Source organism: Pezoporus occidentalis, unplaced genomic scaffold, assembly GCF_034315485.1.
Source record: "Pezoporus occidentalis ecotype Australia unplaced genomic scaffold, CSIRO_AGI_Poc_V1 ctg213, whole genome shotgun sequence".
Lineage (NCBI taxonomy): Eukaryota > Metazoa > Chordata > Aves > Psittaciformes > Psittacidae > Pezoporus > Pezoporus occidentalis.
The window spans coordinates 1,722,727-1,783,987 of NW_026913997.1; the positions used below are offsets into that span (position 1 = coordinate 1,722,727).

Sequence of the window (61,261 nt, forward strand, 5' to 3'; positions counted from 1 at the left end):
GAAAGATCATCATTTAACATCCTTAGTTACAGTCAAGAACAGGTCTTTCTCATTCATTTCTTATTCCTTACATCTTCCTTTATAAGCACTGGGGAAAACCAGGATCTGCAAGTTACTGCGTTAGTGGTGAACACTGTGAAGTAGGCAAGCCTCAGCACAAACACAGTCTGTGGCCTTTGTGAAATGCCATCAGGGGCTCCCCCTTTCTAATTTCTTTTCCATAAGGAGTGTTAACAGCCAACGGTCTTCCTGACTAGGCTGCGATGGGGTCTCAAACTCTTTTCCCTGCTGTGAAACCAAACATTTTAAAAGGCTGAGACAACTGCCATGGATGTAGAACCACATATGAATATGCTGTTCGATCTGTCACACTTTCTCTTATGCTTATTTGCAGATTTTCAGTTGGTTCCTATTTCAGCTTAACTTCCTAAAGCTTCTAAATAATTTTGCTGCAAGTCAACTTACATCTTTTTAATATAAATGAACAAGTAGAACTAAAATCTCTAGATTCAAACTATTTGATTTGTGCTTAGAACATAAAAGGGCACTTACACTGGAGACCTTGGCTCCTTGTTGTGCTAAGTACACTCCCTCTAACCCAGTGGATTAGAAAAGTGAACCTGCATCTATCTGGTGCATTAGGACTAAGGATGACAAATCTCTGGACTTGACAACATGAGGTTTTTGAAGGCAGGAGATCGTCATTGTCGGCATTATCAGTGAATACATGTGTATTTCTAAAAATGTTAGCCACTTATTTTGGCACATAAACCCAGAAAGGCGAATAAATCTTCTGTACTCTGCCACAGGAACACTTTCTGATTTGTTAATCCATGTGTCTCTTTAACTAGCCACTATCAAGCCAAACAGAAACGTTTCCATAGTTAATTCACAATAAAGTATTTTGTTCAAAAACTCTAAAAAAATTATATATTTTATTTACAAAATTTGGGTTTGCATATGTGCTTTTCCTATACACACTACTTTTTGAAATGAGAATCCTTCTGCTACTTTTCTCTGTTATAGTTGATAAAAAAATCCAGAGAATAAAAACCCCTGATGTTCCAACAAACTCAATCAAGAAGAATTTTAAATTCTATTCTAATTCTAAAAAACATCCCTAACCAATCTTTAGTCTGGAGAAAAGACAAACTTCCACCAATATTTTTCTTCTAAGGATATACAAGCTTAAATATTGGAGTTAAAAGAATCAGGAAAGAAGAGATTTCTTCTAGATTTCTATGACTGATTTCTCTATCTGCTAGCTAGATTTGTAGAGGATTAAGCTTTGTTTAAGGTTTTCAGATCAGGTGGCTACTTAGTTTGCTGCCTTTCAGTGCTCTAATACTTACATGCCATTTTACTTTTTTGAAAGAGAATGACAGAAAGTGGTGAGAAAAGCAGGTATTTATGAATATCTGGGTTGTGATCTTTATCATCCATTCACTTGGCTTTCATATTAGTAATGTTCTGTTTATAGGACCTCAGTTTGCTATTTTAATCATTTAAATAAGAGTAAATGCTCTGAAAAGAGAAAGGAGCTAGAAAGATACTGGTAGGGGTATTTTCTGATCCTATTCCTACTGCTGATCAGGCAATATTCATTAAGTAATTGTTCTTATAGTGCCATCAGACAGCAGCAGAAGCAGCGGTTGGTAGCTAATACAGAAGAAATCATATTTATACTGAAAGTGTTAGTTGTAAGATAGGATGTGTCTTCACACTACATACCTCACCAATGTTCAAACAGCCAACTTGGAAAATGCCAGGTTATTTTTAGAACAACAATAACAACAATAATAACTATTCACAACATGCAATCATGCAAACTGAATAAAACTATGTTAGTCCTGGATTAGTGAGACTTGACTCCTGTTAAGATTGCTCTCTGCTGGGGAAGAAAGCACTTCTTTTTGCCATACCACTTCACCATGGCACTATGCCTTAGGCAGATACAGCCTAGGTCAGCGAGGAGGGGTTGCTGCTGCTGCAGTACATTGCAGTTTGGTAGTGCAGCAGCATGACACATTCCTTGTAAGGCAGATTAATGTGATTTGCCACTGTGCGATTCACAGATATGACTGCATCTCATTTCAGAACTAAGTGGAACCGTCTGCCCCTTTGTATTCATCCAAAAGCCACACAGCAACTCTCAAATCACAGCTGCCTTTACCACCTAAAACATGAAAGGAAGCCAGCTTGTGTCTCAGCAGTAACTTTGCCCTTTGTGCACTAAATTCAGTAACCTACCTGTTCTGGTGTGCACAGCAGTTCCCTTCTCCCACAGACAAGATGAGCACTGATGGGATTTGTTTCAATACAAGAGTCTGTTCTCCCCCTTTCCCTGTTGGGCAGTTGCACCTTTTCAGTCTCTGCCCCTAGCCAGTTCTGTAACAATACAGATTTCTAGAAGGTGTAAGAAATCCCCTGGCAACAAGAAAAGCCTTGGTATTGGTATGTAACTTTTTCCTTTAATTTTAAACTTAAATAATAGGACAGTTGTATTTCCCAGGTACTGTTATTAGCTGTGTAATAACAAAAGAAGACTGTAAGGCTCAGTTGAAATGAGGTTCCTGCCTACTGAATACCTTGTATCCCCGAAGGAAGAGGCAATCCCTGCTGTCAAACCTCAAAATTAAAAAACTTAAGATAAATAAAAAGAGCCTTATCACTGTGTGGTTTGAGATGGGAACAGAGATTGAAGAATTTGTCTAGGTCACCTAGGAATTCCACAGCAGAACAGAAAGAACACAGATCTTCTGAGTCCTAGCTCTGCAACCTAACTACAAACCTTTTCTTCTGATTAAGTGACCTGAAGCAGCTAAGCCAGCACGACTTGTTACCTTCATTCAAACTAACTAAAGTGTTTATTTAAGACCATGTATTTTCTGATGGCTGAAATAAAAACTGAGTTTTAATCAGTTTGATGCCAGCAGCAATGGGATTTACCCCTCCCCAGAACAGCACAGGATGCAGTCCCAAGAATCCGTGGATCTGTAACTGGTGTTTGTAAGGCTTCACAAAGGATCCCCTGTTTGTAGGGCCAGAGCCCTGCAGGGAACTCTGGCTTCCCTGGACTGACACCTGAGTGCTGTCATAGGGAACAAATGCTGTGTATAGATTAAGCCTATTTCCTCATGCAAGTCTCTCACCAAGAGAAGGATGGTTAGGAGGTGGGAAGGAAGGGAGTTGTTGCAGAAGGTAAAAAGAGAAGCACAATCCTGCTAATCACAGATCTGAAGATAGCATTGTTGAAACAATGAAAACAGACAGGATACAACCAACATTACTCATTTTTCTTGCCCAGAACATGTTTCCCTGGGAATACCGGTGTCACCTGGAATAACTGTCAGGTCTGCACTGCTCTTACAGGTAGAGCTGGAACACATACAGTAGTAGTTACGATTATAGATAAATTCTTAACAGCTTACAGTGAATCAGAAGCACTCATTTTGAAACTGAACAAAGCAGCCCAAAATTTCCAAGACCAGATTTTCCTGTGCCACTGCCAGACTAGCTTCAAGTCTTCCTGGTGACGTGTCAGTCATTACGAATCCTCATGGCTTAGCATACTGAAGAAGAGCTGCAAACTGCTCATCAAAAACCTACAGCCTAATCAAGGAACTGGCATGTACTTGAGTTAGTCCCAGCTTCCACCTACCAAAGGGCAGCTGTGTAGACATGAGAATGTGTGACTCAGACATGCAGTGCACATACAACAGCAAGCAACATGGTATCTACATTTCAAAGCAGTACATGCTCATTTGTGGACCTTGTATGTCTGAGACCTCCATCCCAACAGTCTGATTGCTACAGTTTTCATTATTTTTTGTTCATCATCATGAAGCAACAACTTCTAGTGTTTCAGCCCAAGAAATAGTGCAGTTTCCTCTCCACATCAAAGAGTCTTCTAATATTAGTGCCTTGCAAAACAGGACATCAACTGCTATCCCAGAACTACTTAAAAAGCAAACCAAAAACAAAAGCCAAAGCCTCCTCATCATTATAGAACTGCAAATATTTTGGTCCCACACGTCAAACAAGCTTAGTTTTGACACAGACTTCTAAAGTTTCCGCTGACTTGGCAATCAACACCCCTGTTCTTAATATCCTAGAATTCCACAGCTGAGCAGCAAGAAATGATTTGGTGAGGGACGATGGATTAATGTGTCTCACATATCTGTTTAAGGGAGTGACAAGAATGAAATAATTTAAAGCTAAAGGTCCTTTCATGTCTTTCTTCTGAAAGACTCTTTGTATCAAATGCTATGAATTCATGTTAGTCTGCCACCAGTGAGGCTTTCACAATATGGCAGTGGCAGCAAATAACATATAATAACTTGTGGTGAACTGCCATGAACATTTAATTTGATACTGAACACATTTCCAGCAAGGAATAGACAAAGGTGTTCTCTAGGTGTTAAAGTACTTCTGTATCACTGAATTGATATCACAAGTGTCTCATGCCTTCCAGCAGGGGGCTGCAGTATCTGCAACAACTGGATTTTTTTTTATCATGGTTTTTGGCACTTCCCGTAGGCATCATACTCAGCTAATAGCTCTAGCACAAGTTTACAAACCCAGAGACAGACTGGATGCTAGGAGAACATTGCTGTTCCTCCCAGGGCGTGACTGGAGGTCTGTCAGACCAGCTAGGGGCAACATACAAAACTTTCCAGGAACCCACAGAATTTTTCATTTTGCTGTGGCCTTTTAACTATCTGGCAGAGATTGGAAACTCCTGCTTGAATCAGTCCTAAAGTGGGCTGGCCCATGCTAGTGCCCTGTGAAGAATGCTCTGAGATCCTGAGAAGACCACAGCTTCACATGCAGGCCATGTGCCCTGGCGGCAGTGGTCTCCACCCCATGCAGATGTTTTAATTTGCCACTCTGAAAGCAGATGTGTCAGTACTAGCAAACTTGGGAGGTGACCACACTTATATCCCTGAGGGACCAGTGCAGAAGGAATTCGATTAGCAAACTCAGGCTTCTGCTACGGCAGCAGAGAATGCAGCAGTGATCCTTCCAGACCTCTTTACAGTGGCTGTAATCATCACCCTTTAGGTGACTACACAGCCACACAGTAGTCTCTCCTGCTCATCTTTGCAATGTGATTAAAAATGCAAGGATCGTGTCTTAGCACAGTAAGGAAGCCACAAACGAAGGCTCCACATCAAAGCATTTGAGAATTATGTTTATCACATATCACATGAGATAAATAATCCTCTTCTGTAATGTTGGTTCCTATCTACAATAACATAGATGTTGTACTTACCAAAGAACAGTTCTACAGCACTCCAGAAAATGAGCAGTGAACAAGCAAAGTGCTGTATACTTGCATTCACATATCACACTGAGATCTTCGGGTATTAAAAATGCTATAACCATTTTTTTCCAAATAACATCTATTGCATCCTCGAATGAATAGGACTCTGATGGGACTTCTGTTAGTATGGATGCCACATGACTACTGACAATACACTGCACTATTCCAGGAAAGGGAGAAGATCTAGAAATGCACTTTATTTTATCTGAATGAAGTCTACAAGGTTGCTGGGAAGGGACTCTTCATCAGGGACTGTAGCAACAGGTCAAGGGGTAATGGGTTTAAACTTCAACAGAGGAAGTTTAGATTGGATGTAAGGAAGAAATTCTTTACTGTGAGGGTGGTGAGGCACTGGAATGGGTTGCCCAAAGAAGTGGTAAATGCTCCATCCCTGGCAGTGCTCAGGGCCAGGTTGGACAGAGCCTTGGGTGACATGGTCTAGTTTGAGGTGTTCCTGCTTGTGGCAGGGGGGTTGGAACTTGACAATCTTAAGGTCCTTTCCAACCATAACTATTCTATGATTCCATGATGTTAGGATCATGATCTGCTTTGATTGCTTGAAGGTGCTATCATCCCTCAATACCAAATATATGAAAAGAAGGAATTTGAGTTGATACTGATGCAGTGATCAGCATTCACAAGACGTTTCTCCTTTCCACAATCAGAACTGAAATAAGCTGAAGAGTCAGTCATAGAAGGCAACCTGTGACAACAGAAAAATAGGAAAACCCCAGACATCTACTTGATTACAGCCAGACATCCTAAACACAGCTTTGGCTGGCAGTCTGGAAAATGCTAGGCTTAAATGCCAATATTTGTATTTGACACTACACTAACTGCATAAATCTTTCAACATGACACTTTGATGAGTTAGAATTCTATGTCCATAAAGATATTAAAAATAAAACTCAAATATCACAGCGGTTTAAGAAATGGAAACTGAATTACTGATGGTTGTTGGGGTTTTATGGCAGCAGGTATATTAGGGGAAAGTGTTCAATTAAAGTTTTGGCTTTTACATGATGCTTTGTGAATCAGGTATCATCCAGACATACAAACTGTTTATTATTTGCTTGTAAGGCACTTTGATTACCATACATGTGGCTGTTGATTATACTTATGATGAAATAAAGACACAGCACAGAGTAACTGAAAAAGCTCAACTATGGAAAATATCTTTCGTGTTACTTGAAGAATCAGTTTTCTCATTATTTTCACTGTCATTTTTTAGGGGAAACCAAAGCCCAATTTATTTCCTTTTTTTTTCCTGTGAAAAGGTTTTGATATTATGTACTCACTTGTTGGTTTAGGAAAACATGGATTCTTTTTTTTCTAACTTAAAACTACATCTGTTTGGTAAAAAATAGGGATATTTAACAGCAGCTGAAAATTCCTTTTACAGAAAAACAGACTGCTAGGTTTAACAATCTTTTGGAAGGCAATTGTTGGCCATCTCTACTCTTAGATGCTTCTTGGCCTTTTATCGGTGAAGAATTTGCTATCTGAGAGCTGTCAAAGGTTTGTAGTGTGCTTTATGGCTTAAAACGTATCTCAGCACATTTCAGCAGTAATTTCTGTCTCCAGTTGAGCATTTCAGCAGTGAGAAATTGTTTCAATGCTTCTGATATGTTTTTCCTCATTGCATCCCAAGAACAGTGGGAGAAGAAGAGCTCCAGGATAAAGGGATAGACTACTGGTGGAACTGAAGATAGCTCTTAGCAATAGCAGATTTCTAATTCCTCTTTAGAAAGGAAACAAATTATTTTCTAAGTGCCATGAAGTAGCACAAGACAGTGCCATGTCCTGTTGAGCTGATTACTGCATATGACACATTAGCTCATGCAGCAAAGAAGTCATTAGACAGCATTAGCAAATACACTTTGAATACAGAGTATGATACTTGGTGTCAGCCTCAGACATTAGATGGCTCTGCAGCATTCCTTTTGCCTCATGACTCTATGTGCCGTGCACACGGGGTGGTGGGTTTCAGTGGTCTGCTGACTAACTATGCTTTGCCCATGGGTATACACCTTAGAAAAGGCTGTGGCTCTGCACTGCACCCCTGCAAGAAAGAAACATCCTAACTACACAAAAATGTGAGGTAGGAGTCAACCTATTAATCTGCCTCTTGATGTGTGTCACTTAAATGTGTGCTAATGCACCTCCATGGACGAGGTGCAGGATAAATCAGTTGCACTGGAGATGGATTACAGCCACCGATGGCATATTCAGGCTAGCTCTAATTTTCCTCATATACTGACAATGACTGCAGTGAACATGCAACAGGACAGGCACCAGCAACTAATCTCTGGAAAAACATCCTTTTCCCCAGTGTTTTGACATGTTCTGCATGTTCTGCTCCTAAATGCAATGATTTTCTCTTTTCTATGCCTAATTTCTGTAATTAAATAACTTACTTCATTTCAGTACTGAATGTGCGTTGTTGCCTTTGCTTCCCCTGCAAGCAACATGTAACTGAAGAAGCAAGATTCTGACTGTTGCCAAGTGACTCTAACTCCCCTCAAAACAAGATGACCCCTGCAAGAGAGTACATATTTCTGCAAATGAAAATAAGCTTACCCCATAAACAGTATAGGGTACAGAAAAAAATGGCTATTATTTTTGTATGAATATTTACACTACCCCATGACTCTCCACCAAACTGAATCGCTTTCTCTCTAAAACCATATTAAAGTATCCTTGCTGGATGGCATGATTTCTTGGTGGTTTTTATAGCCAGCCACAGGAAAATTAGGTTACGTGCATTTTAGTCAGAAAGTCTTGTTTCAGGTTCAACAAAACTGGGAAGTGATTAATCCTCTTCTAAAATATTCCAGATGAGAGCTGACACATAAAAAACCCTCCAACCCTCAAACAGTTACTCTCCAGCAAGGCAGTTCATTGTATAACTGGCTGAAACTGCAAATGGGTCAGTAAATAAAGCAGCTAGATTTTTCAGCTCCAGTAGAACAGTACATTAATAAAAGAGAAAGAGGTTTAAACTTACATGTTTCCTAAAGATAAGACAGAAGCAGACACTGTTTGAAACACATCCTATTTTACAGAACTTTGCAGTTGGCCTAGGAGAAGATGAAACACCCACCAGCAGGCCAATTCCTAGAGGCCAGGGCCACACACAGTAACCTTGAGAAACATCAGCCATGAGTCCAGAGAATCCTCTTCTTGAGTACTGTATCTTATTACCTTTTTGAAGAACTCCTCCCAGTACCTCCCCAGCTGTAGGGGTTACATTTAACATGGAAAGAGCTATGTGTATCTAGCATTTTCTCTGATTGCAAACAATGAAGTAAATAGGGCAGGTCAATAGGGTAGCAGCGGGGAGGTCATGGCTACAGGGACTTCACTGTGTGCCTGCCTGTGGCTTCCTTGCCACCAGCCTGAATTCCTGAGCTGCTTCTATTGCACAACACTAGGAATATATTTGCATCTCTGGTCCTCAGAGCTAGCTTGCTATAGCTACACAACGCTGCATTGTGCCATGTAGACAGAACTCATATTTCTTGTAATGCAACCTCAGACACACATTGAGTTGCAATGATTAAATTTCATCAACCATGCCTCTCACAACAATCTAATTATGAAGAAGAAACCTAACAAGGCTCCAAAATTGCAAAGACTAAAACATACCTCGGATGTACAGCTGTAATACTTACTCTCAGCCAACTACCATTGCTTCAGCACTGTGCATTAATATGCTTTCATGCACAGTCAGTCACTACTAGTCACTAAGAAAGTTGAGCCAGGCCAGACAGGCAAAGTAGAATTAGAAAGTAGAGTGCCACCTGTGTGCTGAAAATATTCTTCACCTTTCCAAAGGTCTCACAAACACATTCCACAAGAAAGAACAAATCTTTAGGATTAAGATCTTATTGAAAGAAATTCTCAGCATCTTCATTTTTGTATGTGTATAGAATACATTGTTTTGTAATCTGAATCTGTTAAAAATGCACAATTGAAATAAACCTCTCTATTTTTTTTTCCAAAGGAAGGAAGAAAGAAAATATTAGTAGTTTGCATTCAAAGATATGATATTCACTTGGCATTCTGCTGTACTTAATGATAGCTCTACAAAGAAATGCAGTTACCATCTTATGTGGGAAAGCATACTTGTGGCTGAGAAAATGCTGCAAAAATTGCAAAGAGAGCTTTGGTAGTTTTATACCACATTTTCACCCCAGTTTTTACAACCAGATCATTTAGTCAAAAGTTGTGTTTTCTGCTTCTTATTTTTCTTTTCCTATTCCCTGATATAATGTTTTAGCTCTGGGCTGAATACGATTCTGTGTGATGAAAGGTACCAAGACACAACTAAGACTGTAATGCTTTGTGAAGTTCAATTACTTCAGCTCATTTTATGAGAAGGTTCTTGAATCAAAACACAATTTATATTGCATTTCTTTTATATTCTTAGCTGTCTTCTAACCCAGCCAGGCCTCCTTCACTACGCAGGTGCCTTTATCACAGGCCCACTTTCTAGCAAATCACTTTTCCACCAGCACATCAAAGCTCCCCTGGAATTCAGAACTCTGCAGTTCAAGAAATCTCCTGTTCAGCAGCTCACAAAAATATTGTTCCTTCACTGAACAGTCTCTCAAGCTCCTCAAGATGAGCTCTCATTTCTTGTGAACAAACTACTTGCTCTGGAAAGGCTGCTGCTGTCTGTACTATCTCTTCATCTTTTACAGCCTCCTGTGTACCTATCCAAAAGGGGGTGTTGTATTGTCTGCCTGAAGTTCAGACAGAGCTTGTTCTGTTGTGTTTCATTCCCCTTCATTGCAGACTTTTTCCTCACAGGACCTAACGAAAAGGCAAGGTTCCACTCCTAAGTTTTTGGAAGAAAGACCACAAGTGATTTTGCATCTTATTCAAGCCACCGCAGTGTCTGGGAATTCTCTCTCTTTATTTCAGTAGGTTTGCCACTGAGCTCTCCATCTACTTCTATATAAAGCCAATGGATTGTGAATTGTATTACCCTCCATTGGTTCAGCATTTGAGGCTTCCTGATAGAAAACAGACAGTAAGGTCAAACTCTGCAATCACAACACACCTTTTAAGTGCTGAAAGCTGGTCTTGAGTTTCTTGGGTTTTGTCGTGTTTCAAATGTCATTGCATTGTTGCTGTGGCTGCTGTGTTTCCTATCAGAATGGCCTTCAATTTTAAACGTTATGGTGATCTAACTTCCCTGTTTCCTGGGATTTTCTCAGAAAATGCAGAATGAGAACTTTTACAACGTAACAGACGGGGTTCTCTGCTCTCTAACAAGGGCTTCTTTCCTCCACTGTGTTAGCAACTAAAGTTAAATACATATTCAAAAAACAAACAAAACATTTAAGGGCTCAATTTTTTCTCATAGATTATGTGAAATTATTTTATTCATTTCATAATTATAGCCTTGCCTTTGAGGCTTGGGAAGACCCTTTTTGGTTTGGTTGTTTTGTTTGGGTTTTTTCTAATATAAGGAATAAACCAAATCCTCCTGCTTCCATTATTTTAAAATCTTGTCTTTCCACAGGACAAACCATCTGTAAGGGATAACAAAGCAGGACAAGAATTTATTGCCTGGCCTATGGGGATGAGGAAACTGGAGGTAGCTCTCTTTTCTGCTACATGTAGAGACCTGTTAAAAGTTGTCTGTTTACATTTTTTGCCTTAACCCCTAACCACATTTCTTGCCTCCATTTAGTAGAAACTGATGCAAGAGGAACCCAGTTGGAACAGTCCATCATAACCCTTCAGTTGTGTACCCCTTTTGGCCATGCTAGTGTGAAGGATATGACTCCTTGTTCAGCAAGGGGAGGCATAAGATTAGCACTGAGCTTTGCTGGTGTTCAAGTGACTTTGTCTTCTTTGGGATTACAGCAATCAGCTGTCCCCTTTCATTACCATCAGAAGCTGCTATTGTGCTCTAGACTCTTAAACATAAAGTACCTATGATCAAACCCTATTGTTTATTTTCTTGGGGAGGGGATGTCTAACTTGGTTTCTTTAAGCAAGTAAAAAATGAAAAGCCAAATGTGACCATTAGTAATCATCAGGATGCTGTATTTCACTTCTATATATCATCACAATTAGTGTCTGGAAAAATCGGGTGGAGAGGGAATTCCTTCATTGGCTCTGCACAGCCTCCAAACTAAAAAGTCCATAAACTGCTAGTGCATCTTCAAGCAATCTGTCATGAACTTCAGCTGCCATTTGTGACAGCTTAAGTTGTGAGAAAAATACAATCAAGGTACCCAAGGCAGCTCCTTAATTTAGTACCTGGTTTCAGGAAGGAACCCCACATACATGCTTTCATAAGCAAAACACACATCGTCTTGTCTTACCTCTCCTTATCTCTTGGAGATTACATCCAGAGGCTGGGATTGTGATACAACATACTTTAATGCAGAATCACTGCCGTATGATCTCCAATGTGATTAGCACAGCTCAACCTTAGTTGGCATATTATGGCTTAGATTATTCCTATTAGTTTCCAACTGATCTTGGAACGCAAGTATTACATCTGATTTTAATGAAACTTTAGAGTTCGTTGTTTTCAGTCAGCTAATGAAACAGTTGAACCTTCCCATGACTTGCTGTAATTATAAGAAAGGCTGTGCATTATCATGAACAATGCTAACTTCTTTACAAGATGTAAAGTTAGTCCTCCAGTACTTGTGTATTGATATGTTTTGTAATGTAAACTGAGGAGTGAAAAGTAATTAATGCTACCCTGGTGAAATGTGAGCCTACCTGGCACAGAAGCTTTTACGCAGCACACTTTGATACATGTAACTTTATGTTAACAGAAAAAGTCACTTTAAAATCTGTTTTGTTCATGAAAGCCTCAAGCACATACACAATTTAATCACATTTAGAAGATCACTTTAAAGCACTCGTGAAAAAAAGAAGTGCATTATAAGGAAAAAAAAGAAATATTCAAGGTGGAGTTATCACCAAGGCCTTGAGAAGAATTTCCTGGTTTCAGCACGCAAAAAAAGTTTGCATTTGTGAGGGCTTTACCAAAGACTACGGCAAGACACTACTTTCAAGACTGAAAATGATTTCCACTGGGTGGTTTGTTTGCTGGCTTCTGTAAAACAGATTGGTGGTCCCAGGACAGCTCTTGCTGGACTTACGTTCTACACACAAAAGCCACGACTGTAACTGTCATTAACTGTTCCCCGCTTTGGCAGCTTCATCTGAAAAACTAAAAATCAAATACACAATGTGGACACACTTGCCCTTAATGGCCCTTCCACATCAGGGCTCAGGGCATACTGAGATTAAGGAATTGGGCTTGTTTGTGAAGACAAGCAGGCATCTGCAATTTCTTCTACTGTCCAGTCTGTGGAGTGATTAAAGGACTACTGAGTGAGCGATCCATCAAGAGAGAGAGCACAATCAGATCCTCTCTGGAGAAATGGGACATTTTCATGGCAAACACTAGGAAATCTCTCTCCACCCTTGAGCTGCAAGGTGATCTTAGTCATATCAATTTCTGTGCCTCCTGGAATACACGCACCTGTTTTAACATATCTCTCCAGCCAAGCATCCTCAGCTGGATTTGTTTAAATACTAACAAATTCTAGTGAAGGGTTTCTCAAAATTTAGAAATAAATTTTAACTCCTGGGGCAGGGGTGCAGGAAGAACAAGTAGCATCCTCTGCAAAGTTACCCTGTTTACAAGCCAATACAAATGTGAAAAGGTTCACTCCTTTACCTCTCTTTTCCAGTGTTCTGTTTCTATACTTGCAGGCAAAGGTACACGTACATGTGTTTTTCACGCTTCTGAAGATCACCAAGGGTCCACAGGTCAAAAGTTGATAAGCATAAGCACTGACCTATAGTAAAATCCCTACTGACAGAGACACGAGCGAAAGAGGCTGAACCAGGTTCATACTTGCCAAAGCTGGCAGCTGCACCAGCAGCTGATACACAATGGTTACCAATGGCTCGCTTTATACAACAAGCAAACTCTATTAAATGAAGCCTTGGGTGGCATGGTTTAGTGGGAGGTGTCCCTGCCCATGGCAGGGGGGTTGGAACTAGATGATCTTAAGGTCCTTTCCAACCCTAACTATTCTATGATTCTATGGAAAAGCAAGTTAATTTGCCTTGAAATATTTTAAAACCACAGTGACCTTCACCTTCCCAGTAAGTACAGATAGGGAACAACTACTGCACTGTCCAGCAACACTGAAGCAGTAGTACAAAACCATTCTGTTAAAAACTCCCATCCCCAAGGACCACTGCTGCACACAGGTAGGTGTTTGCAGGCAGACCTCCATGTTAGTACAGGCCCACTGGTTGCACAAAGGCCTGAGGCAACAAAATGTTGACCCTGGGTTTTAGAGGGTTTCCAGTGACAACAAAGAGGCTGTACTCTCAGTTCTGTTTGCCCCCAGATAAACAGTTATATGCTAGGATTTAGTAAGATTTTAACTACAGACATATAACTATATCCTTTCCTTAAAAAAATCCCTACAGTTTTCAACAACAGCACAATTGAGGACTACTCCTTTGAATGAATTATGAACATTTGCCAATGGAAAACACATGTGCTATTACACACAAAAAGTACACATTCATGTATTAGATGCATTAGATGTTTGAATATATGCCTTTTCTTAGTGTGCTGAAGCCTTCATACTCAAGATTGTTCAAATACTATTTGTAAAGGCAGTATGAACACCCTTCTGTCTTTCCTGCCCTGCATTTTCACACAGACACACATATATACTAACACTCCAGGCACTCAGTCTGAATTACTAATTTCAAATGCAAGCAAACCAGCTGTTGTCATCTATTCATTTCTACAGCCATGACACCCAGGATCCCAGAGTATGGGATCACTGTTGGGCTACCAAGTGGAAGAGCAGTAGCATTTCTGTGTGAAGAAAGGTTTCCAGTTGCATAACTGGTATGCAGTTCAGGCATAACTGAGGGCTGCAGGCAGCAAAGTGGTCTCTTAACTGTGTTTCTCAAGAGCCTGACAAGTGCTTGTTCAAAGACTTTCTTGTTCTTGACTGATCAGTCCTACACCTTGGTAAGTATGACAGAATGGATGAGGTTGGAAGGCACCTCTAGATACCACCTGGTCCAACACTGCTTTTCAAAGCAAGGCCAACAGAGCAGGTTAGCTAGGACCTTTGCCTGAGATAGAAACACCACCTCTTCTTCAGTCACTAGTACAAAAGCCTCCAGGATTCCAGAACAAAGGAAGAAAAACTTCAGGAGTCTTTCCTTAACCTAAGCTCTCTTTTTTTATGACACTGTAAGATGGAAGAAGTCAGTGACTATGATTTTCCATTCAGTCTGCTGTAGACAAATGCTTTGATGTCCACCTCAAACATAGCAAGCACTACTGAGAGGACAAACTGTGCTGAAGCCGTTAGCAAGAAATCAATAAACCTCCTTATGCTCAAGGCCATGAGAGATACAGGAGTCAAGTGGATAAAGCTGAGCACTCAGAAGCCTGTTGATTAGTGTTCTGTTCCCAGTTCATATCAAGTTACTTCAAAAAATGTGCTATACCGTAGAGTGTTTTGAGATCCCATGGATACAAGTCCTCTGTCCCATTCAGACACACGCTAATTCACAGCAGGCCATGAAGTGCTGTTAAAACTACACTGCACCCCTGAAAACATAATACCTGTGCCAATTTTTCAACTGTGCTTATTATCAGATTATACAAAATTACATGCAGAGAAAATTACACTTCATTAGTTAATTCAGCATAAATGATGCAAAACTGCACACAAAGATAATTCCTAAACAATGCTACAGTTGTTACAGTCTGAAAAGCCAATTCAGCCCATCTCAGGCAAGTATCAAAATAAACCTAGAAAAGTTCTGTTTTCACGAATGTTGATGCTTCTTACATACAATTTATTTGCATGTATCTTATTTATTAGGTGTTTCCTCCAAAGACACATTATAGCGCCAAAGCACCAAAATTTACTGATCCTTAAGAGAATCATAATTTTTAGCTGACACCCTAATGCAGCATCTGCTGATTAGAACTGATTTCTACATAAATAGATGATCCACTTTAAAAGAAATGTTGCTGCCAAAAATATAGTACCATGAACTATAAACACAGAAGGTACCATTAGCAAGATAAGCAATTTAGAAAATCAGCTTAATAATGAGTGGAGATATTTACAATGGTTACGCTAAATTTTCATCAAACAGCTCTGACTTTCTAAAACCAGTTTGTAAGGAACCTCTCACATTTTCAATAAATTAAAGACAGAAGAACACAGTTAAGTTGCCTGCTAAGCAAGCAGTTGTGGGAAGGATCTGGTTAGGTTCCTTAAAGTAGGCTAGCTAGAGACTGGCTAGCTGGAGATTTTTTACCTCTTGCTTCTAGGCATTTCCTTGAGTACTATGAAAGTGCAGCAGTTACTCTTGAAAGAAAGATTGAGAGGCCCTATGCTTGTAAGCGGACTTTCAAGACAGAAGAGTTAAGACTGTTTTTGAGCACAAAAATTGAAGAGGCTGATTTTAGAATTAAAGTAAGCAGCCTACAAAAAACATGCTGTGATATGTACTGAACAGTAACATGATCACATTTCATGAGCTGTGGAGTGCTTCTGTGTGAATTTCTCCTGATTTCTTGTGAAATGAGAGGAGAGGGAAAGCTACTTCCAAATTCTGTCTAACGTACCAGTTGTTCTGAACACGCTCATGCACAACTGCAAACTGAAGCTTACTACAGTTGTGAAAACAGCTTGAACTTCCCTTCATGATAAATGTAGCTGAGTGACAAGCAGGGAGTTTTCCAAAGACCCCTCTAATTGACAATGGTCAAATTAAAAGAATTAAATTATAAAAGGTCCCTCAGTGCAATTTTTTCTGACAAGCACATCCCAATTGTGATACAAGTATCACTTTCAAGCTAAGAGAGAACAGGAAGCCATAATATCGCATGCTGGCAAAAAAGCAGAGGATGAAATCTTTACCTATACTATGTGTAACCTTTAAATATAAATAAACATGCCAGCCATAAAACAAAGTACACAACACAAATTTCCAGGAATTAGAAATTAATCTAGATTGAAATCAAGGCAGATAAACTTGTTTCCAGTAGTTTATACAGATTCATTTGCATATCACTGCCCTTCACTATACCATCCATTGTGTATACTAGCACTGACACAGCACATCTTCCAGGGGTCAAATAGTTTGAAAATATAAGAAAAATAATGAAGAATAATTAATAAAATAAATCAGCCATAAAAGCATGAAAAAGTGTCTGAAGGAACCTCTATTCCTCACATTTTCAATGAACTACAGACAGAAGACACTATACAGTTAAGCTGTCTGCTAAGCAAGCAGACACTTGCTCCTTTGCTTTATAAGAAGGTGAAATTCTTCTTTTTTATTTTTTTCTGAGTTGGGAGAATTTCCAGTGCTAATGGTCTCCTGGTTGGATAATCATGGAAGTCTCTTTATAGCAGCTATTTGTACTAGCATATATGCAAAAAAAGCTCAAGCTAGTCATCAGTTTTAGCTAAGAAATGCTAGGATTTGGCTGTACTTTTAATGGATAACTTCATCAGGTTAAGGGAGTTGGTTGAGAAGCACATTATATCACCTCCAGGGTTCCTCATATAAGTCCCTCAGGCTAGAAAGTGTTTTAATACCCACATTTAATACATGCTCATCATGGCATAGCAAAGAGGGGTTATGGATCATAAAGTTAATTTGGGAGATGGGTACAGTAGGTCAGGATATGCTGGCTTAAGGATCTTACTTAACTGTTTAAAGCATGTGTCCAGAAACACTGGGGTTTAAGTTCGTTTAAAAGTTTCAATAAGAAATTTCAGGTGACAGAGGTCTGATCCTGCAATGAAGTTCATATTGGCACAGTGCGTACCCCTTCTTCTAGTCTGTGGTTTTGCAGCATATTTTCTAAGGACCACAACACAGAAAGAAACACAGTAGGAATGCAAGGACCAGACTGGAAAGCAGCAGAGAAAGCTAACTACCAGCTAAGACTTATCAGATGAAGAATTTTCTCGCTTTTCTTATGGGAGAGAATATAAAATATGGGTGACATGACTCTACTGTGATGATTTTAAAATCAAGGCATTCTCTAAGGAAGAATGAAAGCTCTTTCAGAAGAGCAGAGGAAGCTTTTAATAAAGGAAAAATGACAGAAAAGCTGTTTTGATGGGCTCTGGGGATTTAACGTGTCTTTTTTAAAAATCTGATCTGCTGTTACTATCCTCTGAGCAAGAGAGTTTTTATGCTTTAATGATTACACAAATAGTGTGTTTGAATACTGTTTCTGTAATTGATTGCTGACAACATGTTACTGAATTCCGTAGCTGCAAAGGGTTGCTCTGGATTACTGTTTAAAAAAAACAGTACAGTGTGTGAAGCAAAAGATGGAATAACAATGTTGCAACCCATGGACATCCCATGGGCAAGGCCAAATCCTACAGATGCTCCCTGCATTAAGGATGTCCCTCACCACAGTAAGTATGATGCCCAATGACAAGCAGCTACAGGATTAAATTATGCAGTCAGTGGAATGACCGGTGATGAAGAGCAATAAAAGCAAGTGCAAAGAAAGCACTGGAAAACGGCATGTCTTTATAAAGTCCCACTCTTGAAAAAACTTTTATGAGCTTAGGTAATTTTTCTGAGCTTCAAAGAGAGTGGGAAAAAAACACCTGTGGCCACCATAAGCCCATAGAGAAACACCGTTTCCTGAGTAAGAAGTGAGCCCGAGTAAGAAGTGATCCAGGCAGACAAATGTTATCCCAGCAGTATAAGGGAAGGGGAACTAATTGTATAATATCTTGCCAGATCTTCCCAAAGAGGGAAAAAACATTACATCACTTGTAAAAACATTATCGTTCAGGCATTATAGGAGAGCAGGTGTGATGCTGAAAGTGGAGAGGGGGGATTTTTGCTCAAGCAGTGTACATCTGAGGGGCAAAAAAAAGGAAATAGAAATGGGTTTTGGCCTTTGCCATAGCCTTAAAAATGCCAGGCACTAGCGGTCTAAGCTGAGGGAGCAAATTCTGAAGCAGGAAATACCTTGAGTAGCCTACCTGATAGAATTTTTCTGTTAACAACTCTGTTTTGCTTAGAGCATGTAGATTCCAGCTGACATGATTTGGGAGTTTTTCACGGTTTTTCAATTACAGTTGCAGGTCTTGCCATTAACAGCCTCCTGCACTGTCTTTTACTACATACTATCAGGAGAGTGCTTTCAAAGGGACAAAACAAAGGCTGTTCTTTAAAATTTAATGCCTTACTTTTAACTATACTGCTTTCTGATATTTTTTCTGTCTCCTTTCTGATAGCACCTTTAAAAGATTTGTAAACTTGTCTCCCCAACACGCTTAACTGTTGCTTAGAAAGTTTATTATATAGTTGTTAACTTTCAGTATGTTTCTAGTAGTCAGTTGGGATTTAATTATAGTAACTATCCAAATAAATCTGACTCTGTAGATTAAATAACAGCTCTTCTTAAGTAAATAACACTTGAAAATGCTTTCCCTTTCTCTGTCATACATAGACATTACTTAGAATAGTAACAGCCTTGCAAAACATACAATTTCCTAGCTATTTGGTCTCATTAGGTATTGTTCTAGCAGTCATTTGTTTCATTAGAACCTTAGGACCATTTGGGCTGAAAAGGACCTCAGGTCTTTCTTCAGTAGTCCAGCTTCATGCTCAAAGCAGGCCCAGATATAGTGAAATCAGATCTACTTGGGATAGACACAAAATCATCATGTTTTTTAAAATCATGGAGCTTGGAGCCTTGGTACAGGATCAAGGTGGTTAATGGCTGATTGTAGTGAGCATTGTGCCTTTAAGCAGAGTGGGTGTTCTAAGTCTGACCACCGTGGACTAAGGAAGCTGGTGTTATAGAACAATCATTTGGGGTTAACGTATGATATTTGGAACATCTGAAACCTGTTATTTTTCCTAGTTGAGGTTTATCCTGGAGCTTCATAAACTTTCCATTTTAAATTACAGAGCTTCCTTTTTTAACTATAATAAACTTTTATCTTAAAATGGTGTGTGCCTTTTAATCATTCCAAAGTATTTACTTTAATTAGGTTTTAAAAAACCCTGCAGAAGACAGCATTGTTCTTAATTTTGGCTGTGAGAGGTTGTTCTGCATTCAGCTAGCAGCAGTTCTTAATACCCCTGCTGAACTTCAGCCAGATAGAGCATTTGAGGCAAAGCAAGATGGCGTGAATTCAAAAAAAAGAAGACTTGTTTTCATGAAAACATTGGTCCAGTTTTATGGCATTATCTATAATCCGCTAGTTTAGCTGAAGAAGACAGTTTTCATCTTCCTTTCTCTACAGACATGCAGCATGTGGCATTCCTGAAATGTCAGTATTTTCTTGGTTTTCCCCATCCATCATTAGAGATTTGAAGTTCAGAAGCCCTGAACATCTCCAACTCAGCAAAAACCCTTAGGAGCTGAAACACTCCTTAGCAAATCAGGTTCAAATGATATGTCCAACTGGGGAGGTGATGGGGGAAGAAGAAATCAAAAATATAAAAGATTCTTATGTTGGATTGCTCAAACTTTGTACCTGAGACTATAATAGCTTCCTACCCGAGACTATAAAAGCAGCAAAACAAGACAAAGGCAGATTTTAACTAAGGTTATCAGTTAAAGTAACAGATAATTGAGGAACTCGGAGTTATAGTAAGTACCATGGCAAGTTGCAACCCAAGATCCCTTTTTTCCTCTAGCATGTTAAATCAAGGTAGTTAACTTGGTATAGTTGGAGTTAACACAAACTACAGCAAAATTTACCAGAGTGCAAGACTTTTCTATCTGAGCAACCTAAATAGTTCTGGTCCTTTTCTGCTGTGGGGTCATGCAAACAAGACCTGAGATGGGAGAAAGACTGGGATGGGCTGAGCTAATTTCTTCATCACTTACTGCAGCTGAGGTTTTCTCCCATACTGGACTAACTGCTGGCCACAGCCACAGGTATCGAGACTGGCATGAAAAGGTGTGGGATTAACGTTCTCCTCTTCATTCTGAAGAGACATTCTAGCAAAGATAAAATATTTCTGTTTTTTCTTTAGGACACCATTCAGTGGGTCAGGGTCACTGGAAAGCATTAACACCTGCACAGCCATTTTGTAAGGACTTCCTGTTACTCCCACTTTACAAGCAGGAAGAATGTCTCCAGCTAAAGGCAACCTCTGACACCAAAACAAAAAAGTTGTTTCCTCCAGTTCTTTCTGGGAATATTGTAGAAAAGGATGCCAACACCATGAGAATTACTAGCTCTTGCCTTTGTTGACTCAATGCATCTGAAACTTTTTAGATTTTGAAAACAGGTTTCTTGTAAACTGGTAAAATGGGTTATCAGTGCTCACACACACAGAGGAGTGAGTGGTTGCTTTGGCTGGGTTATAGTTCTTGGCCCGCAAAAAGAGTAAATGGGAACCAAAATACCTTAATTTAAGGATCAACTTAATATAAGGGTCACAGAGTAATTGCATTTCCCTGGAGTGCTACATCTTGAAAAAATAGATTCCTGGGTTTTAGATTGCCCTATATTCAATGGTATGTAGGTTTTCTGCGTTAGGCAATTTTTCAGTTAGTCTTTGTTCCTGTTTGTGCTCTTAGATGTCAGTTCTGCACAGGAATAATGAGGCTAATAAACCTCACAGATGTATACTTGCCTAGTGATATTTAAGAATTCTGGAAAGTGAATCATATTATTTATTAATCTGGCCTCTAGTCCTAATTTAGTCTCAGAACAATAGACCCCGCTTTCCTACCTAGAAAGAGCTAATGTAGCCCTTAAATTATATGACTTAAAGTAGACTTGTAATTGCAAGGTAAGAAACATCTAAGTAAATCACACATCCTGAAAATGCCAAATTGACTTTTTTAAAACTCTGCTGAGCTGGTGACATTGGGGTTGAACATACTCCCACTTCCACTGGTGCAAAGCCCCAGTTTGCACTAGCCTAAGCAATATAAGCACACACTGAATTTTAAATGCACTACTCTTGCAGAATATCAGCATGGAACTACTGAAATACGTAACACTTGCTATTGTACTTAAGTATCTCACCACTATGAGACCTAAATAGATTCAAACTGGTAAACTGCAAGGTTGAGCCATGGGTTCTGATTACTTTTTACATTATGTGAATGTGTTTCTCTGGCAGTGTACAAAGACCTGAAAATAAACTTTTTTTTGACAATATTATTTGTAATGATTCCTTTACAAGCTGGTGCAGCACATCACTCGTTGACATGGAAAGCACAGATTAGGAAGACCTTTTGACAATGACCAGTACCTTCTAAGTTAGATCATGTCAACCATGAAAAGCTTGAGGCGATCATTGAAAGAATACTGCCACCACGTTTTCTTCTGTGGTCTTTTTTTCTATTCAAAATTTAGGGCAGTTCTGAGTTACTCAACAGAAGGAAAACCAAGAGGAGATGCTGACAACAGAGTGGAAAGAGACTGAGAGTAGAGTACTTTGGTTTTGTTCTATGCCTCTGAGCATTTTCAACAAAAGATTCTTAGCTGCAGGAATTAGTTTCTTTCTCCTCTTTGTTACGTAGGTTATCTTAGATAGACCTTCAAAATACTCTTTCTGTTCTACTAATCTTTCCTGGAAGAGGCAACTGAAACCCAAATTGGCTATTCACTACAAAAAGCATTCACAGATTTTTGCATTAAAAATACTGATGGCTTAGTGGCATTACAACATCTTCCACTTTCTCCTTGCAAGCATTTAGAAGAGTAAAACTGTATTCACAAGAATATTGATAGAAAGGTTCAGGACTCGGAATGTACAAGCCATGGAAATGCCATGGGCTCAGAAGGTACACACGCAGTCAGGAAGAGAGAACCTTGCCTCATGACTGAAAGTGATGAAGCACAGCATGAAAATCAACTGCTTTCAGCAGTAGTCATCACAAAGAATTCACAAGTGATTCACAGGCTGAAATAAAAAAAAAAAAAATCATCAAAGAAGCTCAAGTAATTAAAATAGTAAAATCTTCTCTTGGAAACTTCATGGCTGAAGTTTCATTGACTGCTGATTCATTTGTTTCAACTGAAGCTGGAAAATTAAAGCACTGAAATGCAGAGTCCTTCCCCTGGATCTTTAACAACTAGAAATTTTCATAGCCCCATGACATCACGGAACTCATAGACTTGTCTTGGCTTTCATAGAACCATGGCAATTCAGACCAGCTAATCACCTGGTCTTATGCAGTGGTTGATTCACTGCCAATTTTTGTTGTGCTTTTTATGAATAATATATAAGCACCTTGAGTTGTGAGTAGGCACTATTTGTTACACTGAAATAAATGGAAATAATAAGAGCAATTTGGCACTTGTTCTTTTACTATCAAGTACTATATAATTATAAGTCATTGGGAAATTCTAAGAAAGCAATTTGGAACAAATGTTGCTTATAATAATGTTTAATATTTAGACTGCTGGGTCAACAGAAAGAGTTACAAGAGTCATTTATGGTGGCCTAATTGAAGCCTATGAAAAATATATTTATACTCAGTGGTGCTCCCCTTTTTCATCTAATGGGCTTACTGATCTATAGATTCACTATTTGATCAGTGCATCTGGCCCCACAGGCTTCATGGTTTGCAAACCACAACCTACTAATAAGCACCCTGCTGCCTGTTTGTTAAACAGATCGGTGCTGGCAGGCACCCAAAACTCTAGCCTTTGAAACTTGGAGCTTTTTTAACTTGCCCAGCCTATTGTGTGGCAAGGAAAACAATAAACTATGAACCTCATAAATGCTGAGTAATTAAACATAAGTTAGTAATATAGTTGTGGCAATAGAGACTGCTTACCTCAATCCAATATATGTCTCATTTCTTCGTGTCATCTCTGCTAAAAGCCAACCAGCCAACCATAAGCAGTTTGCATACACACTAATGGTTGAGATTTCCTTGTAAACAAGATGGTGGTTGCCTACTAAAGGAAATCCATCATCCAAGTAGCAATATGATTTTGTTTCATGTTCAGCAACAAAAGAATCCACTCAAGGTTACAGTCCTATGTTTTAGAACACTGAGACAATTCCTATTGTGGATGGAAATTCAGCTCTGTGGTCTGAACACCTCCCTTTACTTCTCTAGAGAAAAAGTGATTTACCTTTGGAAAACTATTTTCAGAAGCAGCAACTTTCCTTTAAAACTGAGGAGCATAAAATCACCTTGGTTAATAACCCATTCCAAGTCGTACACTGAAAAAAAAGCTGTTCTGCCTATGCCTGTATTACATTCCAAAATTCTCTAAATAAGGTGGCTCCAATAGCTTATGGGATAGAGTAGGACTTTGGTCACTAGGTCGTGAACAGCCATAACAGTACAGGAAAACAAATACCATTTCTCTGAGTGCATCTAAAAATGTGAATGATCAGAAGAAAAGTAAGAAAATGGATACAGAATGGAGAGCATGTGAGGGCCACATGAGGGCCCTTCATTTGAAGAGCCACCTCACAGGGCCCTTTTAGTCATATCCACAGCACATAGCTATATCTGACGCCTGTTTGATAACTGATCAGACAGTTCTATTCTAAGCTCTGGGAAAAAGAATAAATCTGGCTTCACGACTAGGCACTGCCTAGCACCCAGCAGTGAACTATTTATTTCTATAGGAGTCAGCTCTGCCTTGGACTGGCCATTGTACAGTCTAGTGAAGAAGTAACACATAAAAGTATCCACAGATGCTCCAGGGACTGCGAAGTTGCTTAAGGAAAAGGACTCATAGAAAAGGTTAACTCATCCTTCATACTTCTCAGGATTCCCAACTTGGCAATAATTGTGACCCATAAAGTTAATTCAGCATAGGTATTTTGGAGGAACTGCTATAAGAAAGAAAAAGGTAGGAAAAGTTTTCTGAACTGGTGTCCTTCTAAATGCACTTTATACTTGATAAAAAAGAAAATGGAAGAATGAAATACATAGGACAGAGGGAAGTCTCCCATACCTAACAGCTCTATTTTTAAGTGTTGATCAGTTCTCAGCTGGATATTGACTAACATACTGTTCCATGTATCTAAGAACTAGCTATATTTGTGCTCAGGAAACATTTTGGAAGGAGAATAGAGATAACTATGTGCTATCCTTACTGTTTTAAACAAAACCATAGTCATAACCAGCTGAAAATTCTGCTTTTTTCAGACAAGGCCAGTATCACATGCTCTTCACAAAAAAAGCAATTGTTCTTCATCTAGTCCAAAGTATTCCTTTGGCTCTAAACAACTACATTTGTGAAGTAAAAGGCAATTTAAATTCTTTTTCACAGCCACGGGAACTACTAGGTTGATATTTTAAACCAAATTATTAAAGTATTTTCAGCATGTTTATAGAACATGTCTAAGAAAGAGACTGCTATCACAAGAAACCTTTACTTAATATATTTGTTCTCTGCCATGTATTTGTAGGTCTTTTTATACAACATACGTGCTCATTACTGTATATAATAACAGTCTAAGATGAGTGCCCATTTTGTTGCAGTAATGTCACTCTATGGGGAAGTAAGAGGAACAAACATTAGGTCACCAATATTTTCTGGTGGCTTAAACTGAAAATCCCATTAGCTGAAAAGTTAAAGTCAGTTGATAATTTATATACATCCCCAAGGCACACATCACCTGGGGAGCTCCTCATCTGGAATAGCAAGGATGATCATATTTGTGTGCCTGGCAGAACAACAGCTTATCACAAAAGTTTACAGTCCACAGAGATCATTCATTCCACCATTTTGTTTCAAATGCTAACCTGGAGAGGCCCCTGCAGGGATGGGGAGGTGGTGCACATCCAGGATCGCTCCATTTCAGTGTCTCAGTTAGCAAAGTGCCAACAGTGCCATTTGTAGGGGATGAGGAAGTATATGCATTATCCACTAAAAACTGAAGAGAAGCTACCCAACAACAAGTAGCTAACAAGCAGTTCTAGTTAGTACTAACCTTGGTTGGATCGAAACCTGTAAAATGAAAGGAAGTCATACTATTCAGTATTGATCCCCAGAGACCTTGGACCTTCCCTGAAGTCTCTGAGGTTGGATATTGCTAATCCAAGTTTTCTTCCCACCTCTAGTGTCCTTAGTTTTATAGAAAACAAAATTATCTGTACAGCTTTCATCTCTCATATGAAGTGATCTACCTATAATGTTAATTGCTTGGATTTTACTATGCCAGCAGTCCAGTCACAAGAGAAAAAGAAGTAATCAATTTCCTTATTTGAAAGTCAGAAGCACATAATGTTTATTAATAAAGAGCACAGTTTACATAGATTTTACTGTTATTGACCATAAAATGGTGTATACTATAAGCAAGGGTGAAATTCCTAACTAATTAGCCAGTGAAGATCATATTTAATGGAGTATATAAACTTAGGTTCTGTACAAACCTTTAGGGTCTTACTCATTAAGCATAAATATATGCATTCTTTATGCTGAAACAGGATTTTGATACATAACTTCAGGTTAAATAACACACCTTGAGATTCACAAAACAGAACAGCTTACATGTTCCAGTTCTTTTAGCCTTCAAGAAAGGAATAAAGTGAAATCTGATGCACATTCCTCAGCTAAAGAACTCTAAATACATCCAGGAAAAAAAGCTGTAATTACCCAGACACCTAAAAAATGCAGCCAGCAGGAGAACAATAGTGTTTGCGATGTACATTTTCATCTCCTCGTGTTCCGATTCAGAATTCAGTTAGCTAACTCTTACAAGAAAAGCTTCTACGCTTGCTTTTCCTAGATTGCCTACTGCCACTGTACAGGCTGACAGTCTTGCTATACTGATACCTACTGATATGGACTTCCTTTTGCAGTTCTCCTTTCAGCAAAACACCTCAGCATATATCTTAAGGTCCTTTCCAGCCGTAACCATTCTATGATTCTGTGTGAAACTGACATCAGTAGGACTTGTGCATATTTGCAAGTGCTTTGTTAAAATCAAATCCTGTGGTAAAATGAATAAAATCTCAAATGGGCCCATTCAACAGGAACAGAATTCAAGTCATCCCACAGAGCATTATTAGTTATGGGCAGATAGAGGAGGAATGCCTAAAACCCAGTAACACTGAACTCAGTCCAGTCCTTGTTCAGTCAAAACTTCAAGCAAATTCACTTAAGCCTAAGATCATCATGTAATTACATGAGTATTTGGCTCTTTCAGTCCAAATCTTGCATTTGACTCAATCCCTGATCCAAAGACAAACTGATGTCCTTGAAAGCTTTCCTACCAGCTGAGATCCTCGGGAGCAGTGTGTCGCCAACTATATTGATACCTAGTTTGCATTAGCTGTGGCTATGACTTCAGTAGCATTTCAGTTACAGAATGAACAGAATTTTAGTCCTTTTTCCATTTAATTTCCATTTTTGTTTCAAAAGGCCTGTAATTAGAGGGCTGTAGATGTCATAACCATATCTAAGGTGTAGTAACCACCGCTGTAAGGAATGTGTTACTATTGGAAAATAACAAGTTTTATCATGGCATTACAGAGACAATATAATGCTCCTGTAATTCTGGATTATGGACTTGCTTCGTCTTAATGTCAGTATACAAACCAGATTCCAGTTTTAACAAACTTAACAACTGCATTTGTGTTACCCTTTGGAGTGTCTCCCATTTAGATGGAAACCCTTAAATTAAATATGCTCCCTGTTAGTTGTTCAGGTTGATGCTGCCCTCTTCTGAATATACTGTGTTATGACAGTCGCTTCCCAGGAATTTCAGGACACTCAGAAAGCAAGCAATTAATTACACAGCAATCACCAAATAAGAAAAAAATGATCTTTTCTTTTTAATCTCACACAGATCTCCAACTTCGAGCAGCTTTTAGTGTAAAGGACTTGGGTAAGATACTATCTTTTTTTCAGGGCCTTCAAGTAAAAGTCTTACTCTGCTTGTATAGTAGAATCATCTAGGTTGGAAAAGACCTTTAAGATCACCAAGTCCAACCATTACCCCAGGACATCAGCTCGCATTCTGTCATAATGACAGCCTTCTGATCCCCACTGTGCAATGTAAGCTTTCATTACCCTCATTACACTTCCAGAAAAGCCTCCTCTTGCTTTATCCCATATGACTTTTCATGTATGACAGGAGTTAACTATAAAACTAGTTTACTGTTCTCTTCCACATCACTCTCTCTATTCTGCTGTAACACCTATATGTGTTCAGTACTGCCTTTATTGTACCTTCCTGCCCATGCACTGCAGTTTCTACACTGACTAAAAGCCTTTTGGGGCAGGGAATATCTCTGTTTGTGGTCAGTACTTAATAGTATTACCTTGGCTGGAGTGCCTTTCTGTTGCCACAATGCAATTATTAAACTTGTCTCAGAAAGAAAGAAAATGAAATCAGTCATTGATTAATAATATTTTTCACAATTAAATCACTATGGGCATATTAGTGACCTTGTGCTGTGGATGAGGAACCCACATGAGTGATCTTATTGATACAACAAGTATTGTGACTGGAGTTTGTGATTTGGTCCTAAATACGTCTGAATATTTGCTAAATGCAAATCACAAATGAATAAGGGAGATAAGTGAAAATTAAAAAAAAAAATTAAACTGAGGCCATTTGATGGAAATGGACTTTAATTTTGTTAATTGAGAGGCCTACAGTGCAAGAGTGAATCCAGTTTCTGTTTGGAATATCAACCTTTGAAACACCCAGAACTCATTTCTCAGTGCAAGAAATCAAATGGCAGCGATTCTGGTATGAATCTGAATCAGAATTTGAGTGTGCCTCGCTCGAAATGAAGGCAGCTTCCTCCCTAGCCCCAAGCTTGACTGTTCCTTCCTTAGTGGCCCTGCTGACCACTCAGGGCAGATCACTACATTTTTAGAAGTAGCTTTTAATGTCTGCATCATTCTTCACTAAGATGGTACTACAAAGGTTTTATTTCTTGATGCATTTCACTTTCAGACAAAAACAACACAAAAAATTTAGTTTCAGTTCTCATTAGGTTATACAAACTTCTCTTCTGGTTTTGGTGGTTTTGGTTCACATCTGTGTTCACACCATCCAAGGTTTGCTTTGAGTTTCATATTCAAACTGATAATATGCCAAAACCACCGAGTTTGTTACGCCCTGGGCCATATTAGCATGGGAGCTATTCATAAAGCATACAAAGGTTTTCTTTTTTGGTGGGCTCAGACTTACCAGTCCCACACAATCTCTTTGGATAAGTTTCTTCACAGCAGGCACTTAAAGGAGCAAACCTCTAGACTGCCAGCATTAGAAGACTGTTTTTAGGCCAATAAAAATACAGCTGAGTGCAGTTCACACGACCAAATGCCTGCCCAGACCAGTCATAACTTGTACCTGTGGCAACACCAGTTATTTCAGAGTTCATTCCTGGTAATCAAAGCAAAATGACAATGTAAAGCTCTGAAACATTTTGTTTAAACAAACAACTGATCATGATCATCTGGAAATAAGCTATTGTGCTGACAAGATACTAATGCCTGTTAATACACAGCTCAGATTATCTTTGAAGTTGTGTATCATCTACAGTATTGAACCTTAACATTATTTGTAACAAAGAGCGTTTAGATCAATATAGAGGTGCAAGCCTTACCACAGTCCCCCTAATGGCACTTCTGTGTGTGGAGCTTAAAGAGTAAGGGGAGCCAAATGCTCCAAATGCGGTTTCTTTGTAAAGGAATGTAACAGCAGAGTTGGGCAGTTTAGAGGCACGTTCTGTACTGAATTCCCTGGCACCCTCTGGCACTGTTACGCAAAACTGGAATGGATGCAAGAAGTCAGTTGAAGAAATAGATGGCTAAAGAGAATTTATCCTGCCTGTTGAAAAGGAAATTGCTACAGTGGCTAACACTCCAGGGAATATGAAACACCCCTCAGGATGTAATTTTTGTTTCTCTTCCCATCTAGACAATTAAAGACAACATTTTCCAGTTTTATATTTGGTAACTAGGCACCTATTTAAGTATTCGAGGAAATGAGCCTTGGTTTTGGGTCACTGTCATGCCAATTCACACCAAAGCTAGCTGAAGTCACCAGAAAGCTCAGCACATCTGGCAACAAGGATACAACAGCAGAAAATATTAACTTTTTGTTTTTCAAACATGTCCTGAGGGCTGTAAATACCTCCCTGTGTTTAAAAATTCCTAGGATTCTTTTTAGGCTAAAAGATATTTCAAAGGATCTCCTTACATCACAAAGAAGGGAAAAAACAAGCCCAGGGAGAAGGAAAGCAAACTAACTGAAACCTACCTGAATCCTGAATATGAGGTTACAGACAGGAGGGAAAAGTTGACCAGTTGTTAAGAAACAAGAACCTTAGGCCTGTGAGAGCTGAAATTCTGAGTAGGGCACCAACTTTTGCTCCTCTGGGCACCAACAATTCAGCAAATCATTTTGTTTCTCTGTTTTCTACCTATGAACAAACTAATCTTTTTTTTCAGGGTCTGGTATGAACAATACATGTATACCTCAAGAAAAATGCAAAGAGAGTATTGCACTGCCTATACCAAAATTAAAAAGATCATGAACCAGGCCACCCAAATCAAGAGATTGATCAAAATTATAAATCACTGTTTCCTTTTATTGGTCCTTCCTTCTTCTTATTGCACCTTCCATGTGCATTTTAATTGGAGAACTAGCTTCTTAAGGAAAAATGAGATTCTCATGCAAGTCTACTGGTAAAGATAAAAGGGAAAATAGTTCTGTTAAAAAATTGCTCTTATTTTACTAGTACTAAACTATCATGTTAAGTGTTCTAGCCTTCTCTGCTTGCCCCATACCACACAGTTGGTTCTTGAGCAATGAAGTCATATAGGCCAACACTTTCTGCTATTGTGCTTATTTTAAAAATAAAACATCACTTCTAATTTTGTTTTCTAGTTTTCCAGATGGGAACTATCTGCTTCTTCCAGGATACAAATTCATCATGATATATGTAGTGCTAATTGATGTAATACTTGAAGTCCATTCCAGTGCTAACAGGCACTAAAATCAAGCGGTGCTGAGTTGCTGTTAGTGGGTTTATTACACTGATTAAAAAAAAGAAAATAAAGATAGAATGACCACAATTGCATTGATGCTAACAACAGGATTGCCCATACACAAATAGTTACCCACCTCTGGCCAGAAATCTATTTCTTATTTGTTGAAATAATGCAGAAAGGAACTGCTTAGCCAGAGGTGGGCCAGAGATCTGAAAGATGTTTGTTCAGCTATCTGATATGAAAAATAAATGAAGGTGACGGTGGTTTCTCCACTTCTATATCCACGGAGTTAAATGTGGGACCACACAAACTGCTGTAATAAAAGCCACCTGATACCTGGCCTAAGGCACTAATTATTAATATATTAAAGCTCCTTTCACAATCACTAATTTTGTAATAAAGACAGTACATCACTGGAAGTCAAATATGCTGACCCATTAGGCAGAGTATGTGAATGTGCCTGCAATTTTGCACATGTGCTCTGGCACAGCCTGCCTTCACAAAGATGCCAGAACTTGGGTCAAAGCCCCTGTTTATTTCCTTTATATCCCCTATTATAAATCCCAATTGGACTAAAAGATCACTGTTAAAATTCAGGACTGTAATTTGCAAGCCACCTACAGTGTTTGATGCCCAGTTTCTATTCATCTCAGTGAGACTGGAATTCATAAATACTTGAAATAGCATTGGAAATGTCAGCCCAAATCTCTAGCCTCACTTTGGGCTAATTTGAAACCTGCATTGTCTCCAAAGGCAGCTTGATCAGGATTTATAATTAATCCTACTATATGGATAAAATTACACTGGCAATATCTCAGCCAATTCCCTATAGCTGCTCAAGTCTGTCAAATCAGCTCTTTAATCTGACGGTGAATTGTTTAACCACCACACCAGAGTCAGCATATCGCAGGGGCTTCAATAACTTCTATTTGTGTTCTGAATATGTCCAAAGCAGCTGTTGGACTGTGAATAATGATTTCCACAGAGACCTTCCTTGCATTCCTGCACTAAGCAAAGACTGGAAGAATTCAAACAAACTGGGTGATTTACAGATCTCAACCTTAAGAGCAATCATAATCATCATCAGAATAATTGCTTCACTAGGATCTTAGAAGTCCCAGTGAGGAACTACACTGATCACCTGAAGTCAGGTCCAAGTAACCACTTTGGCACACTACAAGTAACAGGATTTGCCATTAAAAGAGCAATGTCAAACAGCATTTTCTAAATATAATTTTGCCCAACAATTTCAGTACAATAAATTTCACTTCATTTAGAAGTGTTGTTTTTCATTTATTAGATGAAAACTAAATAAATTTTGTACAAAAATGTTCATTTACTGCTAACAGAACTCAGGAGAACTGGAAAGTAGTTTTGAATCCTTTTGAAACACGTTTTAATGCTCCTACTGTAATTCAGGAGTAATGTATAAAAGCAATAAACTTTCAAGCAATTAAAAATAGTGCAAAATTTTAGTAAACCTTTTTTAGAAGGTGTGAAGTCAACTTTGAAATACCTTAAAAAACATATTAACAGCTTTGTTTCATTTTTGCTATACTCTCATGAACAGACTGATGAAAAGAGTAGGTAATGTTGAGCAGCTTTAGAATTTGCTGATTTACTTAATGGTTCATTTGAAATTTGACAAAAAACTCCCCAGTGGAAACAATATAACATCTTCAACCTACTGATTGCAGGGAATGTTGCAACCACAGCTGATTTCTGGAAACTACATAAAAGCTGTTCCATTTTGCAGGTGATGCAGGCAGATATTAAGCTGAGCGGATAAAACGTACAAACACTGCATCAACTAAAGATGAAGCCTTGGCCTTACAGAGATGAATAGCCAGTTTCATCAATGGCTGTACTAAAGCCAAGTTTTCCTCAAATTTATATATTAATCGCATGATCATCTTTGTTCCCATTGCCATACAGACTAAGATCCAAAAAATGAGCGCTGGAAAATAAAACATGCCCTCTCTCCTCACCCATGTGAAAATAACTTTTACGAAGTCATAAAAAGGAAGCCTCCTGAGGGCCCAGAAGCTATTCCCCACTCCACCAGTGTCTGTCAGTTCTTCTCTCTACCTCCTTGTTTTATGAAAGCGGACCGGCAGTGGGAGTTGATGGGAATTTACCACTTCCTTCCATAGAAGTAAAGCTCTGTCTCCAATCTCCTCATTGCCTGACAGCTTTTGAAAGAAGTGTTGCTAGAGGCAGGGCTACTTAAAAAAAAAAAAAAAAAGTCCAGCAGATTTCTAAAGTCAGCTTTAAAATTGCCCTTTAAGGGTTCCCCTGAGGTGTTTATGGCTTATATTCCTCAATTAGCTACTTTATATTGCAGTATTTTCTTCAAAAGCAATCTTTGACTAATTGTAAATTCTTAGAAATATGTTTCATATTTTAAAAGCTCTATTTTAAGGCTGCAATAAGGTCCTCCAGGGCACATATTAGAGGCCATAACGGCATATTTTGGCCATCAAAATCCATTACCGGACTTCAACACCCACCCCATCATCATGACGGGTGTCTCCAACTCATTAGCTTTATCCAGTAACAAGCTGATCTTAGCACCTGTTCTCACAAAATGGATTTTAATAGAAGCACGACCAAACTGAATGCATCTGAGGGCTGGCTGAGTCTATCAGAAACGTGGAGGTTTTACAACATCTCAGTGTGCACAGGGACTAGCAGTTTTGACACTGGACTTCAGTAAACAATTTGAACGGCCAGCCTAAAGCAAGTTTCATTCTCCATACATACTGGACAGGTAAACATGAAAGCCATAAAACTGAGGGAGCTGAAGTTCTGAATATTTAAAAGCAGCCAGCTCTAGTACCTAGAGCTTGGGATATGTACTTCCAGGGTGAGTTCAGTTTTGAAGAAATTCTGCTGATTTTCTATATGATACAATTACTTTGGGTCAAGTAAAAACAATAGAAAAAACAAAGTTTTATGATCTCTTCATTAGAAAGTAAGATTCTACCCAGAGTCACTTATGTAACAATGCTGGGTAAATGTAACAAGTATTACAGAAGACATGCTTATCTGAAACTGTATAACTTCCTTTGTATAAAGAAAACCTTTCCATCTTCCTTTTTTCTACTCACATAAAGAAGAATTGCACCTATGCTCATGCTGAGTTAATGGAAGACTTGCTTTCACTGAAATGATTTAAATGCTTGGGACATTGCTAAGACTTTGAGCAGCTTCAGCTGATTTTGTTAAGTGGTATAATTCTCTTGTCTGCAGGAACATTTGTAAAAAAGCAACTTGAAACCACTATTAATAATTCTTTCTTTTAGAAAAAGATGAATGGCACTAAGCAGTATTTTGCAGTTTGTCTGGGCCCTATTCCCAAAGTAATGCCAGTCCAGGCCCAAAGTCACTTGGAAAAAAGCTCCCAGTGGGAACACACAGGTGAAGAACACAAGCAGAGACTGACAATCTCTACAAACAAGGTATTCTTTAATAGCTCTTTCACACTGAATATGGAATCTGTCATCACAGCATTTTTTGAGTGAATCTGACACAAACCAGGAAACAGATCATCCTTTCATCCTTACACAGGCTGCCCCAAAAGGCAACCTTGAGCACATTTGGACCTCAGAAGAGGACAGAGCAGGACTAGCACGAAAGTGTCAGACATGCAGATGTTCCACAATCTGGTAAAACCGCTGCACTGGCTTCCAGCTCTGACTGCCTCATTCCAGCTCTTCTATTGCTAATCCTTCCAGCATGTCTCTCTTCAGAATAAGGCATCCTGAGCACAGCAGAGTAACCCCAGAAATGCTAATTTAGAGGCTGGGGAAAGGCAAGTTTCATTGCTGTGGTGGAAAGGCAAGTTTCACTGCATTCATGGCTTGCATAAATGCCTAAGGGGCTAAACTCCCCTTTTTAGTTTTTTGATCCTTGGGTTTATTAGGAGAGGTCATAATTTTGAACAACATTAGTATTTATTTGTCCTGTTTTAAGATGAATTTGGAGTACAGAGATAACACCAACTTCAAAGGGAACCAATTCTCACAGCTCAGCTTTTGTGAAGAAGATTCTGTATATGACAGAGTTTTCCAACCTTTGATGCAATACAGCCATCACTTTCAACATAGAGACATTCCTATTTACTACCTGTATTTATTACTGTAATCTGGGATGGGATTGTTTGGAGATACATAGCAGTGACCAGGACTAGAAACCTAACAGGGTTGCATTTACCAATGTACTTTGTTCAATATATTTACAGTCAAAAGAAATAAAGCCTCATTTCAGAGTCCTATAATAAGCAGAATTCAGTGGGTGTCTTCACGCTTCCAGGAGAGGTTGTAACATCTCCAGTTTTGAAGTTACTCAGAACTACATTACTGTGAGCCTGAGCAATCTGATACAGCTTTGAAGCTGAGTTTATCTTCAAAGTTGGCCCTGCTTTCAGCAGGGTTTCAACCATGAGACCAGAGCTCCTTTTCAATCTAGGTTATCCTCTGGCTTCACACTTCTATACTGCACTGTTTTCAGTATCTAGAGATCACTTCTGTTACATCTGTTGGTTTCCATTTTGATATGCATGTTTTGTATTTTCTAGATAATGCTGTATACCCTCTCCACACTGAGCTTACAAAGGAAACGCCAACACTCTACAGTCAGAGCTGCATGGCAGAACCAGGGCTCTCCCCCAGTACAGCAGGCAAGCACATCCTGAACTCTAAACCCAAGGGCAGGTGCGCTGACAAAGCACAACTATTCCCATAGTTTCTCCTTTCTTTGTGTATTGGTCAAGTCATATTTGTGCTATACATCTGCTTCTCAACTGACAAAGCATAACATCTGAGCTCTCTGGGTGAAACCTGCTATCAAAGTGAAATATATTTATCTAATTCAATTTAAACCACTCAGGATTCAACTCCTGCTATAAGGTTTTGTTAAAATTAATAAAACCAGATGTCAATTTTCTTGTATAAGACTGAAAACCATTGCATTAGAAGTACTGTGGAGCAGCCAAAAGTTTACATGATGAAATATTAACAGCCTTCCAAAGCAAAGTGAAAATGTGGAAACGAGTCAAGCCATGAACATGAGATAATGATCTGTATTTCCTAAAGTCTAGGATTCAGGGTAGCCCCCATATCCAGTGCATGAAAAGCCAGACCACTGTGACTGAGAACTGAACACAAAACCTGAGACGTCCAGAGCTTGCATGCTAGCCTAGCCTAGCCCCCTTCATAAAAATACCTTCGTTATGAAGTGCAATGCAACCAACATTAAGAAAAATCCTGAGTCACCCATACAATAGCATACCAACCTCCCACAGTCTGGACTTTTAAAAAAGTTTATTGCTGAAGATGCTAGTTACTCATTTCATGGTTAAGTACATACATCAATGCACGCCTCCCCATCAAAGTACTATGATGTTCTTTTCTGTAACAGAGAAGACTAATTCCCAGCAGACCATGCACTGTGGTCTGAAAAAAGACAGACTAGATAATGCAGTTGCTTGCTCCTCCTGCTCTTGAATACTCCCAAGTGCAGTGCCAGGGTTGCTGAATAGCAAGAACAGAGCAACAGACACACACAAACACAGACATGCCAAGACAACAAAGTAATGCCTGGCTTTGCGGTTCACGTTAACCTGTACAGATCCAATGCAGTCAAAAAGCTGACACTGATTTTTGCCAGCTGAAAATCTGCCCTGAACCTTAAAGCAGTTGTAGAGCATGGCTGAATATCAGATGCTTTCAATTTAAGATAACTACATTTGTCCAGCTGAACTCTTTATTAGAAAGCTGTATTCCTTTTGTAACTGAGCATTGCTTTATATAGCTAATATATACAGCAGGTGTCCAAAGCATAGGCTAAATACAATAGCCAATTTAGCATAGGCTAAATATATTAGCCAATTTACAAATATCAATGGTCAAAAAGCATGGATCTCTCCCTGAAGGTAAAGAACACCCTCTTAATGAAAAAAAACTTGCAATAATCTTGGATCCATCTCCAATTTAGCCCTTGTATTTTCCCCTGTCATCGGTTTCAATTGCCTTTGCTATGAGCTTTCAGTTTCAATTTACAGAGCATTAGCCCTAGGCTCCTCATCAGCATCTTCAGGTCCACAGGGACTTGCATTCCAAAACACTGAGCAGTTGGAAGAACATCAACAAAATCTTGAGTGACAAACAAAGCAGACCACTTGCTCAAAGAAATGGGAGCTATCACCAATATTTAGGGAGTGCTGAGTGGATACAAAACCATAGGGGCCAAAACAGCCTGAAGAGGCTGACAGGGACCTCTCCCTAAGGATGTCTACTGTTTCATTCAGATAAGCAGCCTACAAGGCAGGGAAGATTAAACAATATGAAAACCAGAAGGAGCTATCAAAATCATACATATGTAAAGTTTCTATGTATTTCTGTAGCTCTTATCATTACAACATGCTACACAAAGTGCAGACATGCATTAAAATAGAAAATAATGTGACAAGGATCATGAGGGCCACTGCAAGCAAAGGTGATTAGATCTCAGCTGGCTTCTCTCACCAAGTGACCTACTTAAATAAAGTTGCATGTCCATATATAAGCTCTTACTTTCCCTGCTTGCTAATCTGACTTCCAGTACATCATACCAGCCCAAGCACTTGAAGGAGAATTAGCAGTATGCTCCTTCTTGGCTCTGACTGCACATGGCAGCTGCATAGCTTGTAGTCAGTGAATTTTGCAGCTGGTCTGGTAGCAGTTGGCAAAAACCTACTGTCCAGATGGATATTAAATTTGCATTATTTATAATATATCAAAAGTGAATAAACCTATAGCAAAGTGACTCATAGGGACATTTATTTAGGGACTTGTTTCTGACAGCTCTGAAGCTACTTTCATCCAAGCAATGTTTGGGTGCTGAATGTTTTATTCACCCATAGGAAAAAGTTCCACAGCTCTTGATCGCTGTTAATACTTATATAAGCCACACATGCGGAAGGAGAGCTGGTAAATCCAGCCCTTTTCAGATTATTACCTTAAACTTCGTAAACCCATTTATGATTGTAGCACTTGCATCTGAAAGTATAGATTGTGCAAGGCCTGCTGAAGTTTTCCTACTAGCAATGTGAAACAATACAAAAGAAGCAGGTCACAAGCTGGTTTTCAAATGAAAAAGCAAACAACCGCCACAGAGGTAAGCCACTAGGAGAGGCCAGTGCCTGATGGACTGTGTGACCTGCATGATATATCACACTAGACAATGCAGTCTACCTACAGTGTTCCATCTCCCAGCCAACTTTGAAAACTCCCCTTTATCACACAAACAGTAAGCCCCACAATAGCCATCACTTTTCAGGATTCATAGAAAACAGTAATTCTTTATATTGGAAATCTTTTAGCTTTGCAAAACTAGTATAACATACCATACTGGAGAATGATGAGGTGTGTCCTTTTCTTAATAAGTTGAACAGAGAAATTATATCATTTGCTTTGAAAATTAAAGCCTTTAAAAAGAAAGTAATTTGGTTATTAGCACTTCAGGACTGTCAGTATAGAATCTATCTTGCTAATATAGGCTTTAAAGATCTTGACTAAAACCCTCTGAAAAGAAAATGTCACAAAACCATTGTTTTCTTTCCTATAAAATAACAGAAATTGAGACATCTTTAGGCCCAAGTAGCAGACCAATCAATCACTTTCTGAAGCCACTGTCAGATCAGCGCATTTAGTTCTTCTCAATACCAGCTGTGAGTACATCACAACTTGCATAAATTTCACTCTCTCCTCACTCTGCTCAGGAGAATAAGCATTTTAATAAGACTTCCAAGCATGTGATCTAGTCACATATAGTACACCAACGCAAGCCCCCCTAGTATTTCAATAGCATAAGCAGACTGCGCAGCCTATGGTGTTTTAGCAATCCAAGGTCACTAGGTTCCACACCATTAAACACCTGATTCTATTCACTAAAAACAGCACAAGCTTCACTGGGAGAAAAAAATACTAAATCAGCCATGACAGCTTTGCTATAGATTTGCTAATCCAGTATAAATAGTTAGAGTGCCTGTCACAAGTCAAATAGGATACAGTTGAACAACATATCTCAAGTAGTGGCTGTTAATCACAGTTAAATAGCTATTTGATGGAGATGGCAGTTCCAGGCTAACAAGCAGGCACTGCAGAGGCACATGGTGCTGAAGGCAGTGCTTACTGCTGTATTGTCACTGATTCTACAGCTTGCACAACGCTGGGAGCAGCCTCAGGAAAACACCCTGCAAGGCAGCAGAGCATTCAGGGGTGGCCTGAAAGGAGCAAACTAGCATCCAGGGGGAACATAGGTATCAAGTTTTCATTTCCTTATTTAGGTACCCCAGATAATGAGAGAAAATAGCTATGAAGAATGGAATTAAAATCACCATGAAGCACAGACACTGACTCTGCTACTAAATTACGACAGTATCCAGCTTAGCAAGATTACTGCCTGCATTCAGCAGCAGCCAGTGCCAAAGTGTTCTTAGATTCAAGTCAACTCCTTTGTTGATGCCCTCACCATTTTCTTTTTTTACAAATGTTTAAAACTTGAGGAAAGTCTGGTGCCAAAGTACTTTTGATCAACTATATCAGCAGAGCTGCTATGAAAGTGCCCCTATTCCAGATAAAGTCAGCTGAGTTATCTTAGTTACAAGTACAGATCTTTCTAAGCAAGACTGTTTTGTGGTGATGTATTTTTGCAGCTTTGATGGCAAGAGTGGCCTTAAACACTTAAACATTGGGTTCGGAAGGCTAGTCTCAGTAACCTCTAACCAGCATATCAAGTTATAGAAAGGAACAAACTAATGTTAAAAGTAGTCATATTGAAGTTTGCAGAAACTAAATTAATCTGAAATGACACTCATTGTACAGTTGATAAAACATCTATGCTCTGGAGCCTCCAACATAAGGAGGGCATGGACATGCTCAAACAAGTCCAGGGCAGGGCCTTGAAGGTGATCCAGGGGCAGGAGCACCTCTCCTATGAAAACAGGGTGAGAGAGCTGGGTTTGTTCAGCCTGGAGAAGGCTCCAGGGACACCTTAGAGCTGCTTCCAGTGCCTAAAGTGAGCCCACAAGAAAGCTGGGGAGGGGCTTTCTACCTGGGCATGTAGGAATAGGGCAAGAGGGAATGGTTTCAAAATAACAGAGGGTAGATGTAGATTTAGATTAGATATTATGAAGTTCTTTACTATGAGGGTAACAAGACATTAGAACAGGTTGCCCTGAAAAGCTGTGGATGTGCCATCCCTGGCAGTGTTTAAGGCAATGCTGAATGGAGCTTTGAGCAACCTGGTCTAGTGGGAGATGTCCCTAGAGATGGCAGGGGGGTTGGAACTGTATGCTCTTTAAGGTCTCTTCCAACCCAAACCACTCTATGATAAATGGCTTTGGGTTTGTCAAGTCTACCACAGACAAACCCATTATTAACTAGTGAATGAGATGTCCAAAAGAATAGCCTCTAGCCCACAAACAAAAGTGATCTATTTAATTTTCTACATCTGAACAGTCCTGTGGAAGACTTAAGCACATAATGCTCACATAACTCAATCCTACCTTCACCTATATGCAGCATCACAATGTTGTGGCTTGCATTTCTACCCTCCACCCCACCCCCAAGAAATCTCAAAAATAAAGCTTCTCTTCCAGTAAACTGACAGATTCTTCTCTTGTAATTAATATCATACTGATATAAATTTTAAAGAACAGAGTTTTCTGTTTCTCAGTAATTCAATTCTACTTAATTATCCTAACACTGAATACAAATCCCAGAGGATATTTAGCTTGTAACAATTATTTCTGTCTTCTCATTACTGAACTATGTAGTAATGTAAAAACAGCTTTAAAAATGCTTAATATTTCTGCTTATTGTGCATGGAAGAATGCAAAACTGGCTTGACGTTAAGCTTCCAGTTGGAAAAATTATCCTCTAGATATGAAATGGGTCTTGAAAAGCACAACTTATATTAGTTATGGTAGCACAAAGGAAAGGCCAAGGAGATTTTAAGAAGCCATTAAAACCAGATGTTCTAAACTAAGAATTTTTATCAAGTTCCTAACCCTTCCAAGACACTTAAGTCTGAGTGAAAGCCTACTGCAAACAAAAGGAGTATTACTTCTTCAACCTAAGTGGTTTGGATCAGGCCTCAAATCACAAAAGACTCAAGGAGGCTTCCTACTAAAGCAAATCTTTGGCTCTATGTATGGAAGAGTATTGAAGACTAACATGGGTCAAAGCGAATCCTTCAAAAAGACCAAATCTCCCATGTCACAGTCACACCATTACTGAGAATCTCCTGCTAAAATACATTGCCATTGTGGGTGATGTACAACGGTGCTGAAGTCAAGACTGCTGTCTCGACTTTATAGCTGACTGCTATAAAACTGTAAAGTTTCTTTGCAGAATGAAAGTTATTTTCAAACTTCACTGTACGGTACCAAATTGAGCAAGAACAATTGAAAAATTGGTCAATTTTTAATTGTATAGGTGGAATTGCAGATAAAGGTATGGGACAAGCAAAGCTTGAAAGGAGGAAAAGAAAGAGCCCTGAAGTCAAGTGCAGTCTCAAAAAAACACTGGCTTCATGATCCTGAAGGCAAAGAAAAAGTTTCTTGAGGTTGTAGCTGAAAGAGGGTTTGTACAGCTATACACAAGGAAGCTGCTTCCTGTTGTTCACCAACTCCTTTTTCTGGAAAGCAGGAGCTGCACTTACCTCTGAAAGGATATTATATCAATATGCTTTTGGTTTGGCTTTTGCATTTTTCAGAGTATTTTTTTCTCTCTGCCCTGTCAATGGAAGAGTTTTATGGCAGTGATTCATTTTTATGGGAGTATTCATTGTCACTTCTAAGGCACCGACTACCGATGTTCTCTGTACAGCGCTGAGAATAGGGTAGGAGTAGCAGCATATTACATCCAACTCCCTCTATAAACTATACAATCTGACTACAAATAATGTAAGCCCTAAGTAGTTCCGGATGCTTCTTAGTAATTCAAAAGTTGGTACGTCAGAACATAAGTTTATTACATTTGAGACATTTCTTGGAGCTTTCATCTATGCACAAGAATTATTTTGTGAGTGAACAACCCCAGCATTTGTCAAGGCATCAAACTGTTCTGAGAGCACAAGATGAGATCTTCAGTCAGTATAAAATGCCTCAGTGCCATCAGCTTTTTTTTGTAGTATCAGCTGCACTTTGACAGTTTGTGTAAATAGAGAAGTAAACGGTTCCTCATTTGCATTATCAAAATGATACTGGATGACCACAGATACCTTATCTTTTGCTTCAAAATTGAACAGTAAGTAGAGGTTTTGTACAAGAATGCCCTTACTGTAAATGCATTGATTGTCACTTTCTTAACACATGTTTTACATTTGGCACAGCAACAATACAAAAGTGTTTACAAACTGGATCAGAGCCAACAGATGGCTTCTCCAAGCCATCAGTCTCAGAATCCTACCCAGTTCCCACTCCTTCCCAGAAAAAGCATGGGAAAACAGATTGGGAAGATTCATAAGCACACACGCATGATTTATATGTGTCTTTGTGTGTACACATGTACATACATAGACACACGTGGGTCCATACATGTAAAAGCATGTACACATACAGTATGTTCTACATGCACAATAGATAGTGCTCAGATGTAAAATGTTATCTGGGCTCTTCAATTAAGACCCTCCCAAACCCAAAGTTTATGCAAAGAACATTTTCTTTGTTTAGTAAAGGTATTTCATTAAAAGACCATGCTATTTTGGGAAGGGCTAGAACCAAGATACCTGTAACTAGATATTCTGCTTTATTCCAGTGGGGTATTTCACATTTAAAGACCTGTTCTCTTGTCCACATCTTGGCTAAAGGCCTGCCACAGCAGGGGCTACAATACCAGCCACGCTTACAGCTGGGGGTAACTGTTGAGCCTCTCTTCGAAGGAGGTCAGGAATAGGCATTTCAAAATTGAAGTAGTTGAATTGCCCCTTGTTTGTGCTGATCATTGTAACTGTTAATTGGTAAGAAAGGAGAAAAAAAAGCGTGTGCCTGTAAGGCAAATATTTCAAGACATGACTTGTTGAAATGACTAGCTGCATATTTCCAGCTGGAGCCCATTTCTCTCCTAAATGCCATCAATAAAAACAGGATCTATTCTATACATCTGATTCTTGGTAGAGAAATGTACATGTGGTTCTCTTGAAATTGTTCTTTGATTATGTCTTTTTATATCACTTTGATATTTACAACACTCAGTATCTCCAAGAATCCCAGTTTGAGCTAAAGGCCTTGCAAGAAGGCCCTCTAAAAGAAATAAACATATGTGTCTTTCCCTACTTGTTTTATCAGGCAGGGGGAAGGGCACATGATACTATCTTGCCTAGGATTTGAGGTTTGTACAAGTTACTCTTACTCCTAAGGGCATCATCCAGGAAATAAACACCTGTTCACACCAGTTTTCCTACTCCAAGACAGGCTCTGGAATAGTGCTCTCCTGACACAACTGATCAGCAAAGGCTCACACCTGGAAGTATTTATGCCAGAAACCACACAGCTCAAGCTCTTGAGATTCATAACAAAACCCCTCCAAACTATATCTGACTGGTTCAGGAATGCAGCACAAAGTACAGCCATTTTTCCACAGCCAAAGAGGGGTCCAGAGACATGCCAGAATACATAGGCTGGTATCAACCAGTAAGAAAACCAGAGGAAGTGACACCTAACTCATTCCAAATGCAAATGTAGATTTGGAATATTCAGGGAAACCATTTAGCCAGTCAGGCTCTCACTTAAATGGGAAGAAACATTCCGAACATGAAGTGTTTCTTATTTTCCACAGAAAATATATGAAAGAAGAAATCTAACAACGCAGGACTCATCTCCATGAACAAGGGTACAATGACACAGGTAGCTGAAACTGTTTGAAAAAGCCTTTCTCCACCTTGGTCACTATAGCAAGAATACTGGATACAGTCCTTGGTGTTTCAGCTCTTTCTCTGTCACATGTCTGTTATCACTCTCTCTTTTCCCTCCTTCAGTCTTCTGTTGATTTGAAAACACTCCAGGACAGAAGTAATCTTTTATTGCGTGCTAATTTGTGGCCTCTGGGAAAATCTACAATAAGTGAAGAGTCTAAGCAGAGCTCCCTTATTAAGTTCTGCCTGAGCGCATAATTGCAAAGATCAACAGCAAAGCAGATAGGAAAAAAATAAAAATACCCATCTATTATTTTAAATAGAGATTCAGCTTAGAACTGTTGCTAAATGGAGCAATGTTTAAAACACAAGAACAGATCCCCAAGTTGTTAGACACCCTCTGAAACCATTGGTTGTGCCCTGTGCTGACTACAAAGTAACATGAGGAATCTAACCAGACAGAAGGAATCCAAACTATGGGTAAATTAAACCAGTTGATAAATTTTAGCACAGTTAGGGCAAGGCTCACATGAATTCAAAATACTTTTGATCAATTCTCTAACTAGCCAGAAAAATGAGGATGAAATGTGAAATTTTGGCTTGTTATTTTAAAAGTCATATAACAGAATTAAGACTCAAGAAAGGAACACCATAGAACTCTACTATTTAATTGCTGTGGCAACTTGCAAAGCAGTTTTACAGAGTGGTTCTAGCAGTTCTCTCCTACTATTCAAAACAAATACACTGAACACTAAAATTTAAAGAGAAACAGTTAATATGCTCTATTAACACATTTAAGAGTGTTATCATCCATAAAGTGAATTTTATATTCCATTTATATGTCAAGTGCGACATATTGTAGCACTTGAAACTATTCATTTAGGGCTATGGGACTGGGGAGAGGACCTCCTAGGTTACAGGTCCAATCTATAGCTGATTTAGTCCGCCCACATTTATCAAGTCCTGAATTAAAACTATTAGAGTTTTCTTACTCACACTGCTTTAAAAATGTCATTCTAAAGCCTCACCCTAATGATAGTTTGAAGTCTTCTATGAAGTACTTGACACACCTTACTTACAACCATATGATGTCTTTTTACTGTTTGCCAACATTTTCTTTCAGTTTAAATAACTTTTCCTGCTTTGATATTTATTCTGTCTCTAGCTCCTCCATACAGAAAACTATCACATTCTTTCTTAGTTTTTACTTTGCTATGCTAAACAAGCCATAAGCAAGTATATACACACATAATAAATACATACACACAAATATTTGTAAGTGTATACACACACAAATATATGTACATATTTATGAAGGAAGGGAATTAGACCAGATTCTATAACTATAAAGAAAAAATGTAAATTGTCAAATGAGAAGTGTATATTTTATAGATTATTTTCATTGCTAGTGTTGAGGTAAAGGTCAATCAATTGTGTTGAAATGGCGCATGGACATGCATAAAAATGAGATCCTTACATGCATAATTGTTAGAAGTAATCAAAGCAAGTTTGGGACAGGCAATTATGTCTAGTAGCAGCTAGAATTCAAAGTGCTTCAGAAAAAGGTGATTGTAGTGAAAGTTTAAAGCCTATAAATTCTGTTCATGCCCTGAAAGCTAAGGATCTCTTTTCTCTGTGCTCCTTCCCCATTGAAATGGAACAATCATACTCATGGCCACAAAATAGTCTCAAATTATTCTGACTCAAGTTGTTCAGTACCTTGTAGCAGAACTCTTTGCTCTTGTAAGTTTTAAGAGTGTCACTTAATACTAACTGTTTTTAGTTTTCATATGACAAATGGGAAACAAGACCTACTCTACCTTCTCAGTCTACGCTAGTCATTTATTTTCCAACTACCATGCACTCTTATTCATCCACATTTGAAAATAAAAACTTACAGTATTTTCAGCCTCTTCTCCTAAGAAAAACTTAGTGGTTTCTAACTACTTTGTCACAAAGACTACTACTTTTCTCTTGCAAAACAAACGGATCATAGCAATTCAAGTAAAAACAAGCCTTAGATTTCTAGAGTGGTGTTTTAACCTTCCCGTACTAATCTTTATCTCTGTGTAATCTAACATTTTTCTTATTCTTTGCCCAACAATGAGGAAGCTTTCATCTCAACTCACTTTTGAAATTTACTCTAGGATGCAACTGGATTGTCTTCCAAGAGTGTTTCAGAAATATTTAAAGAGGAAGGTTTGCTGCACTGTCACCTACAAAAAGCACTGCTACCAGTTGCTGTTGGCATGAAAAAGGTCAATATTCTTCAGCCAGTCATAATGAAAATTGACAGCAGACCTATCCTCCTAACAGGTATTCAATTTGGTGGGTTCCACTCAACTGGACAGTTCTGTCACTTGGTTTTTGATACATTAGGTATTACACCAGAGTTTTCATTACTTAGAAGGACATTGGAAAAATATGGCCCATGAAACTACAATGCACAATGCTTGCAGTGTAGCATGAGTGCTTGTCTTCACTGTCCCACTCCAGCAAATAAAAACAGAATTCAGGTTTGGTTTTGTGTGTTTTGAAGGTCAAGAAAAATTGGATTTTGTTAGTGAGGAATAATTAGCTGATTAAGGTGATATAGCTTAACACACCTTCTGTGTGCAGTGACTTACTATACCAAAAATTGCAGCTTTAAACTGAAATGCCAGCTATTGTATGCTCTTAATGAAAACTCATTTTGAGGTGATTCACCTAGTGTCTCCTTGAGGGTGGCATTGGTACTGTTCTATCATCATACTGTGCTCTTAGGAGGTTGCTAATGACACAAATGACTCAAAAATTGGCCATGTCACTGTCTTCACATGATAACAAAATCAGATCATCATTCATGCTACAAGCTCTAATTTCTCTAGCTTCTTTTGTACCAGAATCAGCCGGTTCACTGCTTTTAAAGATAGCTCATTCTAAACTGATTTACCATGTGCATAAACAGCTGAGGTAGAATAGAGGAAGATGGAATAGAAGGAGAGAAATTGTTGGAATGACCAGCTGGTTGGAATGAGAGTATAATCACCTCTTTGAGCAGCAGCATTGCTTCCTGTCAGCTTAAGCAGTTTGTGGAATTATAGTTAGTTTGCAAGCTGAAGAGCCACTGTAACCTTGCTTAAACAAACATAACAGATTAACGGTCTAACTATATGCTTTGGGAGAATAAATATCCTTCTGGCAATCATTGCTGGTAAATAGAAAACCTGTCTATCTGATAATTGTTATCCAGTTATCCAATATCTCTGACATAATAATTATCCAAAGCCAATATCCAGGTTTCAGTGCCCAACCAGGAATTCCAATTCATATACTAAGACTGATTAACTGGCATGAGTCCCATCACCCCCACTGGCAGGGTTACCTCAGTGAAGCCTGCTTCATCATGAGCAGTTCACTGTGTTCCATTCAATAACATCTTAAATTATACCATCATCTTACTCAGAAATAAAATATTAAAAATGCAAAAGCTCTCAGGTCTGAAATTTAAATGGCCACCTTATTTAAACTGTCATGGGCTTTGAACCCTCAGTGACTGCAAAATGTGCATGATCTGAAAAATAACACTGCTGCCCTTGCACAGTTCCTTCAGGAATTTGATGCAAAATAGAACAGGAATAAAGGAAGAGCTACACTTTAATTTCATTAAAAACTAAGCATCATAGCAGAACCAACAGCAAAACAGCATTAACTGAAGGCAGCATTTCTGAGCATATGATGAAGTAAGTTTTCACTGAAGGAGGTATGTTTGAATGTTTGCATGAACACCCATATGCTTCATATTTGTATATACACAAAAACAAAAGTTCAGCTTGCATTATACCACATACTATATTACAAATTTCAAATAATACATTATTTGTATTTGCATAAAATACAAAAAATACATTATTTATTAAAATCTGGGAAAACTGAATAATGCTTTACTTTTAAATTGCATCAGATAAGCATATATCTATTACTAGAAGTCATTAAAACATATACTATAACTCCCTTAGTAATGGCATCCTTAGGGAAGGGGTAAGGCTGGCACAAGTAAAATACAAAACAGCTTATTAAAAACTGAGAATATACCTTATTTCCCTGGTTATACAACAGATAAGAATTACATTAAAAATAGGATCCTGTAATAAGAAAACTCAAAAAAAAAAGCAGAACAACAATACGTTGCAACCCATGTCTTTAAGAAATGTCACAAAAGTCCCTGGAACACTTGTCCTAGACAGGACTGTCTCAACTGTGTAGTAGCTTTTATTCGTTAACTTTGAAGGCACTGATTCACTAGCATATTCTAAAGAACTAAGGGTAAACCAAGAGCTGCCTTTTAAAAGTAATTTAGAAACAGTTATGAGAAGTTCAAAATTCCAGTGGCTGCCATGAAAAGAAAAAAAAAAAAAAGAATCTTGCAAACTCACCTCCTACTATCCAACACGCCAGAGCTGTTGATTGTTTCAATTTGGAGAAACTGTTTCAGTGTGTTTCAGCTGGCACTGGGGGGTAGCTGTTTCAAATATTAACAGAAAAGATTAAATGTGACCATTTAAGAACACAATATTGAAGTTACTGCATAGGAGTGAACTTTATATTTACTTTAATGTACATAATATGCACAAAACCATGCCAATACAAGCTTTATGTTTACTTCAGCAGAAGCAGTGTTAGATTCAGAGCCTCAAACAGAGTACAAAACCATTTTAAGCTGATACTGAGAAAATGAGCTAGACAGGGTTTTGATTTTCTTTTTTTTTTCCTTTTTCAAGCTGAGTGGTTAAGGTATGGACCCTCTGAAAATTCTTGTGGTATTTTAAATAAAGCGATTAACTTGGAGACATAAAAAGCCTAGATTTGTTGGGTAACAGGTAGGACTCAGTCCACTGTGTTCTTAGTGTAAGCAGGAGAGAGGCGTTCTCTGAACAGCAGGTCTTTGCTTTTCACTCTCTGCCGCCTTCCATATTTTGCCAGCAGGTGGCAAGATGACAGCAAAAGGGATAACGCGAAGTTCGTGTGATTCACACATTAGTAGCCAGCTGCCGCCCTCTGTTGTAGCGGTGGAAGAAGTCACAGCTCCTTAAATGCCGTGACTCCAGAAAATGGCACACTGCATTTTCTGGATTTGCAAAATGTTGAGAAGCTGAAAGTAATCAGGGTTCCACATAGCTCTACAAGCCAACTTGTAAAATAACTGACAAAGTAGGCAAAGGTTTTGCTTTGCAGTCTGTGTTGCAATTGCAGCTACATGGTACTCCATCTTCCTACACACCCTGATGAGTACTCAGTGCTACTTAGTTCTAGAAAAAACATTCTGAATAATGACCACAACGAAAAGGAGCAGACCATGGTTTTTATGATCTTAGTGAAGTCTAGCATACTTAAAGAAAACGCAAAGTCTAAGCCAACATTCGAGATAAATAGGGAGGCACTGAAGCCAACTTGATGACGTAAACGAAACAAGGACAGGTAAATAGAAACACGGGTGACAAAATAGCTGAAATTCGAGTTGAAGAAAAAAGACTTCTCAGAGAGTCCTTGCTGAGCTTCTCTAATTTTAAATTTATTCCTAGATTGTGGAATTTGGAATGAAATCGACATCCATGAGGTGGGATGGGCTCCAGTTTTAAGTAAAACCCAAGAAAGGATTCATTGTAACTATGGAGGAGAAAAAAAAACCCTCTTGTTATTGGAAATTTTAAAGATATCTTCCATTAGGAATAATTTTGGGAACTTATTTCAACAAGGAGTCTGTAATACAAAGCTTTTGGTCTAGAGGGCTATCTCTTCACCTGTTCCTCCACTTCCCTGAACAGCACAATGTATCGTACAAAAAAGAATAACTCAAAGGTCCTTACCAACATTGTTTTTTAAGATACCACTAACTGAGGTCACAACCCCCCCAAAAAAAGCCTTTGAAACAAGTAAATTCTATTGTTCCTCAGATGCTTTTATCAAATCTTACCTGCAACCAGGATGGAAAAACAAGGAGAGGGTGAATAGATGCACCTCCTTCTAAAGAGATGCTGGAGAGATACTGGTAATATTTTATTCTTTACTGAAGCGACATAGCACATTGCGAAACAACACTCTAAGTAGTGACCCAAGTCTGATCTCACTTTACAAACCTGCAAGGCAGAAGTCAGTTGAGTTGCACTACTGTAACATTGCAATCAGGTCTACAGCAACAAATTCCCTCACAATGCATGATGCATGGATGAGATTTAAACATCTACAAAAGAAAGGAAAGAGGATTCAGTGAAGAAAATCTGAAGAACCATTAAACTGAGTAACAATAAAAGGAGTGCCTAAACACAAGATTTGTTATAACAAAGTCTTCTCACTACAATTCAGAGTTAAAATAAGATGTTTAAGCTGGGCACACGTTTTTCTTCTTCCACTGCTGCCTTCTTAGAAACACTTACTAGATGTAGTATTAAAAGTAACCAGCACGTAGAATATGAATGCAGCTAGCACTCCTCTTACTCCTTCAAACCATGATTTTTCCCACTATTTTTAAGAGCTATTTGCAGTGCAATGCAGCAAACAATTTGCTGTGACAACAGCAAACAGCCATGTTTAATTCAGACATTGTCATTATATTATTTCATTTGAACCCTGTGAATCTGCTCCAATTCTTGGTCTAATCAGTATGAAATACTGAATGATTTCAGGAAGTGCAGGTCTGTGCCCAGTGCTTTTCACCTGTTTCTTCCTCACTCCACAAACAAACCTCAAAATAAGTAACCACAGTAGTAGGTAGGGATGCAAAGCCGGATGTATCTTATGCTCATAAGATACAAACGAGGAATAAACAAACCTTTCTTGAAGGAAAAGGAGAGATGCTGTGTTTTGTGGAATAAACAGTGAGCCTTTCCACCACAAGGTTTTCTGCTTTAAGGCCATGTTAGCCCTGTAAGTACTACCACAGGGAGTTCAATACCAAAATAGTCAGATTTCAAGCAAAATCAAGCACCACAAGAAAATGAGTGTTTGCTTTTGTATGACAGAAAATAAAAGTCCACAGCAGTTTGCCATGTTCTCATGCAATGGAGCCACACTCCAGAAATTACTTGTATGACCAGATTTTATTGGGACGGTCATCATGAGATGAGGACTTGCCATCCTTTCCTGCTTGGACATGAATTATCAGAATGCACCCAACTCTGCTTAAATAACATTGAAATATTAGTCTAACTTGGTTTTCTAAACATTCACAAAACAGTGCAAAACACTTCTTTCTGCAAGGTGATCTTAAGGTCCTTTCCAACCCTAACTATTCTATGATAGCTGAAAGTTTAGGCTTGTGGTTATGGCTCCCCCAGAATACTGTGTATGCATTTTGGCACATTTTTCCTATTTAGAAAAACATTATTTACCCCACTGACCTGGCATGTAAAGCTGTGTATATATATATATATATTATTATTATTATTTATTTTTTAAGGTCAGTACACTGTTATCATATACTTTACTGAAAATTCTTAGCCTTCAAAGCCTATGAAGGCAGTGAAGCAGTGCTGACTTTCAGCTCGCCATAGAAGGAAGTGATTTGCATAGCAGTGCTCATCCTGCAGTGCTCTACAAAAGCATGAGTGGTGTTAGCTCCAGCTGAATCAAGAGGAACTGAGGACGTTCCTCTCCTTTCATATCTGAGGTTGGTACTTTTGTAGAGAGCTCTGTAGTGGTGAATATGAAGATATAGACAGCATGTATGTAACTGGCTGCATAACAGCAAGATTTGAACCATATACCACAACAGTGACATTTTAATCTTAAATCAGTATTAAGCTTAAAGATTCAGAATTATTCCAGTCTGCAGGTGATTCATGGACAGGAAATGGCTTAGGACAGAAAAACAGATTGCTTGCATAAAAATGCATTGCAGCTCTAAAGCACACTCCATAATGAGAAAAAAGAAATGCTGCTTTCCTGTGGAAACATTGAGATTTAAAAGCACCAATATCCTTCTCTAAACATAATATTATCAATTAATTTTTTATAACCAAGAAGGATTTTTCAGAATGGCACATATGTGATGTCCTGCTCCAACCTCACTGAACTGTATATCTTTCAAATCCATGATGGATGGAGACAACTGAAAAAAACTGTTTAATTTTCCCACCACAAATATTCACTCAAATTTGTGTCCCGATCTCTCAGGTCATAGCTGTTTTTTTAGAGATACTCAGCACTCCTCTGATTTATCAGCAAGAGTGAAGAAACCAGGGAATTTTCTAAGTATAAAGAATTATTTGCAGATCATTTAAGAACCAAACATTTATTGAGGAAACTTTAATCAAAAGAAATTTGGGTCAATTGCTGAGGTGAGTGGCTCGAGAGAGGACGCCTTCAACACCGGAGCGGGGGGAGATCAGCGTCCAGGAGCCTCAACTCAGAGCGGCGACAGCCACCGAGGGAGCCTCAAGTCCTCGACAGGACCTGCCCGGGAGCCGGCAGCTCAGCTGACCAGAGCGAGCAGCTGACTCACACGGGGCGGAGCCTGAAGCAGCGGCACCAGACCTGATGGGTAAAAACCTGCCCCGGGGAGCGCGACCGACGAGGAGGGCGGGTGAGCAGGGCAGTTCGCGCGGGCGGGATGGTGAGCACTCGTCGTATGAGCAGGGCCCGGTCCGGGAGCTCTGCTCTGGCTGCCCCGGCGGTGGCCAGCGTAGGCACCCAGACAGAGCGGATGAGAGGGGAGGCTGCAGTGCAGAGCTCGGGGTGTAGAGTGTCTGCACTGGTCTGGTGAGGGGAGGGTGCACAACGGGCAGGGCTGCACTCGGTGCTCCCTGGTGGAGGTCCTCCTGCAGCAGGGGCTGAGCTGCGGGATGCCGTTAATAGACTGCGAGATGTCAGGGAAGCTGAGAGGAAGCAGGAATGCTTGCTCCTGGCCTGAACTGTGCAGGGGCCTCGAGCTTCACCTCTACCTCATGAAGAAAAGAAGGAGCCGTTAACCTGGGAAGCTAGGAATTAGTGACCAAAAAAAAAAACAACAAAACAACAAAAAAAGGAGGAAAAGGACAACCAAAAGCGAGGGGCTTCTCCCTAAATCTGTTGTCCCCATGCAGAACCGCTTTGCTGTCCTGCAGGGGGCTAATGAGGAAATGCACTCGAGCCAGAAACAGCCGGCTGATGCATTGCTAAAGAAGATCTCTACTGGTGCTGCCAGGAAAAAGCAGCGGGTCGTAGTAGTAGGGGACTCTACACTGAAAGGGACAGAAGCACTCGTCTGCCGGCCAGACCCCATCTCAAGGGAGCTGTGTTGTCTACCGGGGCACGGATCAGGGATGTGGCAGAGAGGCTGCCTGCTCTAGTAAGTCCCACGGACTATTACCCACTCCTGGTGATACATGTTGGGTGCTAGGGATATAGATAGTAGCAGCCAGGGGAACATAAAGAAGGATTACAGAGCCCTGGGAGAGGTGGTTAGGGGCTCTGGAGCTCAGATAGTCTTTTCGTCAATTCTCCTGGATACAGGGGAGGACCTAAAAAAGCTAGGAGGGTTAGTCAGGTTAATATAATGGTTAAAAGGGTGGTGTCATAGTCAGGGGTTTGGGTGCCTTGAACACAGGACCCAAGTTTGTAGGCCAGGTCTACTGGTGGCTGGTAGAGCTGGTCTAGAGCGCGGTTTTGGTAGGAGGCTTGCCAGACTGGTCAAGGAGGCTTTAAACTAGATGTGTTGGGGGAGGGGGCATCATTCCATTCCAACACACCCAGTCAGTTGCCAGCACCTATAATAAATGCTCGGAGCAATGTAGAGATATTCCAGCCGCTCCAGCCAATGAGCTGGCTTCAGTTGGAGCTAGGCTCAGATGCCTCTATACAAATGCCCGTAGCATGGGGAACAAACAAGAGGAATTAGAGATGTGCACGTCTACGGGGGTATGATATAATAGGCATAGCAGAAACATGGTGGGATGGCTCCTATGACTGGAGTGTTGGAATGGAAGGTTACAGGCTCTTTAGAAAAGACAGGCCCGGCTGGCAGGGAGGGGGAGTTGCCCTTTATGTTATTAGGGATAGGCTGGAGAGTATGGAACTCTGTCTGGGGACAGGTGAGCAGTTAACAGAGAGTTTGTGGGTCAGGGTTAAAGGGAATATAGCTATAGGAGACATTAATGTGGGGATCTGTTACAGACCGCCTGATCAAGGAGAACCTGCGGATGAAGCACTCCATAGACAGATAGGAAAAGCCTTACGCTTGCAGGCCCTTGTTCTCATGGGTGCCTTCAACCACCCTGACATCTGTTGGAAGGATGGTACGGCCCGGCACAAGCAATCCAGGAGGTTCCTCAATTGTGTGGAAGACAACTTCCTTCTGCAAGTAATAGAGGAGCCATCAAGGAGAGGTGCCGTGCTTGACCTTGTGCTCACCACCAGGGAAAGGCTCATTGGAAATGTGACTCTCCAGGGCAGCCTTGGATGCAACGATCACGAGATGCTCGAATTTGAGATCCTCAGGACAGTGAGAAGAGCGTGCAGCAAGCTCACTGCCCTGGACTTCAAAAGAGCAGACTCTGGCCTCTTCAGGAACCTGCTTAGTAAGGTTCCATGGGATACAGCCCTAGAGGGCAGGGGGGCCCAAGACTTGTGGTTGATATTCAAGGATCACCTGCTACAAGCTCAGGAGTGTTGCATCCCAACCAGAAGGAAGTGCAGCAGGAGGGCCAGGAGACCTCCTTGGATGGATAAGGAGCTCCTGAGGAAAATTCAAATGAAAAAAGAGGCTTATAATGAGTGGAAGCAAGGACAAGTGGCATGGGAAGAGTACAGGGATGTTATCCGGGAAGCTAGAGACCAGGTTAGGAAAGCTAAGGCCCAGTTAGAATTAAATTTAGCTAGAGGTATTAAAGATAACAGGAAGGGATTCCACAAGTACATAGCAAATAAAAACCAGACTAGGGAGAATGTAGGCCCCCTCAGGAAGCTCTCGGGAGAACTGGCTACACAGGATTTGGAGAAGGCTGAGGTTCTGAATGACTTCTTTGCCTCGGTCTTCACTGGCAAAGGCTCTGACCAAACCACCCAAGTCTTGGAAGGCAGATGCAGGGACTGTGAGAATGAAGACCTTGCGCCCACTGTAGGAGGGGAACTGGTTCGAGACCATCTTAAAAATCTGAACATGCACAAGTCCATGGGTCCTGATGAGATCCATCCACGGGTCCTGAAGGAGCTGGAGAATGAAGTTGCGAAGCCGCTGGTCATCATATTTGAAAAATCATGGCAGTCAGGTGAAGTTCCCGACGACTGGAAAAAGGGAAATATAACCCCTATTTTCAAGAAGGGGAAAATGGATGACCCGGGGAATTACAGACCAGTCAGTCTCACCTCTGTGCCTGGCAAAATCTTGGAGCAGATTCTCCTGGAAGGCATGCTAAGGCACATGAAAAACAACAAGGTGCTTGGTGACAGCCAGCATGGCTTCACTAAGGGGAAATCCTGCCTGACCAATTTGGTGGCCTTCTATGATGGGGCTACAGAACTGATGGACAGGGGTAGAGCAGTTGATATCATCTACCTGGACTTGGAAAAGCGTTTGACACTGTCCCACACAACATCCCTGTCTCTAAATTGGAGCGACATCAATTTCATGGATGCACCACTCGGTGGATAAAGAACTGGCTGGATGGCTGCATGCAAAGAGTTGTGGTCAATGGCTCAATGTCCAGCTGGAGACCAGTAAGGAGTGGCATCCCTCAGGGATCGGTGTTGGGACTGGTCTTGTTTAACATCTTTGTCACTGACATGGACAGTGGGATTCAGTGCGCCCTCAGCAAGTTTGCTGATGGCACCAAGCTGTGTGGTTCAGTTGATACCCTGGAGGGAAGGAATGCGATCCAGAGGGACCTCGACATGCTTGTGAGGTGGGCTGATGCCAACCTCAGGAAGTTTAACCATGCCAAGTGCAAGGTCCTGTGCCTGGGTCGGAGCAATCCCAGGCACAGCTACAGGTTGGGCAGAGAAGAGATTCAGAGCAGGCCTGTGGAGAAGGACTTGGGGGTGTTGGTTGATGAGAAAATGAACATGGGCTGGCAGTGTGTGCTTGCAGCCCAGAAAGCCAACTGTGTCCTGGGCTGCATCAAAAGGAGTGTGACCAGCAGGTCAAAGGAGGTGATCCTGCCCCTCTACTCTGCTTTTGTGAGACCTCACCTGGAGTATTGTGTGCCGTTCTGGTCTCCTTAACATAAAAAGGACATGGAACTGTTGAAACAAGTCCAGAGAAGGGCCACAAGGATGATGAGGGGACTGGAGCACCTCCTGTATGAAGACAGGCTGAGGAAGTTGGGGCTGTTCAGCCTGGAGAAGAGAAGGCTGCATGGAGACCTCATAGCAGCCTTCCAGTATCTGAAGGGGGCCTACAGGGATGCTGGGGAGGGACTCTTCATTAGAGACTGTAGTGATAGGACAAGGGGTAATGGGTTAAAACTTAAACAGGGGAAGTTTAGGTTGGATATAAGAAGGAAATTCTTTCCTGTTAGGGTGGTGAGGCACTGGAATAGGTTGCCCAGGGAGGTTGTGAATGCTCCATCCCTGGCAGTGTTCAAGACCAGGTTGGACGAGGCCTTGGGTGATACGATTTAGCGTAAAGTGTCCCTGCCCACAGCAGGGTGGTTGGAGCTAGATGATCTTAAGGTCCTTTCCAACCCTAATTATTCTATAATTCGATTCTATTCTATTCTATGAAATGAAGATCATCAAGTCAGAGAAAGGAAACACATCATGTGACCTAAACATCCAATCAAAAATATCAGCTCAGAATCTGAGTTGCCTAACACAGGCAGTCGTCACCTAACTCCAAAATATGTACCACAAACAAATGCCGACAACTATTTAATTAATAGCTCTGAATAGTAAGCTGGAGAAAATGCTAAATTGTTCACAATGTGGGAAGAGAGGGAAAAGTTAAACTGCTTGCTCCAGTTGCAACTTTGCTATCTGAGAATCTTGCACACTGTTCTTTTTTACTCTTCATTTGGCAGAATTTGGGAAGTTCTAACTGCTCACTACAAATTCAATAGTGTCTGTCTCCGTGAAAATGAAAGCTGCTGTTATAAAACTTTAAAAGTTTGAGTCACACCATGCTGCAACAGACAAGGAATAGTTTCTCGCATGGTTATAATTCTGGTGTGTCCTCAGGGAAGGGTCCCATAGCAGTTCAATCTCATCTGAACTGCAGCTGCTGCACCATTTCTCCATCCCAAGCAACATAGTCTGCTCTAATGGAGAAGCAGAGAAAATTAGCCGACAGAACAGTGACTAGTCAGGCCCTAATCACATAAAGACAAGACCATTCAGTAATGACTACACTTAAACAGAATGGACTTCAGGAAAAATACTCCTGTAAGATCTGACAAAGCAGCAGACAACTGGAAGCCAAAACTAGGTTAGAAAACACGGCTCTAATCTTGGCCTAATTATTTAAAAAAAATCTGGATGAGGAAAAAAAAAGAAAAAGAGAGGACAAAAAAAAAAAAGAGTTTGTACCTGTGGTGCGGAAACAGTATTAAAACAGGTAAAATCAACTGTTGTGAAGCAGCAAGGAATTAGAGTGTACTGGATGAGGTACATCATCACACTGGGTCAGCGCATGTATGATCAACAAATTCTGATGATTCTGCTGTGGGGTACACTAATTTTGCTGGACATTGAGATATGTTGGGCAGTTTTGTTACATGGCTGTGACAAGGATGAGTTCCAGAGTTCCTCTTGGTGTTTATTTGGTCTGCTGAATGTTTGCTGAGAAGAAGTTCAAAAGAAGGGATGTGCTTAACATCAAAATAAGCATAAGAAGTAAAACAACAAATAAAATTAAACATTCACAACCAAAAGAGACTAAAGCCATCTACAGTATTGATACTAAAAACATTAAAGCGTCAGGTATTCAAAGGTAAAAGTCAGCAAAAATTCATTGCAGTGCTGCACGTTGTAGCTAAAATTTTAATTCTGCTGAAATGAGAGGCAAAATTACCTGCAAACTCAATGAGTCCAAAGTTTACCATACAGATGAAATCAGAGCAATCTTTAAGAATATTTAAACAGAAAATGCAATTTGAGTCATAGAATCATAGAATCCTTGCTAATATTGCATCCAGTTTCTCTGATTCATTGTAATCCCTCTCTAGTTTAGAGGACTACTAAATGCAGGATTATTTGTAATGAATTTTTTTGTTCACCAGTACATTCCATAACATCCCCTGCAATCGTTAAAAGACAGCAACACAGCATAGATTCTCCAAAACAAAGCTATATTCTCACACATAATTCTAGGCAAATAAGATTTTGGAAACAACTTGAGGTCATACAGGACCTACTTCCACAGGTATTCAGACAGGATTCAAAGCTTAATTTTTAGACAGCAACTTGAATTAGCTGTGCAGCAGAGAAGTCAGCACTGCTACATCAAGTGTGAACAACAAAGGGTCAAAAACATCTCAAAAAGTAGCAATTTAATGCACTGAATGACAATCTTACATCCCACAGAATCATCACTGAACATATTTGAAATAGGTGTAAGATACAAGCTCTTACTTTAGCTAGCCAGAAATGATGAATTTCTTAGAAAACTCATATATTGTTATGTGAGCTCATCCTGGCCACTGACGCCAATACCAAGACATGAAATTAATTACTGTTAGACAAGGCATTCTGATCAGGAATAATTAAAATCTTTTTTTAATATACATACATTTTGTTAACTTGTGGTGATGGCCATTTCCTTCTGAAGTGTAAGTATCAATAAGAACCATCAAAGTTCTCTTCCAGATTTAACTTCCCTCCCTATTTATCTCCTTCACTCCCTTTCTCTTCCTTTCACTAAAAGGAAAAGCCCAAACCAGAAAATCCTGAAGAGGTTAAGTTGCTCACAAGAAGAAAGCTCACTGTAGGAAAAAACATACACATAATATTTCAGTTCTGTTCACTGCCTCAGTCACTGTTAAGAGCACTGTTCTGTAGACTGATCTGGAAAAAATGAGGTAAAAAGATGGACTGGAAGTCAGAATATTTAAATGCTCTTGACTACTGACACACTTTGCTAATAAATCTTGAGCAGGTCAGTCAACTTCACTGTATTTCTTAAAAGGATATATTAATTTTATCCATCTTTGAATAGTAATTTCATCCCATGCCTTCAAAGCCATTCCAAAGAGGATTGTGCTCTTTTTTTTTCACCGAGGCCAAAAGATCACCAGATAGAGGAAGATAACTCAATATTGTGTGGCAGTATGTGACACTGTTCCCTAATTAAACCACTGGAACAAAGAACAGTCATTAACATGGAATGATTCCAGATTCACACTGTTCATTTGTGGTTCCCCAAACACAGCAAGTTATGATTCACTAGCTCAATACAGAAAAGTTTGTCAATGCTGAGATTTAAAATAGATATGCTTAAGATGTATGATTATACATATATATGGCTTATAAAATAATACGGATATTGCTTCCCCTCTTCCAAAGTTATCCAGTGCCTTTCATTAATGCACACAATGCACAATACTTACAGTGCTCTGGAGTGATTCCAACTAGTGCCATCCCAGCAGTCTTCTTTCCATGGTCATGGGCCAATTCTTTAAAGCATGCCTCTGCTGATTGAGGACAGACACGCATGAAGTATTCTCAAGAACATAGTATTACATATATTCAGCCTTTATACAAAAACAGTGTATTGTCATCTTATCTTGAAAACTTTCCACATCATAAGTTAGCTCAATTTTTACATTGTGAGGAAAAGCAACCATCCACAGATCCTTCAAACCACTTGTATCGCTGCCTTGGATAGCACTTATTATTTCTCTTTGTGTAGCCAAGTCTTGAGTGTTCATAGTCACACTGCACCTCACTCCATACGAGCTGGGTCCAATACCTGTAACACATTAGAAAAAGAGATATGTCAGAATAAAAATCCTCACTACTACTACTTGCATATCTCTTTGAAAAAAAAAAAAAAAGAGAGAGAGATCAGGTTTCTAGCTTTTCCAGACCTATCCTGATGGCATCCCATCTGACTCAGGTAAGAGTTCCTGGACCTATAATGCCACCACTTGTCCCATTAGTATTTAAGTTCAGTTTATCTTCATTTTTCAAAGTTCATTGTCTCCAGGTGACTTCTTAATCACAAATATCCAATATGTATGCACTCAATTTCCTTTTACTTGGTTTGATATTCTGTTGCTTTATTTCAGTGTGCTAAAAAAGAAAAGTCTTCTGAATGTACAGAGAAACGTGCTTAGTGAAAACAGATAAGGTGTATTTCATTTGTCCCTTTTTATCCACTCATATCAGCTTCATTGTCCATGCTGTAAAGTAACACCTAAATATTAATTATCTTGCAAAGATGAGCTTCTCTTTTTCCTGTTGTATTCTGCATGAAAGAGCAAGGAAAAAAAAAAAAAAAGAGCTGATTTTGATTTCGTAACTAATGAACTTCTCTACATTACTCAGAAATGGAGCATAAGATATATCTACCCAAATTCCTTTTGAGGTGAGTAATAACTGATAAATACTTTTCTCCGGTTAATATCAACAATAAATTGATGTATCACTGTGCTTTAGAAAGTACCTTGAATATCAATTGTTTTGACCTATCTCCAAAGCTTTAAAATACAATGAATGAGTAATTATTTCTCTAAGTCACCAGTGCCTGTTGCTCAAGAAATATCTGGGCTCAATTTCACACTGCAGGAAAAAAAGCAACTACTTCTATGGCTTTGGCACAGCAGCACATTCAACAAAACTTTCCTAGCAGCAAACAAAATGAAAACATCTTGCTTGTGGCACTCCTTTTAGCCAGTGCTTTAACAAGAGTCTCTAGATTATAATCAAACTTGTAACTGAAAGAATAAATGTTAACTCCCACTTATATGAAAAGGGGAAAGTCAACCAAATGTAAATCTTCTGCTGCTCACTGCCAGCTATATCAGATTCATATTCGCAGTTAAATGTACTACAAAATAATTTAAAATCACTTCAACTGTTTACAATGCCAATCTAAACCAAAATGCTAGTATGTTAGAAAGCCAGATTTTAAAATGAGAAAGAAGTATAAGTGGATTTATATAAGAAGTTATAGGACAAGAGGTAACAGCCTCAAGCTGCACCAGGGGATCTTTAAACTGGATATTAGAAAAAAATTCTTCACAGAGAGGATGGTCAGCACTGGAACAGGCTGCCCAAGGAACCGGTAGAATCACTGTCCCTGAAAGTGTTCACAAACCATGCAGATGAGGCCCTTAGTGACATGGCTTAGTGGTGGACTTTGCGGTCATGGGGTAAAGGTTGGACTTGATCTTAAAGGTGTTTTCCCACCTAGTTGATTTCACGATTCTATGACTCTGTAGACCCAAAAAGAGGACACTGAAATTTTACTTTTTTCAGTGGTACAATTTGCAAATACTTGGAACCTCAGGTAACGCTATTTTTAGTGTACTTGCCACAGCTCTGTTGATAAAGGCTTTGGGTTCTACATAACACACACAATCACTCTTAGTTTTAGCTCATATTTCTTTTCTCCTGAGCAATATCAAAGTCCTTGCTGCATGTTCACTGAGCACTCCCTGGCACTTAACTCAGAATAGGGTGAATTCTACTCTTGTCTCTACAGATGAGATCTGACCAAGCTCCACAAGTAATAGAATTTTCTTTGTGACCTTTCTTATCTTCTTTAGCAAATGAAGAATTTTTGTTTATAGTTCTTTGCAAAGAATGAATGTCTTTACATGAGTTTACTCATGCTGAAGTTCATCATCTCCCATATCTTACAAAATGGAAGAAGGAATAATTATGATGAGATTCTAGTGATCCACCAGAGAATGATGAATCACAATAACAGCATTCAGCAACTGACCAGCAATCCAAAGCCTGAATAACCTGTATGTTTTTCAAGTTTTAAAGCTTATCACTTAGAAATGTCACTGAAAATGCAAAGAGGACAAACCTATTGTGACAGACAGGAATTCAATCCATGATACAAAGAGCTTACAAACCACTCATCAGTTGGCTTTGTGCTACAGGAATACACAAGATTGAAAAGCTTCACTTACTGTAATTA

At 39.5% G+C, this 61,261-nt stretch overlaps 1 long non-coding RNA gene across 1 annotated transcript; it reads right to left on the minus strand.

Moving 5' to 3' along the window:
- Positions 1 to 28,530: 28,530 nt before the first annotated feature.
- On the minus strand, positions 28,531 to 58,852 carry LOC134164244 (uncharacterized). Its single transcript, XR_009965073.1, has 6 exons — positions 58,716 to 58,852; positions 58,078 to 58,173; positions 56,698 to 56,949; positions 49,338 to 49,441; positions 47,637 to 47,722; positions 28,531 to 28,708 (listed from the first exon to the last, which is right to left on the minus strand). It is a non-coding gene; the product is annotated as an uncharacterized LOC134164244 (long non-coding RNA).
- Between the last annotated feature and the right edge of the window lie 2,409 nt (positions 58,853 to 61,261).